Below are 59,018 nucleotides of genomic sequence, written 5' to 3'. Positions count from 1 at the left end.
GAAGTGAGTTAAGAGTGACTTTTTCTGGGCCCTGTGCTGAAGCAGTATTGTGCATGCTGAAAGATATGACATCATAGTTATCTACATGTCAACTGCATGAAAGTTGACCCATGGTCATATTTGCCAGCACATTATTCAGTACTAGCCAATCCGCGGCGTACCATACGCCACATAATCAGGCCGGTTTTTTAATGATTTTTAAGCACAGGGAGAAAATTAACATTTGAAAAATCGGTAATGTAATAAATCAGCAAGAAAAGCAACATTGTAACAATGCACGGAATTAACCAAAACACAATCGTCCATGCGGCACTCAGGCGCGGAGGGTGGAATGGGAGGAAAGGAGAAGGACATCCACTCCGCTCCCTCCGTCATGCTAGTCTGCTGATTTGTCACGCAGTATGCACTGCCTGCTCATGTGCCCACCTCCAACTCGTCACTTGTGTCGTTGTCGTCTTTGCACAGTCCAGATGCACCTGTGACTCACGTATACTTTTCATTGATCTGTGCGGTTTTGGCCTCTTTTCTATATATAATCCACCAAGACACCCGACCACGGTAGTAGCGAGGTGGGAGGGGGGTGTGCACAAAGGGTAGGGACGTAATGAGTGGGAGCGAATAAGTCGCACTTAGTGGGAATTCCACAGTTTGCAGCCCAATTGGGGTTCAACGGCTTACCCACGCCTCTCTGCGCTGGGTAGACACATGGTCAATCTCATGCATTATTATTTATTGAATGCTAAACACTTCTGGAAAGACACGGTTGTCTAAAACGGGTTGGTGTGAGAATACAACAGTAAGTGAATGAAAAGATGGAACTCTGGAGAGAGCAAAATAGAACACAATAGTGAACTCGCGGCATAACAAACACCGCGTGGCTCAGACGTGCATGTGGACTCTTAGCACAGACGAAAGGGACTAACTGGGTGGTCGGTGAGTTTTTGCGTCCGGGCAAATAGGCAGGCAGTGTGAATACCTTGAGTGCGAGGGTAGACGCCGGTCAGTGAAAAAGGACTGTTGGTGGGCAGGGAAATGTCTTCCGTCTTCCTGCAGGAGCATCTAAGAAGACGTATGTTTGTCGTGGATGCGAATAGCTGTATGTAGCGTTAAAACAGTTTGCTACAGTGCACGCGGTCATGCGTCGTAACCGAAAACTCGGTTTTTAAAGACTGCTTACTTCATTGTGCTTTAACCTTAGTTGTAAAGGGTTGTTTTAAGGATCCCATGGGATACCCCTCGCAAACCGTTTCACACGCTGCATATGGCCATTCACCTCCGCGAGAAACATGCCTCTATGAACAGTCAACGTAGCTCGGAGGTGCATGACATGCACATGACATTAACCTGACCTGCACTGCACGTGGCCTCTACGACAGATGAATATAAATAACGCCATTTTTTCTGTATCGTCGCGTCCGAGTTTGTGGGCGTCGCCCTGCGCATTGTCGTCGTATCCAATGGTCTTGGAGTTGGTGGGCGTGTCTCTTTCCTGCGTGCGCCATAGATGTCTCACTTGTCGGCGACTTAGTGAATCCACGCCCCTTCCAGCATGCTTTTCATGGTTGTCTTGCCTTAGTGAATTATATATATATATATATAGATAATCTCAGTTAAAAGAAAAATAATGTAATAAAACTATGTCTGACAGTGTAATAGTTTTTTCTATTTATCACTACTAATGGAAGCTATTAGTTTTATAGCAGCTGTGGCCAATTCACTTAAAATTTTCATTACACAAGATGACATTTTGCAAATCCTGGCCCATCTTTCTAATCTATGTTTAATACTTTCCATTGTATAAGTGAAAATCCAAAGTGCCACACAGTATTTCACAGTGTGGACAACTAACTTTTTACTTTCAGATAAGTCCCTTACTTCTCCTCTTACTAAATAACTGTACCAATGTATTGAACTGGCAAGATTTCTTTTGAAATATTTCTCATATTATATTGTCAAAAAGTAACAACTGTTTAGCACTGTCTATTGATAAAAGTATATTTTTAACCTGGGAAGAATTTTGCTTTGCTGATTTACTGTTTTTCATTCCTCCTGACTGCTGGCAATTTTCTAATTTTTATAAAAGGATTCTGAATTTTAGAGTCTTCCTCTTCACTTATTAAGTGGAAATATCTACATCATCGTCAAACACATAATTTACTTCTTCTGCATCTTCTGCACTGATTTATGAGGTGTTTTGTTGGGTTTGTTCTCTTTCCTTTTTCTAGGATTTTGAATCATTCTGAAGTTAACGACAGACAAACAGCCTTCAACCAGGCATTGCCTGTGGGTATGCATGATAATCTTTAAAGTTGTTTTTTTTGGTTTAGAAACAAATATATGGCTTTCGTAATTTAAACTGCTGTAAAGTAGACTGTGCCGTTTCTTTTCTCCAGTTAAGCACTAAGCATAGATGATGTGATAAATGAACCACATTAGCATCACAACTGGACATAGGACAATGTTTTTTAAATCTATGATACTTAGGTATTTCATTATTATAGTATGCTTTGTTATTATTTTTTTCACAGCTTGGAGTATCTAGATTGTTTGGTTTTGTACCAAATGGCAACTTATTTATAATGCTCTCACTTATTATGTTAATTATTTTTGTCTGACATGTTAGGAAAATAGTATCTTCAATTGTTGAGTCAGATTCATTTGTTTGAAAGATATCTTCACTGCCTTTGTTATTCAAACAGTTATCTTCCATTGTTTAATTTCTAGAAGCCAGGAGTACAAAAAAATATGCTATTATTTCAACTATTTGTTACAGTTGTGCCAAACGACCAGGGATCCTGCCCCACCGGGATGCCTGGAAGAAGGACAGATCAGGAGAGGGGTACTATCTTTCCCTGGGCACAAGAGGGCAGCCCCCTGGATTCCATCAGGGCCATGGAGATGGAGCTGGGACGCTCAACCCTGTGGGAATCCGTCACCACTACTAGGAGGCACCACAACAGGTTACCAAAAAAGAAATAAAACTGTCTATTTAAGCCCCATTGGGCTTCTTAGCTTTACATTATTCTGTTATTTTCCTTTGATACTTTGTGTTTTCCCTATAATTCTTGCATTTGGCATCTGAGATATCTATCCATCCATCCATTTTCCAACCTGCTGAATCCGAACACAGGGTCACAGGGGTCTGCCGGAGCCAATCCCAGGCAACACAGGGCACAAGGCAGGAACCAATCCCGGGCAGGGTGCCAACCCACCGCAGTGAGATATCTATATGTGTTTGAATTTAGTCCAGGAGTACTGTACTAAAGTGATTACTGTAGTGCGTTACAGTAATCTAGACGACTGAAAACAAAAGTGTGAACTAATTTCTCAGCATCAAGGGCTTTTCAACTTCTAACAAATGCTTAACGAAAATTCTAGAGTTTTTCCCCTTCACCATCTTTTCAGGTTGCTTCAGGAACAAACAACTTCTTCTAAACAAAACTCAAATCAAACAGCTGTCCAGTTCACCACATTTATCCCTACTCATTTCTGCTCAAGGGAATAAATAAGAGTAAGTGCACTTCCTCCTGTCTTTATTCAGGTTGCTCAGAAGTTTTGCGGTGCACCCTTCAATAAAAGACTCCACGGAAGATGAAGAAGATGACTTCTACTGTCCATTCTCACTTTCTTATATGTCTTTGGGATTCCTCCTATCAATCCCGAAGGACTCCTCAACCCGAGTCTCTCTAAATACCCAGCAAGCCTCTATGTAGTTTGTTCTAAGCTCCATAACCAGAAAGGAAACCTTCAAATCCATACTCATGCTAATGTGCACGCGAATTGCCACTGACGCACCAACTCTTGATTACCTTCTAGCAAGTAACCACCTTCTACTTCTCTCCTGGGCCCTCCTCTCTCTCCAAAACACAGCTTTACTCACAGCTTGGTACCTCATGCCTGGGTGCCTCCTCATTTCCTGACCTGGCTGACTCATTTTGTGTACTATGAGATGCGCCCCCCCCACTGCTGCACCACATTCACACAGTTTCACAGTACTGAGTTCTCTTATTGGCAAGGTAATCGCACCGTATAACTTTTACATCAACCTGTAATTCCACAAATAGTTACACATATATTTTATGCCCATAGGCAAACACCATCACCATAGCATGAACCCCCTTCACAGGAAGTGTGCCATAAAGTGGAGGCCATGATTATGGAAGATCATTGTGGTAAGGTTAATTTTATAGCCCATGAAACAGGAATTTCAACTGGTACAGCTTCCACAATCATCCATACTATTTTGGTGATCTCAAAGGTCAGTTCCCAATGGCTTCCCTGAATGCTGATGTTAAGTTAGAAAGCATGTCAGTAGGAATTTAGTCACAAGAACTTGGATTTTAGAAAAAATCGCACTGACATTTTCTCATAAATTGTTACTGAGGATGAAACATGGGTTCACCACCATGACCCTGAAACCAAACAAGAGTCCATGCAATAGAAGCATAAGGGGTCCCTGATCCCCAAGTAAAAGAAGCAGTCGTGGTATGTAGGCTAAATTGTTTCCAGCTGAGAAACAGAAATAGAAGTTATTATGGTGGTGCAGTGGTAGCACTGCTGCCTCGCAGTTAGGAGACCTGGGTTCGCATCCTGGGTCCTCCCTGCATGGAGTTTGCATGTTCTCCCCGTGTCTGCGGGGGTATCCTCCTGCAGTCCAAAGACCTACAGGTTAGGTGGATTGGTGATTCTAAATTAACACTCCTTCTCTCTCATTCTTTCCTAGGTCACGAATCGTTGCCGTTGTCGTCGAAGAACTCCAGGCACTAGACAAACAGATTCAGAAACTCCTGTCCAGACAAAGGTACCTTAGAGACGTGAAGGCTTGGCTGCTGGATAAACCATCCTCGACAACTGAAGTTGACGTAACATCAACCCCACCTTGTGCTGCTCAATTCCAAAGACAAGTAAGCTTGACCCCCACACCTCATAGGAGCAACAACAACACCAATGAAGACCTCGGAGTTTCAGCTATACATGCGGGGGTTCAAGGCTAGAACACCTCCATCGGCACAGGCGAGCATCTCAATCCAGAAATGGTTCGACCCTCTCCACGTCCCCAGTTTGCCTTCAACCCCGGGTGATGTAATCGTGGTAGGTGATTCGATTGTATGAAACCTCAACATCACATGCCCTAATCGAACATCTTTTGTTTCTTGTTTTCCCGGTGCTCGAGTCTGAGATGTGATGAGACATGCACCAACCATCTACGAGAAGCACAAGAGGGCAATTGGATCCTTTATTTTACATGCCGGCATAAACGACATAAGGCACCAATAGTCGGAGATTCTCAAGGCTGATTTCGCAGCACTAATTAAAGACATGAAGGAGAGGACCCCATCAGCAAAAATCTTCATCTCGGGTCCACTACCTCTTGTCAGACGAACAAATGAATACTACAGTCGTCTGCTGGGATTAAACAACTGGCTGAAAGGCTTTTGCCAGACTCAAGACATCGGGTTCATCGACAATTGGGACCTCCTCCTTCTTTGAGGAATTCACAGACTTAATGTCAATTTTAATAATGAACTATGACACACTCTTAATAGTCAGCAACTTTAACTTTCATATCGATAATCAGTGTGACCTAAGAGTAAAGGAATTCATGAACCTCTTGGACTCTTTTAATTTGAGACAGCTCGTTAATCAGCCTACACATTAGGCAGGTCATACGTTAGACTTAGTAATTACCAAAGAACTAAAAGTTGATGTGAAGCAGATCATTGATATTGGTCTATTAGACCACTTTCTTCTTCTATTTAATATAGAAATAATGTTAGAGAGCATTCATGAGAATAATATTGTTAAAAAACGCTTCTTTGACTCAGCAACTTTAAAACTTACAAACATTCTAAGCAATCAGTCCGTTTATAGTGCCAACTACTGTGTAATAGCGAGGATAATGTAAATAGTAAGGTGGAAAATTTTAATTCTAAAGTAAGAGCTGCTGTTGACATAGTTGCACCTGAAAAGACAGTTAAAAAATCTTCTAGCATTGTTATTCCATGGAAGACCCAAAGAGTGTCTGATTTAAAAAGAACATGTCGTAGAGCTGAGAGTAAATGGAGAAAAACTAAACTAACTATCCATTATGAGATATTGAAGGTTAAAATAACAGAATACAATAACACAGTCCGTCTTGAGAGGCACTGCTATTTCTCTAATATTACAGTATAAATAACAATGCTAGTAATCCCAGAGTCTAATTTGCTACAATTGATCGTCTGTTAAACCAGGTAACACAAAGGAATGCCCCCAAAATACTTCCAGTGAAACCTGTGAGAACATTGCTGTATTTTTCAATCAAAAAATTAATGATATTAGAAATAACATAGTACATCTCCCCAACACTGCGGAACCTCCTAAGCCCCAAATTAAATTCTTTCACCAGGATAGATTTACCTGATTTACATAGAATAATCTCTCAACTTAAACCCTCCACCTGCGTCCTTGACCCAATACCAAAAAGGTTTTTCAAGGAAGTATCAGGCGTGCTAATGGATAATATTCTTGACATAGTAAATTCGTCATTAAATACGGGGGTCTTCCCAAACTGTCTTAAGAATGCTGTAGTTAAACCCCTACTCAATAAAAATAATCTTGACCCCTCTGCTTTTGAAAATTTCAGACTCATCTCTAACCTGCCCTTCTTAACTAAAATTCTAGAGAAGGCAGCCATTATGCAGTTAAATGGCCACCTCAATAAACATGCTACTCTTGATAAATTTCAGTCAGGCTTCAGAACAAATCACAGCACAGAAACTGCACTCGTTAAAGTAGTAAATGACTTGCGGGTAAATGGAGACAGAGGCCATTTATCTGTTCTCATCCTCCTCGATCTGAGTGCCGCATTTGACACCATTGATCACAATATTCTTAAAAATCACCTTAGTCAATGGGTGGGCCTCTCTGGCAGTGTCTTAAATTGGTTTGAGTCCTACCTGGCAAGGAGAAAATTCTTTGTTAGTTGTGGTAATTACAACTCAAAGTCACATGATATCCAATATGGTGTTCCACAAGGCTCTATCCTGGATCTGCAGCTCTTCTCAATCTACATGCTTCCGTTAGGTCAGATTATCTCAGGTTACAACGTGAGCTACCACAGCTATGCTGATGACACACAGCTGTACTTATCAATAGCACCTGATGACTCCGACTCTCTCGATTCACTAACACAATGTCTTACTGGTATTTCTGAATGGATGAATAGTAATTTTCTCAAGTCAAATAAAGAGAAAACTTAAATTTTAGTGATTGGCAATAATGGATTCAATGAGGTTATCAGAAATAAACTTGATGCATTAGGATTAAAAGTTAAGGCAGAAGTAAAAATCTTAGGGGTAACTGTTGACCGTAACCTGAATTTTAAATTGCATATTCATCAGACCACTAGGACAGCATTTTTTCACTTAAGAAACATAGCAAAAGTAAGACCTCTTATATCACTGAAAGATGCTGAGAAATTAGTTCACACGTTTGTTTTCAGTCGACTAGATTACTGTAACGCACTCCTCTCAGGACTACCCAAAAAAGACATAAATCACTTGCAACGAGTGCAGAATGCAGCTGCTAGAATCATAACTAGGAAAAGAAAATCCAAACACATTTCTCCAGTTTTGATGTCACTACACTGGTTACCTGTGTCTTTCAGAATTGACTTTAAAATTCTGCTTATGGTTTATAAAGCCTTAAATAATCTCGCTCCATCTTTCATATCTGAATGTCTGACACATTATATTCCAAACCGTAACCTCAGATCCTCAAATGAGTGTCTCCTTACAATTCCAAAAGCTAAACTTAAAAGAAGTGGTGAGGTGGCCTTCAGCTGTTATGCAACTAAAATCTGGAATAGCCTGCCAATAGGAATTTGCCAGGCAAATACAGTAGAGCACTTTAAAACACTGCTGAAAACGCATTACTTTAACATGGCCTTTTCATAACTTCACTTTAACTTAATCCTGATACCCAGTATGTTCAATTCATCATAATAACTATTCATAGTGGCTTTAAAATCCATACTGACCCCTGCTCTTTCTTCTGTTTCTTTTTCCGTTTTTTTTTTTTGTGGTGGTGGCCTGTGCTGCCACCACTTACTCAAAGCATCATGATGCTCCAACTAAAAGCTAGAAGTCCACGTGACCATTATCATCAAGTGCTTCCGTGAGAACCCTAAATCAAAAGAGGACTGTTTCATTTATGTTAGGTAGAATGCCCAGAGGGGACTGGGCGGTCTCGGAATCCCTACAGATTTTATTTTTTTCTCCAGCTGTCTGGAGATTTTTTTTTTTGCTTTTTCTGTCCACCCTGGCCATCGGACCTTACTCTTATTCTATGGTAATTAATGTTGACTTATTTTATTTTATAACTGTGTCTTTTATTCTTCTATTCTTCATTATGTAAAGCACTTTGAGCTACATTTTTTTGTATGAAAATATGCTATATAAATAAATGTTGTTGTTGTTGTAAATTGTCCCTAGTGTGTGCTTGGTGTGTGGGTGTGGGTGTGTGTGTCCTGCGGTGGGTTGGCGCCCTGTCTGGGATTGGTTCCTGCCTTGCGCCCTCTGTTTGCTGGGATTGGCTCCAGCAGACCCCCGTGACCCTGTGTTCGGATTCAACGGGTTGGAAAATGGATGGATGGATATCATTACAGTGTCACTACAGACAGAATTAGTAGAGAATTTGAGATTATTGTAACCAGGAATGCTTTAATTTGATTAAACAGTTCAATTTAATTAATTTCAGTCTAATTTAATTCATTCTGATTAACTTAAATTGTTCTCAACATTAAAAGAAAACAGACTAAGTACAATAAATTACCTAACCTCTGAGGGATCTAGTTCTCTCTGTTGGAAACATTCTTCTACTTCTTCTTCAGTTCATTACTATGATGAGGTACAAGGATGGCAACAAGGTGAAAGTAAACATCAAGCAAAGACAAAACAGGAGTCAAGGACTGGTCAAGACACTGCAGGAAAACTCTCTCCAAATGCCAGGTAAGCAGTTGAATAGGGGGTGGGGCTTTGTAGGTCCTCTTGAAGTATAGTAAATAGTGGATTTCACAAACATATCAAACAGTTGTGACCCAGGTTGAAAACACACAATCAAGTAGTCTAGCAGACTGATTGAATGACTAGCTGTCAGGTTAATTGGTAGCTTTGGGGAGTAGGAAGAGCTATGTGTGAGTTCTTCCATACTGGGTAGTAGTACATGTCCTATGGCTTGTTTTGAATAAAAGAGGAGGTCAGGGAAAAGGACTTTGTGGGAGTGTACCTGATCTTAGAAGTAGTTCTTGTCACCAAAAGTAGCCCCAGCCTGGGGTATAATGCTAACTTATTACCATTACCAGTGTGGAGTTTGAGAGGTGTGTGGACACAAATGCTTTCTTGATTTGTGGGTGGAAGTGAGAAACCAAGGCCGAAAGTGAGAGAGAAGTGAGGAAAAAAGGTGACCATGTTGCACTTTTTTGAATAAGAAAGTAGGCAAGCCTTCCCAGTGGATAGACAGGGATACAAAGCTGTTGTTATGAACCACAGAAGGCAACAGAATTTTATTTTTTGTTTATTAATTTTGCACTTTGTGTTTAGCCTTTTGTTAACCCCACCTTACTATTTATATACAGTTTTTATATTCATTATTAATTCTATTATATAATTGTTTGAGCATTGTTTTTGCAACAATCACTTTTTTTTTCTCAGAAGAACTTCACAATAACCTGTACATGAATAAAAATAAATTCAAAACACTATCCCAAAAAATGTGATTATACCTTTGGTATGTCTCAGCAGCACCTCTTGATTGTCAAAATGTTCTCTGTTTCATTAAGAATCATAAAACACTGTGCTGTCCTTTGAGAGAAAAGTCAGTGTGGGTGCTGACACTGTGACCTGACCATGCTGTGTTAACTGAAGACTTACAACTATGAGAACATATGAGCTGCCAGATTGAGTTCAAACTTGGCTTTCCTGAAGTAATTATCCTCATTCACCTACTCCTGGGAGTAGTTATAAGGCTCTTAGCCAGAACTCCAATGATTGTGGAGATGGGAGAAGTGTGAGTTAAATGTCTTGAAAGGAGGACGGCTGTATATCAGGAACACTCTGTACTGCATTCATTAATTTGTGTAATGATTTATATTCTTGAGCCAAGCAGCTTTCGTACCAGGATGCAATGCAACCAATGATGATGGACTCCATTGTACACCTATAGAAGATGGTGACCACAGAAGGAGATGTCTGGGCTTTCCTCTAACTTTTGAATGTCGGAACCTGGGAGTCCCAAAAGCACACAAGTCTTATAAATACTTCAAATAAAATCCCAACTAGAAACAAAAGGGGCCTTGAAGAATCTTTATAAAAGATTTACCTTTAACAAAAAATGTTCTGCAACACAAGAAGGCCCTTAGAGCACAAAAGGAATTGCCTGAGAAGATGAGGCAATTTAAAATGGACCACCAGAAACTATGAAAGTCTCCCCAATTTATAGGGCGGTTCCTTTCAGTGACTGGCAGCTGGCACCCACTCTTGGGGAACCACCCCTTGAACACATGGTGCATAGCACAGGCTACATATAAAAAAAGGGAAAAAAATTAAGAATAAACATTAAGAACAAAAACTTACAAATGAAAATTGAAAAAAGACACATTAAACATGAACTTGAATCCCAGTCAGGGGAGAAATCCATTTTTCATAAAAATGAAAGGTGTTGTTTAACTGGCTGTTCTGGATATTGTGCTGTATTGACCCCCTTCTTTTTGATATCCACTGCACGCCCGACCTACCTGGAAAGGGGTCTCGTTTTGAACTGCCTTTCCCAAGGTTTCTTCCATTTTTTCCATACAAAGGTTTTTTTGGGGAGTTTTTTCTTGTCTTCTTAGAGAGTCAAGGCTGGGGGGCTGTCAAGAGGCAGGGCCTGTTAAAGCCCATTGCGGCACTTCTTGTGTGATTTTGGGTGATACAAAAATAAATTGTATTGTATTGTATTTAATCGCAGTATGATCCAGTCTGTTATCAATTTCAGCTTTATTGCCTGGTTTAGTGGTTCCGACAAACCAAAATTTAAAAAAAAAAAATCTCCATCAGATTCCAAAACTTGCAGCTAAAATTATTGGGGCTGACATTGATGATCTGGTAATTGCGTGACAGAAGGCAATGTTAAATAAAAGGAACTTGTCTCTTCTGATGATAGACCTCCATTACATGCTAAAATTAACTTCATTAAATCAGGGGTGTTAGTCTCTATGAAAACCCACACAAACTGTTCCAGAAATTCCTTACTCCCCAGTGCCATAAGTTTTTTATGTAAGTTATACCATAGATAATAATAAACAAATTCCAGATGTATCATGTACCTATTTTAGATTAAATGTATTATCAAACTGCTAGCAGTAGTCTTACAAAAAATCTGTTTTTCAACCAGATGTAAACATTTTAGATTTGTCTCTGTTTGTTTGTTTGTTTTCTTTCATTTCTGACTGTGATTGGGCGCAATTGAGGAGGCAAGTTTCATGTTTCCTTGTGTAGAGATGACCTTTGAACCTTGATTACAAGAAAACATTGGAGCATAATACAGATAATCTTTAATACTAACAAAAATATATAATTACAATAAACATAAGAAAAATAATAATTTAAAATAAACAAGGAAGGCACACAAAAAGGAAAATAATTAAAAATTATGGAACAAACCCTAGCTGTAACTATTGTAGAAGGAAAATTTTTTATTAGCATAAGAGAATAGCAAATTAACATATACGAGCCATAGAAAGTAATTAAAAGCTTCTAAAACATTAGATTAAGCATAAATTAGAATATAAAAGCAAATATGATAGGTCTAGCAAATAATTAACTAAAAATCAGTTATATTGCATTATTTTATAGGCTTACATTAAAATTTCCAAAGTAAAGAAAAGAATAGCTAATTGATACACAGAGACCAATTTTGGACAGGATAAGAGTTTGAGAACACCTGTGATTCAAGGCTAGGAAGAGATAACATAGAGAAGAGGCCTCTGAGAGCAGCTGGACTGATGAATCAGCAGAAAGGCAACGAAAGGCTTTTACTATAGGCAGGGTCACGCTGACCTAATGCATGAAGAGAAAATCTTAGTAAATGCAGGCATTAGCAAAAATATTATAAGAATATATTAGCAATTCACTTTAGTGTAGAAATTAAGACAAATCAAGCATGCCAAGCAATGATTAAATGAAAGCACATACTATACTTCTTTTTAAAGCTTAAGCTTCAGGTCACTATTGTAAAATGTTTGGAAGGCTTAAGAGAGGAAAACCCATATATGGAAGTGGAGCCTTGGCCAGTTAGAGAAAATGGGAACAGCATAGAAAGATTACAAATTCCATAAGGGGGCCAGTAATAGGAAAAGTAAGGAGATAATAAGGGTTCCCATGGAAACTCAAGGTCTGGTCAAGACAGGAGTAAAATAAGGAGTCAGAGAAGAGGTTGAGAGGAAACCATCTACCCAGTCTTGGACCAATCAAAATAAGCCGAGCTGACGCTAAGAGGAATAATGAAAAGTAAATCCAGGTGCAGAATGAGCTAATTGAATGAGCCAAAATGATAAGAAATTGTATAAAAACTTCAATGGCTGTAATGATTTTTGCTCAGTCTGATTCGGCCGAATTGGGTTGAGTCAGTGTGGTTGATTTATTCTAATAAAGCCTTAAAACTCTGTCTGTCTATCTCGAGTCCTAATAGCCTTTATTTTTAGGTAAAAAGCCTTCTGATGATGAATTTTTCGCCATGACACTATACATGAGAGAGTGGGTGTAAGTCCCATGTCCTGGGTCCTAGTAATCAGTTTTGATGGTGCATCAGGTTGAATGCTGAGCTGACCATCACAAGAGTGTCATCTGTTGTTTCTAATCATGTAATATGTTCCAGGTAATTTATATCTCATTCCATTATGTTTAAGTTCATTTTAGTCCTGCTATTATCTAAAAAACAAAATTGAAGTTTTTGAAACAATGATAGTAGGAAGGTAAAACTGTAATTATTCTAGGCCCACATGTGACTTCAGGTTAGACACAAGACACATTTAATGACTGCAGTTGCTGAATCTCATTGCTTTGAGGATGTCATATTACATGGAAGAAAATTGCAATGGATGACAGAATACAAAAACCCATCACACATTCTCAAAACAGTATCAAATTTCCTAGAAATCCCCCACCCCTTGAAAGTATTGTAAGATTAACACATTTTGACAGTCAACAAACTTAGAGAATGCTGAAATAAAAACAAGATGTCAAATGGATGTTTGTGCTTGTACCAAGGTCCCATGAGTATCTTCCCATTTGCGGGTCCAGAACAACTGAACCCAAATTACTCTTCTTCTGGTAGATTTAATTGGGCATCAACCTCTGTTTTCATATTCACAGAACTGTTGGACATACAAAATCCCACCCCAAGAGTTCTACCAAAACCTTTCTGATTATGTCATAGCTAGTCACAAGTCATTATGATTGAGTCACACTAGACCACTAACATTCATGAGTACATACCATGACTGTCCATGAAAATGAAAAGCTACAATGGAAAATCATTGGAAAAGTGGCAGGAACTTTAAATGATCTTTACTTAACCATTTTGATTTGCTACCCCACAAACCCCCTAATGTCCCCCTCACTCCACCAGTCTTCATGACACCACTATAACATTTCTTTTTTTAACTTTAACTGAGAATGAATGATAATGTACTATGAGTTTTCATCACTCACTATTATAATCTCCATAAAAGGTGCAATTTGAAATGAATGCGTATTCTTTGCAATATTTTTAAAATTTCCTTCTGTATTGTTCAGTACAGCAGATATTTAAACACTTTCATTGAAAGATCCAAGTAAATGGAAAAGCAAATACTTGGCATCTGGATGGACAAAGAGAGGATGCAGCTTATTTCAATGGAGAGGTACATGTGAACATCTAAAATGTACAATTAAAATCTGATAAAAAAAAAATCCCAGTCTTTATGTAAACTGGTTCTTTTACAGTCATTTAAGAAGTTTCCACCAACCTAAGAAGGAGTTTTCTTCTGTTTTTTCTAATCTGTGTTTACATGTTGAGTGTTATTTTCTGTGTAGCTGCTTCACAGATCCTTTTTTCTTGCCTTTCACAAAAGCCATCATGCCAGCCACTAGAATAAGGAAGTATCTGTAGATGCACACAGTCTTCTCCTTTTGGTGAAAGTCCATTATTTTTCCAGTTATCTGGTTGAAATCCTCCATTATTGTCTGTGTCCCAGAAGCTGAAAGAGAAGAGGTAGTCTTAAACGTTGCTAAGTATTCACAATGAATTAAAATGAATCCTAGAAATGTAAAGTGCTATTAATGGAGATTGGATCACGAAAACACCCTCAGAAGAATCAAAGGGAAGGAGAAATCATAGAGGATGAGATTGCATTTAAGAAGATCCTAAAAATGAAGGTGAACAGATTAGACAAAGAAGACTAAAAGAATAAAATAAAGATGATTTAAAGCTGGGGCAAATGAGAAAATTAGAGCCAAAAGCAAAGTGGGTCAGAAGAAGGGCAGCCATCACTGGAGGTAAAGTGTCTGGAAACTTTAAGAAACTCATGAGTAATTCTTGGATACCACCTTCGCCTTCTCTCTTTTATCTATATATATAATTCACTAAGGGCATGCAAGACAGTGAGCGCAAGCAAGACAGAGAGTGCACGCAAGACAGAGAGCCACGCCCGTCAACTCACAGAGCCCTGCCCGCCAACTCTAAGACCATGAGATACGCTCGACAGAGCCCCGCCTGCCAACTTTAACTAAGGGCAAGCAAGACAGAGAGTGCATGCAAGACAGAGAGCCACGTCCACCAACTCTAAGACCATGGGATACGCTTGACAGAGCCCCGCCCGCCATCTCTAATCCTACTTCCACGTCCACCATCGCTCTCGATCAAACAGCAATAATTAGCAAAAAAACAAAGATAACTGGCAGTAACAGTGCAAAATTCACAATTGATATGCCAGTTTGAAAAGATAAGTTTTGAGGGTAGTTTTAAAATGTGTTATTGAGTCGAGCTGATGTATATGAGAAAGAAGAGAATTCCCGAGCTGAGGAGCACTCTGGGGAGACGCTCGAGCTCCCATAGCACAGAGTTTGATGTGTGGTACAGAAAGTGGAGCCAGTGAAGTTGAAAAAGAATAGGTGTAGTATGTTCAGTGGATTTAGAACAGCAGGTTATTATCCTGGCAGCAGAATTTTGAATAAATTGTAAGCGATGAATACATTTTTGTGGGATGACAGATAGAATACCCTTACAGTAATCTACACGTGAGGTGACTTAGACATTAATCAATACTTTAGTACTGTGTTGCATAAGAACAGTCTAGAAATGTTTCTGATATGGAAGAAAGCAGTCCGAGAAATGTTACTTATACGGGAGGAATTATTTAATAATAATAATAATAATAATTATTATTATTATTATTAATTGCCATTATTAGTGTATAAATGGATATAAATAATTGCATGTAAGCGATTCCCCAAAATCTGTTGTATGTAAACGATACTGTTTACAACGTTATTGTTTTTTCATCAGAAAACCAATTTTCCACGTCTACCTGTATTAGTTTAAATGGCACTTTTACCACTAGGGCGGATGCGCTGACTTATCGTGTCGACTGGGCAACACAGTGAATGCGGCGTCTATCTATATATGTCTATGTTTTCCATAGCCTGCTACAGGAAGGTACTCTCTCGACCATTGGCATTGGTTTCACTCCTTGCTATTTTTGTTATACTGCTACGGTGGTTTCCTATGCCTTTGTTATACTGAATTCCTTTCTCACTGTTTTCCGTTCATATTCTCACACCGCCGTATGCTACGGCGGGCTTTGGCTAATTTACTATGAATTTTCATACAGGTGTCTGTGTCAACAGCATTAAGTAAGAAGTTTGAAAGTTATACAGTATGTTTCAAAGCATTATTACATGTTTTATTCTCTTCATTAAATTAATAATTTACATCTTCTTTACAAAGTCTTCTGAGTAATTAGTTGATTTTCTAAAGTTTGGATACCTTTTATGTGAATCCAATGGACTTCCATCTACCCAGTAAAAGCGACCTTCAGTTTGACAATCAGTCAGCCCAATCCAGTAGGATTTCCCATGGCCTCGTTTGGTAATCTCATTTTTTAAAAATTGCTGTGGAAAAATAAAATTCATATGAATAGGCAGTAGCAAAATTATATTTTTGATACATTGATATATAACTGGATAATGGACAAAACAGTAATATTTCTGTGCTTCAAATGTAAAACTTAAAATATTCTCACACCTGCTTAATTCAACCAAAACTAATTGGGGACTGTAGCTTTACCAGGCATCATCTGGCTTAGTGCATGGTCCATATCTTCTCAGGGATACAGTACATCACAGAGTCCATTCATGCATATAACAACACTGGGGTCGATGTAGAGTTATCAATTAACCTAACACATTTGGGGATATGAGAGGAAAACCTGAATATGCCCATGGAGATACGGGAGAATGTTGTGGAAGGTTAGGGGTAGTTACAGAAGTTATTAACCTATCAAATGAAATCAGGATTGTAAAGTTGGTGAAGGAAAAAAAGGAGAATTCTACTAATACAATAAGGCATTGTCAGTGACTAAGGCCACGAGAGAGTGTCTATATAATATAGCTTGAGAGTTTTTGCAAGGCATTTAGAACCAGGAAAATAATTTACAGGCATAGGATGAAGAGAACTTTAGGATGCAAAGGCATCTTAAGAAATTATTTAGTACTTGTATAGATGAGACCTGTGTACTTTGGCTATTTTATTATTTTTTGCTTTGTGTCTACCCTATTGGGTTTACCTTGACTGATAATAAAATCTTTGGTTTGAGGTCTTGGGTGGCTCAAGTGCACTAAAAGTCACATCATGAAAAATCTACCTGGTCAACAAGGGATGGAATATTACATCTTTAATGCAGCAGCGCTAAATGCTGCACTGCCCTTGTAATATAAATATAGATGCAAGAAACTATACAGCATCTCTGTACTTGTTAAGTGCCTTGGGATAGAGTTGACTCGGGAAAGGTCCTATAGACAATTGAAAAACTGAAACTGTATATACTTGCATATAAGTCGGATCTTGAAACCCGAAAAATTATTCATAAAATCAGACCCCGACTTATACGCCCGTTCAAACAACACTTCATTTTTTTTTTTTTTACATCTTCTTGCTTCCTCCAATCTTGCACCAGTTTTTCAGACACATCAAATTTCGCCGAGCAACACTGTTACTAATTTCTTTCGCCACTTCTGCGACTTTTAATTTAAAACCAGCTTCATATTTTCTTCTGATCGAACACTCCATCGTAGGTAAAGGATGCTCTTACAATAAAGCTGTATGAGCGCGTGAAATATAAAAAACACAAAACAGTGCAAACGTCACTTCGGAATAATTTGGGTATTACCATGTGGTCATGTAGGCACAATACATAGAAAAAAAGTCAGTGTGCTCTATGGTTACTCCCTCAGCTGGGCATTAGCGTATCATAATCTCTTGGATAGCGTGAGTTTTCCGCACTTATACAACCAACATTTTAAAATACTGGAAATTATATGGTAAAATCAAGCTCTAACTTATCTGCGAGAGAACTTGAACGTGAGTATCTAGGGTAATTTTCATCAGATAGATGATTTTGGAGTGCTGTAGAATTTGTTCTGATCTAAAACTGAACAATTCATAGGAACCTTAATAATAATTGCAAAATGAATACAAATTAGAAAAAATGCCAATGGCAAAACATTCAGATGTAATGTTCTAAAAGTTGGAGCATTTTTGCCTTTTGTGTATTTTATCAAAAAACTGACATCATTTTTTGCTTATTAAATATTTTTGTAACACCTGTCTCAATGCAAGAAATAACAGTGACAACAGAATGTAATTATAAATATTAATAGTGCTGTTAATATCATTCAGTTCAAATTTGAGTTCAAGTGGAGAACCCCTTTGCGGTGAGCTGGTGCCCTGCCCGGGGTTGGTTTCTTGCCTTGCGCCCTGTGTTGGCTGGGATTGGCTCCAGCAGACCCCCCTGACCCTGTAGTTAGGATATAGCGGGTTGGATGATGGATGGATGGATGGATGGATGGACAACCCCTTCTTCTTCTTCTTCTGCCCCTTCATCTTTTCTCATTTCTATGTGGGGTCAATGTGCTTTATCAACCTTCTCCAAACAGCATATTCTAATCTGTTCAGTTAATGAAGGTGTAATTTTGCTTCACTTTTCATTGCATCCATAATGGCTAACATGGTATAACACCCTACTATGTAAGCCAGTTAGGAAATAGTATCTCATCTACAAGCATGAACTGTTAGATTACTTTACAAATAGAACACTGGCATAAAGTTTTCTGACCGTACTACATGAAATATGACTATATCACCAAACTTAGGGAGAAATGAAACAAGTTAAGTAAGCCTTTAACAGAACCTTCTTTAAACAAGAACATGTCTTTTCTTTGTAATATAATTTTTTACTGTATTTTTGTTTGAACTGTTTTGCTTTGAATTTTACTATAACTAAAGATACTAAAACAAAGATACTTTGATTGTGGAATTATCTGAACATGTGTCACAGTATTGCCTGAGCTGTTCTACGAAATCAGCTAAAATGAGTGTTGTCGGAGGTATGTATTGTCTATGGGTGTTTCAAAAACCTCTACTGGAACTGGGGATCTGTTTTGCTGTATGTGAGTGGCTATGAAGTGAATAAAAATCAATAAGCAAATATACAAATAAAAAAGTGAATTTTAAACTGTAAATTATTCAGTTATTGAGTTTACACAGAATGTTTCTTTGCTTTAAGATTAACAATTTAGACAATATGCCAATGTGTTTTGCTTTTTTTTGTATGGAAGTTTTTCAGATTTCAAAAATGTGTGCGTTACTTTGAGATATCACAATGAAAATGAAACTATTCTGGTGATGTTCCTTAAAAAACAAGTATACCCATTATCAATGATATCAGTACATTGGGAAATGGGAAACAAGATAGATATTGTTAACTGCCAAGGGTGTGTACCAGCCACCCTACCCGACACAGACAGGCAGACACAAACGCTGTCCAGCACACGTGTTTTATTTAAGTGGAGCAGCGCTTTTTCTTTGCTCCCCACTACAGGGCAGAGTACAGAAGTATAAGCACACAATGCTCAGTCCCTTCTTTCTTCTTCCTTTTGTCTGTCTCTTTCTCTGCTACCTTCATTCCTCCCCCAGCAAGCTTTGTCTTTCACCTCCCGACTCTGGCTCCTCGAATGGAGTGAGTCAGCTTCTTTTATACAGTTCGTGGGAGTGCTCCAGATGCCTCATTAGTATTATCTGGAATCACTCCCAAGTGTGGTGGAAGTTCACTGTAGGGCTCTGCAGCTCCCCCTGGTGGTCCCACAGAACCCAACAGGGCTGTACTAGACTCCAAGTCCCAGAATGCCCTGTGGGAATCCATGGTGCCACAGCTGCCCAGGAGGGCTGCCTTCTAGTGTCCCCCGGTCCTACCATTCTGCTGGCTGCCTGTCACAATATACAGATAGAGGGTCATGACAGGTGCAATAGGTACTTTAAAAATTAACTTGTGAATGAACTTAAATAAATAATATGCTTGTGTTTTAATTATAAAGAAGATATCCTGTTGCTAATAGAAAGAGTATGTGGCTTTAGGGAGGCATGGGAAAGTCATTGCTATGTCAGCCAAATATAAGCACCATGACACCTACTATTCCATAGACAGTGACAGTAATTGAATACTCACTTCAGAAAGTCAGATATTGTCTCACCCTCTCCTCTATTTTTCCTTAAAGCTCCTATTGTGAAACTCATAAAGGCAAATAATTTACCTGCTCCTTATAGCTTTCGATAATTACCAGGTGCCCTCCCAATGTGTTGCAGTCCACATCACTCAAATTCCAGTCCATTTTATCAGTAGAGAAGAAGTAACACTTAGAATTGAACATCACCCACTCTGGTGGACACCAAGAGCAAATCCTGCCTGTGAACAAGAAAAAGTCAGTCAAAAAGAATTTGGAGAAATTATCTCATGGTCAAGGGTTTGCCCAAAAAGCTCTCAGATTTGTTAATCAAATAAACAATTGGTATCAAACTCTCATTGTATAAGCATCACAAACAACCACTGCATTACACAAAGTGACTGGTAGGTGTGCAAGCAAAATATAACCCAAAACACTTTTCAACATCGGTGTATTTCATTTGTGAAAAATATCCAATCTCAAAATAGGAAGTCTCTATAGAGATGTCACTGAATTTGCAAATGGAAGATACTAGTAGGTCCAATACTTTTTATGCTAAATATATATTTTAATTAATATTATTCAATAATAATAAGCATTAATTGACAATTTATACCCTTTGCAGAGTGACATTAAATATTAATTTACAAAATATTAGTATTAATTAACAAAATAATGAGAGAAGAATAGAACATAAGGGAGTGGTTTCCTGAGTGGAGTCCACAACTAAAAAGACCATTTAAACCTGAATAACTGAAATCTGCTTCCTCAGTGATGGTTAGAAATAGTTCTAGACATACCCTAGACCTGAACTAACTAATTCTTTCCATTTAAATATTTGAAAATATTAATTTGGATTATTAATTGGATTTTAGTAAGGTATTATATAAGAAAAAAATGTATTATTGTTATTCAATAATTATATATATTTATAGTGTAAAAGTATATAATATTTATGATTATATATGTAACTGAAATGAGTCAAAAACAGAAAGAAAATATTGAGAATAAGCAAAGAAACAATAGAATGTAACTTGTTAATGTAAAAGGGATCTTCTTCGTAATATTTGTGATCACTCTATTGCTGCCATTGGCGCCTCTGTTTCCCTATACTTTTGTGCTTACTCATTTGTCTTTATGTCCTTAAGAGCTAACTGAAATTGGCATGTCATTTTTAAAGGTAACTTTCACACCACTTGAAAAGTAGAAGATAGTGCTACAATCTCTCCATGATGATTTTAAAACTCTATCGGGTTCTAATAATTTCTACCCTAAAATAACAACATACCCTTACAAACTATATGGTTTATTTTCAGATTATCTTATGCTAATAGTTACTCTGAAACTTTCAACCATTACGCGTGAAGGAGTTTACTTTAAACATGAACTACTGCAGTCAGTTAAGGTCATTTTGAGCTGCTTTTATGATTTTTACAATTTGCTTTGTTTGTGTCTTAATTTTGAATTGTTTGCTTTCCCATTCACCATTATTTCCTGCCCAGCCACTCATGACATTACAGGGTGTATGTAGTCTGATTGTTTTTCTCAGCTAATTTTGTCAGTTTTTTCATCCTTTTGGGAACATCAGACATCATCCCTGATACATTCAAGTACTAATTCATTTGAAACACTTTTTCTTATCAATGAATGTGAATTTTTCACAGTTTTTGTAATTTTGTTTGTTTTGTTTAATATTGTTAGTTTTTAACTTATTGTTCAACACTGTGTGGTTTACTGCTGTCTTCACAGTTTGTTAAAATAGGTAGCCACTCATGTTGACTGTACAGAATCAGAAGTGAAGTAAACTAAAGCAAAGTGCATGCAGTTCTGCCATTTAGCTTTCTGTTTTCAAGCTTATAATAGGGCCTGTCTGGGTTACCTGCACCACAAGTGGTTTTCTGCATTTTGTCTCCCTGGTCCTGCAAAATAATGGCAATTCAGTGGTGTGTTCTGTGTAAATTGAATTTCTTTTCTTTCTTGTCTTATTACTAAAACTCTTCAGAATCCAGCTGTATTGTACGTGTTTACTAGCTATTGAAAAGAATGGAGCCCTCATGCCCATACTCCTTTGACTATTGGTAAATGTCCTAAACAAATCGCAAAAATATATTTTATGTATTTATTAATTGCAAAAGCAAAACAGTACTGAGAGGAACTGTTATCTTCCAAAAACATCCCTCCAACGTTTCTTCACAACAAGTTTACAGGTAGCCAAAAAAATTTAAGAAATATGACACAACCAGTTAACATGCAGAGTAAAATACTTTAAAAAAACGTATTTAAATAATGTAATAACCTGACTTTTAAAACCTACTACAGCTCTCAAACACAAACAAGAAGATCAAAAGTATAGTGTAGCGTGTGGCCAGGGCTCTTGCCCGGCTGGGACGCTTCTACGCTGGGAGGACTTGGGGGAGCAAAAATGGCCAGAGCGTTACCTCTCCCGGGACGCTAGATGGCAACCCCTCTCGGTTGCAGCGGTGCTTCTGTCTCCAGAAGTGATTCACCTTGTGAAGTGGAAGTGTTCTGGAAGAACTGGGAGCAAGAAAAATATCCAGGTAGCTGGCAACAACTCTTTGGATAGGCTGGTGTCAGAATTACATAAAAGAAACCAACAGCCAAAATACGTACTGTGGAACCTCGGGTCACAAACGTCTCGGACCACATACAAATCGGGTTACGACCAAAAAAGTTCACCAATTTTTTGCATCTGTTCACGACCACACACCATTCCTTATGTTTTGCTGGTGGAACGCAAGGAAATGAGACCACCATGATGTTACTGCTACGGAATCCTCCCTCTGCCTTTATATTGAGGTCAGACAGAGAGCCCCAGCAGTGGATCATTGAGTTTATACAGCTTCTTATGATTGTTGCTTTCATTTGAATTTTGATTTTGCTTTTGGGTTACTGATTTTAGATTGTGTATTGGGACCTGTTCACCTCAGATTACCTTTTAGACAAAACCTTTTTGGCCTTTTTGTGACCTTTTTGTTTGATGTTGTCCAATTTTTGTCAGTAAATTCTCAGATTGTTTCTACTAGCCAGTTGTTTGTGGTTAACCACTCCATTTTTGAGCATTTTTATATATTTTGGTACATTCATTACATTTTCATAGCCAGCTTCCCATTTTGGGTCTACTAAGTCTGAAGCCTGCTATTAGTATTTGAGGACTGGCTGCCTGAGGTGTAGCCTTACCTGGGCAGTTTGGTGAAGGTCTTGGCTTACATTGGGTCTCTTACTCAGTTTGTCTGTGATCCCATATCATAATATTTATAATTTGGTCATAGTAATGTAAAGAAAGACATGATAATGTTGAGTACACCAAGGCCAAAAAAAAAAAATAATAATAATAAGATGTTGTCTCCAGACGTATAATACAAATTATAAACAACTATAAAAATAAAAAAGTTATAAAATGATCAAAGTGGTATATAAAGGCATTAAAGCACAAATTCTTCACTATTCCCCTCCCAGGATCATACTTGTACTCCAGCTCATATGTTTGCCACTTCATCATGAATGTGACAGACAAGTGACCTAATTGAATGAATAAAAGAATATGTAGAAATGACAGTTTAGATCTCATTATTATCTCAGTCCAGTATTATAGGCTTGTAAATCTACCAATAATATACAGTTTTCTATACATAAGGACAATAATTAGAATCAGTCTGCTTTCAGAGCCCACTTACTTTGAGTATAATTATTTATTATAGGACATTTTTCATCAAGGGCTTCTAGTTTTGACAAAAGCTCATTATTTCTCTGTTGCAGTTCTTCCAACTGGGATTGTAGCTGCTTTAGTTCATTTTTAGTGAAGGACACATTTTTCTGAAGTTTAAGATTGTTGTACTTCTGATTGAAGGCAGTGAAATCTAAAGGAAAAGAGTATATTGTATTATAATCAGCTACAGATATCAGTGAAGAGAACTGTGCGATGGACAGCTGGGTCCCATGCCCAGCTGTTTATGTTCCAGGGAAGCCACCATGGACAGTCCAATACCACCCCAGGACGCTTGGTGGCAGCCTCCCTGGCCGACAGTGATTCTCCAACCACCCGCAGGGCTCCATGGGAGATGGAGTCCTCCACAGCTTGGTTGGGGCCTGGGGTGGCCACTACGGGGGGCTGTCTACTTCCAACAGCCCGGCTGAACAAGTCTTCAGCCCCACCCAGAAGTGCAATCAGGACCAGGTGGTCAATCACCTGGAATGCTTCTGGGCAGGTTATAAAAAGTGCCAGCCACCACCACTCAAGGAGCCAGAGTTGGGAGGGAGGAGACAAAGCTTGTGGAGGAGTGGTGGTAGAGGAAGAAAAGTGTGTTGTTATTCAGTGTGTGGTATTTGGGACTGTGTATTGCCTGTGGGTCACAGAGAAGACGTGCGCCCATGGGTGAAGAAAAATAAAATTTTTGTGTTTTTTATACGTGCCTCTGTGTCCATCTGTGTCGGGTCAGGTGCCTTTATAGCACCTTTGTTACAACTGTAATAGTCAAGGAAAGAGGATGTCATGTCCTCACATGGCACATTATGCATTTTACAGGGAGCCCACTGCCTAGTGAAGTAAAAAGGACCAAGCAGGGTACATAGCTACCACCTTGAAATGGACAGGAAGTGTGTCTGATTAGTTAAGGAGTTATTTTAGATCACCTTTTTGATCACCATTATCCAATTTACCAGAATTCCAGTTGCATGCAATGCTGTTTTCACTTACACATACTATATAATTTGTAAATACTACAAATATGTCTGAATTCTAAATAAATTGTGTTAAATCACTAACATAGCATACATCAATTACTGGATATTCCTTATTTTAATATTTTCTCACCAGTCCAAAGACAGATAACTGTCTTTTAAAGCAAGACATGGAATAGGAGATTCCCTTCAGCTAAATTCACTTTCTCTCTGGATTAGCTGTGTTTGCTTTCTGCGTTTTCTTATCTTGTCTATGATTTGGGAGTATTTAAAATATTACTTTTAGTTACACTTTCACCATATATAGGCTTATTAAAGATAAATACTAATGTTATTTGTTATTACTCTTGAGTAATTTCTTCATCAGCTTTAACACCACCATATGTCAAAATAATTTAAATCTCAGTCAGTATGACAAATCAGCACAAGCAAAAGACTTGATGAGTAAGCTGAAGGTACTTACAGTACATCACTAGGAAGATGATGGTAGCCACAAGTGCACCACACAGAAAAAAAAGAAGTTTCAGCAGAATGCTTTTCCAAATTGTTTTAGAGGGAGACTCTGGTGGAGAAGTTTGGAATGGAAAAAGAGAGTTGGCATTGATGTTGAACCTTCCTTAACAGAGTGACATTCAGTTATTTATATCAAAATGATCTTACCTCTTATAACTGGCTCAGTGTCTCTACATTCCTCCAAGTTTGAAGGGCTACTGGGGTCCCTCTTAACTCTATTAATTTGTGCTTTGAAGAAATCAAAACCTGATTAACATTTTTTTAAACACATGAAACTGGGATGTCAATTAATACTACAATTCAATAGATGAAATTTTCTTTGGACAGTTTCTTTCAGTTCAGTGAAGGCGTAATGATTAGTTATGCAACACTTTATACTAAGTGAGGATCAAATTTTTGACAAAATGAAGAGATTTAAATCCACAATTCATGATACAAAATACATAAACCCCAACAAATACAGACAAAAACAGTCAAACATACTACACAGCTAAAAACAGAATAGTTAGTATCAAGGAGCAAAAGAAATTGCCTGACCACTACACTGATGCAGTGCTCAATTTTGCAAATAATGAATAACATTACAAGGACAACGCCTAACAAAAACATATATAAAAATTATTTATTTGGGTTAGGAGGCACCTGAAAAAATGCATAATTTCAATGATCCCAATGAAAACTAACACAATACAGTATATGCAAAACCAAAGTTTTCCGCTCTGCACCTAACAGAGACAATGAAGTGCCTCTCTCATTACAACAATCTAAACAAGAACAGAAAATTTCAGCACAACAAAGCTCACCAGTCCTATCCACTTAATTCTTCTAAAAAAACATCAAGTCAAGTTTTGAAAGTCCCTAAAGTTCTACTGTCTACCACGCACCTGGTAGCTTATTCCAAGTGTCTGTGATTCTCTGTGCAAAGAAAACTTCCTAATGTATGTGTGACATTTACTCTGAAAAAGATTCCAACCATGTCCCTGTGTTCTTGATGCACTTATTTTAAAATAACAGTCTTGATCAACTGGACAAATTCCCTTTATAATTTTAAACACTTCAATCATGTCACCTCTTAATCTTCTTTTGCTTAAACAGAAAAGGCTCAGCTCTTTTAATCTTTCACCACTACTCATCCCTTGTAGTCCGGGAATTGGCCTAGTCTCCCTTCTCTGGAACTTTCCAAGTGCTGCTATGTCATTTTTGTAGCCGGGAGACCAAATCTTCATAAAGTACTCCAGATGATGCCTCACAATTGTGTTATAAAGCTTGAGCAGAACAGAACTGGACTTGCACTCCACACATCAGGGTGCTATATATCCTGATATTCTGTTAGCCCTTTCATTGTGCTTCTGAACACTGTCAGAAAGTTGATAGCATAGAGTCCACTACAACTCCAAAATTCTCCTCATAAGGTGCAATCTCGATTTTCAGTCCTTCTATTGTGTATTCAAACCTAGCAATTTTACTATGTGTAATACTTTACATTTGCTGACATTAAATTTCATCTGCCCAAGCCTGTATGCTGTCCATGTCCCTCTTAAATTATGTAACAGATTCCAAATTATCTGCCAATCCACCTATCTTGGTATCATCTGCAAACTTAACCAACTTGTTGCTTGTATTCCTATCCAAAATTATGTATATACAGCGGTGTGAAAAACTATTTGCCCCCTTCCTGATTTCTTATTCTTTTGCATGTTTGTCACACAAAATGTTTCTGATCATCAAACAATTTAACCATTAGTCAAATATAACACAAATAAACACAAAATGCAGTTTTTAAATGATGGATTTTATTATTTAGGGAGAAAAAAAATCCAAACCTACATGGCCCTGTGTGAAAAAATAATTGCCCCCTTGTTCAAAAATAACCTAACTGTGGTGTATCACACCTGAGTTCAATTTCCGTAGCCACCACCAGGCCTGATTACTGCCACACCTGTTTCAATCAAGAAATCACTTAAATAGGAGCTGCCTGACACAGAGAAGTAGACCAAAAGCACCTCAAAAGCTAGACATCATGCCAAGATCCAAAGAAATTCAGGAACAAATGAGAACAGAAGTAATTGAGATCTATCAGTCTGGTAAAGGTTATAAAGCCATTTCTAAAGCTTTGGGACTCCAGCGAACCACAGTGAGAGCCATTATCCACAAATGGCAAAAACCTGGACCAGTGGTGAACCTTCCCAGGAGTGGCCGGCCAACCAAAATTACCCCAAGAGCGCAGAGACGACTCATCCGAGAGGTCACAAAAGACCCCAGGACAACGTCTAAAGAACTGCAGGCCTCACTTGCCTCAATTAAGGTCAGTGTTCACGACTCCACCATAAGAAAGAGACTGGGCAAAACGGCCAGCATGGCAGATTTCCAAGACCAAACCACTGTTAAGCAAAAAGAACATTAGGGCTTGTCTCAATTTTGCTAAGAAACATCTCAATGATTGTCAAGACTTTTGGGAAAATACCTTGTGGACTGATGAGACAAAAGTTGAACCTTTTGGAAGGCAAATGTCCCGTTACATCTGGCGTAAAAGGAACACAGCATTTCAGAAAAAGAACATCATACCAACAGTAAAATATGGTGGTGGTAGTGTGATGGTCTGGGGTTGTTTTGCTGCTTCAGGACCTGGAAGGCTTGCTGTGATAGATGGAACCATGAATTCTACTGTCTACCAAAAATCCTGAAGGAGAATGTCCGGCCATCTGTTCGTCAACTCAAGCTGAAGCGATCTTGGGTGCTGCAACAGGACAATGACCCAAAACACATCAGCAAATCCACCTCTGAATGGCTGAAGAAAAACAAAATGAAGACTTTGGAGTGGCCTAGTCAAAGTCCTGACCTGAATCCAATTGAGATGCTATGGCATGACCTTAAAAAGGCGGTTCATGCTAGAAAACCCTCAAATAAAGCGGAATTACAACAATTCTGCAAAGATGAGTGGGCCAAAATTCCACCAGAGAGCTGTAAAAGACTCATTGCAAGTTATCGCAAACGCTTGATTGCAGTTATTGCTGCTAAGGGTGGCCCAACCAGTTATTAGGTTCAGGGGGCAATTACTTTTTCACACAGGGCCATGTAGGTTTGGATTTTTTCTCCCTAAATAATAAAAACCATCATTTAAAAACTGCATTTTGTGTTTACTTGTGTTATATTTGACTAATGGTTAAATGTGTTTGATGATCAGAAACATTTTGTGTGACAAACATGCAAAAAAATAAGAAATCAGGAAGGGGGCAAATAGTTTTTCACACCACTGTATGTATTAAAAATAGCAGAGGCCCTAGCAGTGACCCCTGTGGAGCACCACTCTTAACATTAGCCAATTCTGATGAGGTTCTTCACACCATCACCCTCTGCTTCATGTGTCTGAGCCAATTTTGCACTCATCTAAAAACATCACCCTGAACTCCCACTTCTTTAAATTTGATGCCCAGCCTTTCATGTGGCATCTTATCAAATGCTTTCTGAAAGTCCAGATAAATAATATCATATCATATCTCATCCACTGGTACAAATTCCAGCTATATGACAGCTAGCCAGAGGTCTGTGACTAGGCTCATCTGCTGTGTAGAGTAAAAGCAAATGTTGTGTGTAGAAATGAGTCATAATTTACAGTATTTATCTTTCTACTTACCTATCACCAGTATTTTCAAGCTTTGACTCCTTTCCCTCCAGTGAATTTACACACCATGATCCAAAAGCCAGTTATATATGCAAATGGTTATTTGGATCTACCCAATGTTTAAGCTGTTATATTTTTATAATCCTTCAAGATGATTTATTGACAGCTTATTTTATTAACTGATTCAAATGGTATATTTGGTTTTTTTTTTCAGTTAGATAATGGAGTGGGCCACAATGCCATTATAATGTTCTTCTTATTAAGTACATAAGCTAAATATAATCTGATCATTCTGAGAGTATGCTAGGTTACTAAAGCCCATATTGTTAACTAAGTATCTGAAGACCTACCTTTTACCCCCTTATTTCTCTTTCTGTCCAAGATTTGCGCTACTGTTGTGTAAATATCTTCACTTGGCTTCTCCAATGACTTGTAAAGGTTTTCATTATCCATTGCTTGATGCTGCCAAAAAACTGAGTGTGCTGAATGAATGATCTTTCTTTTGAAGAGCACCGGAAATTTTTACCAAAGCCATATGATCACAGGGGAAGTTATTTCTCAATCCCAGTCTTTGTAGAGGAAATTATGTAACTTGCTATAAATGCCAATTCATAGTATAAATATATCCCAATGAAATACATATCACTCACAAAACAAAATAAAATTCAGTCTCATAGATGGTTGACCAAAAGTAGATGGTTCGGAAATTTTTTTAATTTGGACAAAATTAAGTGATGAGACACAGTGCTGCGATTGTAAATGATTTGCCTGCATTTGTGAAAAGCGTTACAGGACCTGCTTTCAAAGATACAGCAGGTAATCATTATTAAAAAAAATCCTACAAGTGGATGATGTCCTTACGGATTCTGTAATTTGTTGTAAACGCCGATATAAACACTGCAAGCTTTTTGGTGATTTAGTTGAATTGCTAGATAAATATATCTTTGCGACAAAATAGGAATTAATGAATTTTTATTTCATACAAAAAATAAAAAATAAATAAATAAACGAGAAGAGATCAAAACACATGAAATATTTTCACCTGGGTAAAATGATTAAAAAGTAACAAAGACTCAACAACTTTGTAAGGACAGTATGTAATACATTTTTGTCATTTTTTTAAATTAAATCTACAGTTCATTTTTGCCATTATTGCTGAACGACCTGTTTTAAGCTGGCAAAATTGGTAATTCAAAAAGGCTCAGGATCTAAGCATGCAGGAAAATCGATGGTCAACCTGTACTGATTTGTGTACTTTATATTCCACAGATGAAATGTGAAGCACATATGAGATGCTTCATGTTGTTGCAATTATAAATCAGACAAAGATCTGGACAGTTTTCAGAAATGGAAAAACACTTGCAAAATGTAATTTAATGTAGAAAAGTGCAAAGTGTTAAACCAATGTTATTATAAATCTAAGACACTGTAATAAAGGAAGATGGCTCTGAAAGGGATGTAGGGGTTGGGGTTAATGCAATCTTCTCATCGTCTAGGCCAGTGATTTCCTACATTTTTCCTCCCAAGGACCATTTTTCCAACCACATATAAGAGACCAGTTTATATGTAATTTTGCAATGCCAAACCCCTTAATAATTTTAATCTGATAGATCAGTGGTTATTAAACTTTTTAACCCAAAGACCCATATAAGAAAATGAGTACCAAACTGCGGGGACTCATGAATTTACTCATCACCATAACGACAGCACAGCCATAAATGGAGAAACAGAAATGGTCATATAAAAAAATATATATATTTTTTTTCTTTCATTCAAGCTTATTTCTCACATGACTTTTACCAAAAGAGAAAAGTGGAAAGTAAACATATTGTAAATAAGACAATAATTATCATTCAAAAGAGGAGATAGATTCCTGAGCCATATCACTGCCAGTGTAAATGCTTAGTGTTAAGCTTTAGTAAACCTGAGAGAAATCAGGTCTTCACAATGATATTACATTCAATTTGTCTTGATGTCTCATTATGTAAGATGTTCAGCCTTTTCTGGTTCCACCCTATTTTTGGTTCTCCAGACCCAGAAATCATGCATTTCTAGACCTGAGGGTATTTTTCTGAAAAAAATTACAGCCTCACATTAAAAAACAAATCAATGGGTATTCCTAACAAAAATGATCAAAATAACTTGAATTTGTGCATAACACATCAGCTGACTCCACAGTTTCACCCCCTAATGGGATATGAGGGGTCAAAGTGACTCCCTTTAAGAAAATATCGAAAAAAGGGAATTGGTAATATAGGCATGTTTAGTGCTGTTTTATCCTATTTCAAGGTTGCTCATCAAAAGTATGATATTTTTAATAATCTGCTTTTATGTGCCCACCCAGAAGTTTAAAAATGGCAAATTTCAAAGAAAAGCATGTGGGGTATTGTTTTAGATTACTTCAGGGTCAGTGATTATGAATATATCATTTTTTATTACAATCACGAATATTTAGACTTTAAATGTTTAAATTGAAACATACATTTTAATATTTCAAATATCTGATGCAGCTATCCTTACGTATTATGTACTTCAACCTCATGAAGTAAATAAGAATAACTTACATTAACTTCGTCTTAAGAAACATTTTTGAACAAAGCTTTACTGTTAACAAATCATCCATCCATTATCCAACCTGCTATATCCTAACTACAGGGTCACGAGGGTCTGCCGGAGCCAATGCCAGCTAACACATAGGGCGCAAGGCAGGAAACAAACCCAGGGCAGTGCGCCAGCCCACCACAGGGCACACACACACTAAGCACACACTAACCCAGGTCTCTTTACTGCAAGGCAGCAGCACTACCACTGCACCACTGTGCCACCACAGTTCTCAATGGTCCAACAAATTCACCATTCACCCTACCAATAGACTGAGGTTTATCGAACCACTTTAAAATAGCATCAAGAGAAGCATGGTAAACTAAATTCAAAACCTCTTTGCACCTCTGTTAGAGATTTTAACTGATTAAAGTACTGACTAATTTTCCAGCACCGTTAAAACTGCATTTAGCATACAACCCTGCCACTAAGACTGGACTTCTGCACAGAATCAAATCTCTTTCAGGTTATAATTTAAACTGGTCTAAATCTGTTGTTCTTAGCTTAAAACCCCATGCTAATAAAGTGGGGTTTCCTCTTCACGTTTCCCCGCTCACTTGGTTTAAATATGTTGATACTGATATCTATCTCCTGTTACAGAGCACCATATCATCAAAGCATTATCAGACCTTAAAAATTGTTAAGGAGACCCTTGTATACAGACTATCAATTATTAACATGAATATAGTTTCTAACTTTAATTGCATTAATGCAATTTTACCCTTTTTCGCCTCCTACTAGGTACTGGACTGAAGTTAGATCCTTTGTATCCTAATTCTTGTGGAATACAAAAAGACCTTCTATTAAACACTAGTCTTTAATTTGTAATAAATCCAAAGGAGGACTTGGAATTATGTCACTGAATATTTGCAGTAGGCTAGACCCTCCCCATTAATCCTCACTCCTTGTTTTCCATTGAATCTTTTTTAGCATCTCCTAGCTTCCTCACTGTTTTCCCATCTCTACTATTCTACATTGGCCGCAATTTTTCCTACACTTTGAGGATATGGCACAGGGATGGACTGTTTCATGGCCAATATTTTGTTTGTAATTCACATGCCCCTTTTTTAGCTGTATGTATTGGTGGCAATCCTATTTTCTTTTCACCTTTTTTGCATCAGTGTATTTTGACTCTTAGGGATATTTATGATGACATTGGACTCAGGACCTACCAGTCGCTGAGGTTCATTTATAATATTCCCAATTCTTCTTCCTTCTGTTTATAACTCAGATGTTTTCTTAAGGTGACTGGTGTACCACAGTCCTCTCCAATTTCTTCCCACCCTCTCTATATTGTCTTTGCTGTCTTTCCCCACAATGAGGTTGGTGGCTGCCCTGGATGTAGCTCTTTGTGGGGCATCCTACAGGTCCTTACCTATAAATTCAATCTGGCAGCACAACCTTTCCTGTGTCCCTTATATTTCATGAAAATTGTTTTTTTAAAAATGTGTAATTTTCAGCATACTCAGTTCTAATATGAACACCAATTATATTTATATTTATATCAGTCTGACTTTGGATCTTAACTATCACATGAAAATCCATGGTATTTTTCCACACGTGTTCAGGGACTTCCCACTGGTTCATGCTTTCTGGTCTGCTGTTCTGCATTCTTTCTACTAATAACCCTCTGGTACTTCATATATTCCTTTTGTGAGACCTTTCTTCTCTTACCTTTACTGTTATCCACAGAGGTTATTTTTTTTAGAAACAATCGCTACAAAAATATTGTTAGCCTTTCGCTGGAAATTCCCTAACTCTCTACACATTTCCTTCTGTAAATCTTTTTTCTATAATTTACTCTTACTCAAACTATGGATTAATATGTCATCTGGTCCCAGTAATGAAAGGTGGGAGTTAGTGGTGAACCTGGTTCAAAATTAGATGGTGGGCAGTCAGTTGCACTGACCTTTCTCTTAATATTTAATTTTTCCATTTTTCATGTATTCCTTTTCGTTCTCCCCTGTGCTCATTACTAATGTTCCTATTTTTTGGATACTTCAGGCAATGACAATCTACTTGATTTATATTCTGCAGCACTGGAACATAAATAGATGTGAAACACAAACTCACTTAATAGTATTGGGAAAAGATATAAATATTTTATCAAGTATGTTTACCTTTAATAATAAAACATGGTTTTTGATACCTCCTTATTTTCACCTTTGGACATTGATGATGCTTACGTGATATGCATTGAAACTAGTACTGTATCAGGTTTAAACAGAATAATACGTCATAAGGACACTAAAAGATTTCTCATTGTATTTCCTTACTAAGCCCACCCTTTCCTTGCTGAATCACTGTATGTGTCTATAACATTACAATGTATTCCCACAATATACGAGCTACACTTATGTTCCATTTTTCTATATAATTGACAATTAGCTGGTGACATATTAAATGAAGTCAGACTTGAGTCATGCTTGGTATTTCTCAACTTTTGTGCAGCTTCCCACTAGTTATTACTCACTGAAATAAAAACACTCTTGGGCATCTGGATAAGTTCATTTTGAATCCAAGAAGTCAACTGAAAAACATCTTACATAAAAAAATATATTTGTTTTAATGGTAGTGGCAAAAACCATTACCTTGAAATGTTTTCATTCAGAAATTAGAATTAATTACAATTAAATAGAAATCTGGTGATCTAATACTCTCATGGGATATATTAGAACAGGGAGGCATGGTGGTGCAGTGGTAGCACTGCTGCCTCACAGTAAGGAGACCCGGGTTCCTGTCCCGGGTCCTCCCTGTGTGGAGTTTGCATGTTCTCCCCGTGTCTGCGTGGGTTTCCTTCCAAAGACATGCAGGTTAGGTGGATTGGCGATTCTAAATTGGCCCTAGTGTGTGGATGTGTTTGAGTGTGTCCTGTGGTGGGTTGGCACCCTGCCCAGGATTGGTTCCTGCCCTGTGTTGGCTGGGATTGGCTCCAGCAGCCCCCCGTGACCCTGTGTTTGGATTCAGCGGGTTAGAAAATGGATGGATGGAATATTAGAACAATTCTGATGAGAGATCCTGCCCCTGAAAAGAATGTGTTCTGCTGTGCAGGTTAGGTATCAATGCAACTGAAGGCAAAGATCACTGTGTGACTATTGAATTAGTGCAGTGAGGACAGTTTGGAACACTAAGAGCTTCAGGTGATTTTTCTTTTAACTGGTTATTCCTAATCACAATCCTCATCAATGCTCACAAGTTCTGGACAGAAACAATTACATTATGAGTTTATGTGCATAAAATGAAGTTCTTACACAGGCATTCCATACTGAATTGATGGGATTAGAAACTTGACAATGCAGGAAGACCTCAACATGGAACTACTGCTTCTCCAGATATATGCAATAATATGTTTAGACACTGTACTTCAAATACAAAAAAATAAATAAATAAATGTGTGGTGTTTGGAGAAATATATGATTTAGACATATCAGCATGACTATTCGCCTTTTATACCTTGATCACTCAAGGTACATCTATGAAGAACATTCATAAATTGGCAAATTTACAGTATACACAAATCATCCTTTATTTGTTTCTGTTTGTGGTTCTTTATGTGATTATGAGATTGTGCAATGCCCAATAAGGAGTGGCATAGTTAGCACACTTTGTCTGTGCTTTTTTGGAACCCCCAGAAATGACTTTTATCATCAAATTTTTGTGCCATGCAACAATAATTTGAAATAAACTGAAATTTTTGCAAAAGATAGTCATCATTTTTTTCAAAAATAGTAATATCCTAGCACCTCTTCTTTCCAATCAGTCAACATGCGATGGTACGTGCAAGGTTTTGACAAAGACTGATTTTTAGATGTATAATGTGAAAAGGCGCCGTTGGAATAGCCTTGTCTGTCTGTCTGCACAAATGAAACATGCTTTGTTGAAATTTGGCACACTTATTCTGCAAGGAAATTAGTTGAGGTAGTTCATTTTTGTTAAAATACCTATAACAGGGCACACTGTGCACATACTGTATTTGATTCTATTAAAAAGCTTTGACAAATTTGCAGACTCACCTGTCTTGAAACCAGAAACATTCTGTGCGACTTCAATTAAGGATTACTGTTTTAAATCTACCTTTTGAGTGCTGACTTTAACTTGTACTGTATGTTTGTATATTTTCCTCTTTTACTTGCCTGTCAGATAGAAAAACAAAATGCTAATAGATATTTGTGAAACAGCAGGAATGATGCCCACCCGTGAGCTACATCTCTGCTACACCTGCTTGCTTCTCCTGCTGACTGAGATAAGTTAACCGTAAAAGTAACTTATCAATATATGAACATAAGAGGAATGAAAGTGTGTACTGTAAGCACAAAATGGGGGAAATACATACTCGGTGTTTATGTTCCACTGAAAACTTCCCAGCAGCATTATTTGAACATTGTAATGATTCAATATTTTTCTGACGCTACCATTTATCAGCAAAGCCCCAGACCTGCTCTTCATAATGGGCCAAAGCAGCCAAAAATTTAAACTTGAGATTTTCAAAAATGTTATATTTAAAGAAATTTACAATACAGTTAGTGAAACACTCTCCACAATCAATCAGTGCCATTTTTACATTTCTTGAATTGTACGCTGCTGTGAAAACTATTGAGCCACCATACAAATGCATTTAACTGCCTTCTGTTATCGCTGTTACTTTTGAATACAACTTATCATTACCAAAAATATTTAAAATGTAATAATAATAGTAATAACACATTTTATTTATATAATACCATTTTCATGCTAAAAGTGCATCAGAGAAATTCAGAAAGAGCAACAGGATATGTAAAATATTCGATACAAATTATATCTGCATAAAACACTTAATAAAGATAATTACAGGATATACAAAGCATCAACATCAAAATACAAAATACTAAAAGAAAACCCTAAGCAAATAATATTATTTGTGGTGCAAACACAAATCTTCCTTGATATCTGGACAGAGACAGTAAGCAAAGAGAAGAGTGAGAATGTCAGGGTAAGTTCAAAGCCTGCCTTAAATTTGTTTTAAATTGTTTTTGAAAGAATGAATCGATGAATTGTATTAGTTTCATTATTTAGGTTTTTAATTTTATTACAGGAAAAGTGAAGGAATCTTTCATAGTCTTCAGTGGAACAGGTGATTGGGCTAAATGCAGGTTGAAGTAGTTCATTAATCCCAGAGAACAAAGCTCTTAGGTCATCATAGCCATCCTCTATAATTGTGCCATAGTGTGTATTCTTGACTGCAGTTAGTGCATCTCTGTGAGCTGTTTGATGGTCATTAAAAAGCCTGGGCATGCACACTCTATCAAGGTGTTGGCATTATATCATGAATTATAGCATGGAGCTGCATGCTTAAAAGAAATCTCCTTTTGTTTTAAAGGAGCTGTTTTATCTAATGCTGAATGGGGGATGAGATATAGTGATCAACAAGACTTTCTAATATGAATGTAAAAGAGAGAGTCAGAAAAAAATCTAAAATCAATCTAGCAAGGGTTATAGAAACAGATATTTTTAAGGTTTCCAAAAGAAATTTCACACTTAACAGCAGGAAGAGGTGTTGAAACAGTGAGAAAATATTGCTTTGTGGTCAGGAAGGCCCAAATCAGTGCTATGAGTTTTGCTTACAGGTAATCCACATGTACAGACCAGAGGCCTCATGTATAAAGGTGCGTGCACATAAAAATATTGCATACGCCCATTTCCACACTCACATTGAGATGTATAAAAACTAAACTTGGTGTAAAGCCACGCATATTTTCACACTAGCTAAATCCTTGGCGTACGCAAGTTCTCCACTTGGTTTAGTAAACTGGCACCATCCAACGTCAAAGCAGTGGTTTTGTTCCAGTGTGGTTTACCTTTCTTTTTTAGATCCACATCCCTGACGGTTTTATGAAATACATTGAAATTAACCACATATTGTTTATTAGTTTAAGGCATCTGATTGTAATTAACCTGTAACAATATAATTGTCCATGGAATGGACAAACTATTCCAAATACCATAGCTGCTTTAGCGTTGTTACTGTCAAGTATTTATCCCACTGTATCTGAGTGTGGAATCACAGCTCTACAGCAGCTGATCAGAAAGAGAATTATTGGTATACAGCATCAAGCACACGCTGCCTCATCCATGCGCACTTGCCATTGAACTGCTCCCATACGCTTCAAAGCCTTTCCTGTACAGACCTTGCGATTTAGAAACAGTTTCATTCCAAGAGCTCTAAATGCACTCAATCAGTCCATCAAGTGCTCCTTGTAGAACTGTTGGTACCTATAAGTACAATTACCTCACTGTAAACTTGCGATACAGTTATAATATTGCACAACCTGAGCCACTTTACAAAACATGAATGTACATATGATGACGATATCATTTTTAAGATGAAATGCAGCAAAATATGTTTTTTACATTATACAGATAAAATGTTAACATCATTTAAATAATCTACATTGTTAACAATTAAAGAGGACATGGTGTCACAGCGCTAGTGATGATCTGGTGTCCCGTTCAGGGATTGTTCCTGTCTTGTGCTTTATGCTTGCTGGGACTGGCGCAACCCTGGAAGAATAGAGTAATTAAACATGTACTACGAAGACATTTCAATGTTCTTTAAAATTTTTGAAGAATCTGAGTTCTAAGCTTACAAATGGCTTGACGTCTATTACAGAGCTGATTATGTGGCGATTGGGTACTTGGAGAAAGAATAGGAAGAACAGGAATTGGGGGGTAGAACGTTTGAAAGAGACAGTACTGCTGCAATAAATTATTTCTTTGAAGGTTGCTCACGGTGCAGCAAGCATCTTGTGTGAGGCAGGAACAATCTCTGGACAGGGTGCCAGCTCGTCACTATCACTGCACCACTGTGTTCCCATATTTAATAACATGCTTTAATTCTTATCTTCATGAAAATTACTGTATATCAAGTATACATCTCAGTATCTAAATTGTTTAGCGAGCTATAATATCACGAATGTAATGGATTCTGTGTGCTGTCCGAGGAAGAGAAAGCCCGTTTCAGAAGCACTTCGTGATTCACACATATAGAGTATATAGAAGAACACATACAATACAAAGCATTTAATGTGCTACTTTAGTTAAGATGGTATTTGAGAAACTAGTAAATTAAACGATTTTAAGATGAAGTTTATGATATTCTACTTTAATGACAAAATAAACTACATGATTAAAGTGGAAATTTCAAGATTAAAGTTGACATTTCAAGTTTTTTTTTGCAGCTGTGTGCCTATTTCTTGTCTTTTCTCTGTACCCTAATAAGATTCCATATGACTCTCAGGTGGTGGGCTACGACTCGCCTTTTCACTGCAACTTTGATATCTGACAACCTTTTTTTTTATTCTGGGCACTGAACTTGTGAACTTGAACTTTCGAGTTTCTCCAGCACTCTATGTCACTCGATCAACTTCCTTTTGTTGTTTATACTACTATTTAAACCAACAAATAGTACGTTTTTCCTTGCCTCCACTTGATATTCACTTAAATTCTTCTATTTTCCCCTGTGCTTTTGCGATTGCCTTTGCACAGAACGCTGTGCTTAAAGGCCAATTTATATTTATTTGCATATTCAATGAGGTGTAATTCTTGGAGGAGTTTTGGAGTGGTGGCAGGCGGCTGCACGTGTGTTACTTTTCACACTCACCAGGATTTATGTAGTGGAAGAACATGGCATACATACAGATTTATGCATCTGGATTTTTTGGTGCATACGCACATTTCCGCTTTTGTCCGTACACCATGTTTTAGTGTGAATTCTACGCACAGCGTTATGCATGAGGCCCCAGGTCTAATATGTGACCACCAGAGTGGCTGAAAAAATGAAAAGCTTCAAATTTCAAATCAGTTAACTAAATCCACAAAAGCACCCGAATGTTATACCATGTGTAGATCTTCTAACTTGTTAAACTCACATTGGTTGTAATCAATGCATGTCACATGCATGTCTTCTATACAGCAAAATAGTTAGCAGGTAAGTATTTCCTACACTTCACCCTTCATGCGCTGGTCCGGCTAAGGGTTCCACCCTAGTTTTATAAAAAGTCCCTACTTATTTTTACAACTCTTGGAGGATTGCAAGTAAAACCTGAGGCATAATCTGGCTGGTATCCCCACTGTTTTTTCCCTATGGGTGGGTGTCTGCTTCAGCTTCTGCATGAGGCAACCAGGCAACATTTTTATTACATGTTCAGACTACCTGAACTGGCTTCTTACTGTCCGAACACAGAGCAGCTCTCTTGCAAGGTCTTCCTCTACTGTTGAGCTCCTTAACCTACAATGGAGAAGTAGCGCAACAACCCTGAATAGCAAGGATGGCAATGACGGCTAAACTGGTGAGCCAACTTTTGAAATATGCTGTATTTTGTTTAAAAATAGGTGTTGTGACAAGTGTGCATGCCAATCTAATATAAACAAACCTGCAACTGACTGTTCAGTTAGCAAAGTGCATTTGTTTAACATGAGATATTTCCTTTCCTGATGGTTATGTGAAATATTTGACCATCCAATCTTAGGTCTTGTCTCCATTTCCATATTGCTACTGTTTTTTTTTTTCTCTAAATGCGTCAGCATCCTGGAATGTGTAGTGTCCTTTACAGTCAATCCAGAGTTTCTCATTGAGCCTGTAGGGTGTGCAGTTCTGTGTCTCACTTTTTTTAAGGTCTCATGTTGAAAGTTATTGCCTTGGCTGCCATTTCACAGATTCTTTTCCTTAATCTGCTGCAGAAAACATCATGCCAGCCAGTATAATTTTGCTTCATGTGTAGCTGGACACAGTCCTCTCCATTGGGATGTTGTCCATTTTGATTCCAATTATCTGGTTGAAGTTTTCCATCCCGGCTCTTACCCCAAAAGCTAAAAGGGGAAAATAACTCATTAGACTTACTCTTGAATACCAAATTTCAAGTGTGCAGCAGCATGAACTAAGAATAAAAAGGAAAACAGATGAAGTTATAGCTTTTTGTTTACACCTACTAAAGATATATGGAGACTCTAAAGGAAAGAAAAACAAAAAAAAAACCAGTATTTTTTTAGGAGATGATGAAACTGTGTGAGATATAGACTCAGAATATCAGCACCTGAGGTGCTGTGATCAGTTTTGGTCTCCACATTACAATTACAAGACAAAACAGCACTACAGAAGAGCAATGAGGCTGATTCTGTGAGTAAGAGGTATGAGATATTAAAAGAAATTAGAGCAAACAGATTAGGAAGGGTAGTGATTGAAGTGTTTTTAAATTCTAGAAAGAAATAGTGTAGTGCAACAAGGCTGTTACTTTAAAATAAATTTTGAGACAAGAACCCAGGAATATAGTTGAAAACCTGTTAAGGGCAGATTTTGCACAGATTTTTGAAAGTTTTTCTTTACACAAAAAACCATGCACACCTGGAATAAAATAACAAGTTTATGGGAACTCCGAATTTCCACTTGATGTTATTTTGGACAATCTAGGTGTGTGGTATAGAAGAACATCAACGACCTGTTCTCATCATAATCTTTGTAATATTTGCTAATGTAAGAATAGAATTGAAAGGATGTGCCAAAGAGAAAAATAGGAGCTGGAATCAAAGGTGAAAATATAAAGGACAAATCTGGCAAAACATGACAAAATTCGAGAATTTTATAATTGTATATTTCTCGACACAAAAACAATGGATTTGAATAGAAAGAGGACAGCACATAGTTGTAATGAGCATTTACAAACCTTAACTTTCTCTTTGTCCATCATCATTTGTGTTAAATTAAAACTGAATGTCTATTTAAATTGATTGATGTGAAAAATAGGTAACCTTCATGCTGTTCCTTGCTCCGAGTTTTTTTCAAATGACAGATTTTGTGCTGTTTCCATCGAAGTCTCAGTGTGAATAAAACCCACTTGAGACACCCAACCATGTGAAGTGCAGCTTAAGAAGTCGAGCATATGCATGATAGGCTTTATACTTTTCATACCTTAGACGTGAATCCAGAGGTCGGCCATCCACCCATACAAAATGACCTTCGACTGCTGAATCAGTCAGTCCAATCCAGTAAGATTCCAAACCATTGCGATTCAACTCATTTTGTAAAAAATTCTGAAAAGAAAGAACATTTCCATAAGTAAAAAACTAGCACTACATTGAAATGCCAGTTAGAGATGGTCTGGATTTATTTAGGTGCTTAAGTGTTTTTCACAGAAAGAACTCTACCAGCTTTTTTGTAAACAATGATGTTGATCAATTGCTAGTGTTGCATTTCTTCATTTCCCTTCCATTTCTCCATCCTTTTTGTCTCTTGTCTTTGACAATCCCAATTTGTGACTTCTCCAATCGGCCTCCTTCTCTGCTGATTTGTGTGAAGTAGGTTTCATTCAGCTTGCCAATTGATATGAGTTTTAACTGACTGATTTGTCCACTTGTTACGTTCACCAGCACCATGAATACTGCTTGATGTTTGTGCAGCTTTTTCACGAAATAACAATGTGAATGTAAAATTGTGCTTTGCACCCTATGTTGGCTGGGATTGGCTCCAGCAGACCCCCGTGATCCTGTAGTTTGGCTATAGCAGGTTGGATAATGGATGAATGGATGGAGGTAAGATTGTTTCGTGACATTTGTATACAGTTTATTTTCTAAGAAATGAGAAAGAATATGAATGTAATTAGTCACTTTTTCAGTATACTACTGTGATAATAATCATTAGAATGACATTCCATTCTACAAAAAGAATCTTTTGTCAATGAAGTACCATTACTCACAAACTTTATGAGTATAGAAAGGTGCCTGAAAATTCATAGATGTTGTGGAAAAATACAAAACAGCTTGATCAATCTGGTGTACGTGACAAGAGCCATGTAAAACTCTGCTTGCCCATGGCGAATGTGACAAGGGTCAGGCAAACTCTGCGTGCCCAAAGTATGCGTGCTAAGTGCTACTTCTTGTTTTAAGGTTACTACACAAAAAACCACAAGTGTGGACTCATCGAGCCTCAAACTAAGGAAACTAACAGATGTATTCCACCTTTAGATTTCTGGTAATGCTGATTTAGGGTAATATTTTTAAATACTTGTGTAACTAAAATCATAAGACAAAAGCCCTATAAAAATATGGGACACCGACCCCTCGGGGCAGACGGAGGGCAGGTGTCCTAGGACTGTGCTTCTCGGTTGTTTAACCTTTGCCTGGTGTGTATCAATAAAAATTTTTTACTAACTTTAATTATATCTCTCTGTCTTCAGTCTCAAGAAACGACACTATAGAAAAAGTGTCCACAATGTACAAAACTCTGTCAGACTGTCCATGGACCTGGGAATTGTAGTTTGTTACCTCTAAGGTGTAGGCTACTTGTTCTTTCACCTCCACTCCTTCAACACCTGACAAAGGTTTATATTGCCCATAATAAATCTTCACCTTATCTCTCAGTAGCCAGCTAGTTTGAATCTCATTGAGACAAAAAATTTACCTGCTCCTCCTCACTTTCTATAATCACCAGATGTCCCCTCATTGAGGTGCAGTTATCACGACTTGAGTCCCAGTCCAGTTTATTAGAGGAGAAAAAGTAACACTTGGAATTGAGCAGCAGCCACCCCTGTGGACACATTGAACAAGTCTGACCTGTGGAAGAGGGACATTAAAAGAGAAAGAGAAGCTGTGAAGAAGATTTAATGGAAATACTGTATATCATTGAGTCCAAACCTCAGCTCTGCAACATGTAATTCAAATTGCTTCATAGTTACAAATAAACACACAAGCTGCAGGTTACAACCATCCTGAAGAACAGCAGCAGCACACCAGTTCAAGGGTAGGCATAGGCATCAAAGATAATCTGTGAGAAGGCAGACACTTCTAAAAATACTAACTGTATGGCAGTTTGCCCATTTGCTTCCTTATAAAATACTCGCCTTCTCACCTCTCTTTCATTTTAAGCCTTTCTTGCTTCCATCACTTGAGCATCTCGTTAGTTTACTCTGTGGTCACGGGAACTATGAACAGGGATGGCTTTAAACCTACCACCTTAGGTTACTTTTGCCCAGGCCTAAAATTCATTCTGGCAGACCCTGAGACCACTTCAACACCCAAGCCATTGCCAACATATAAAATGTTAAGCGTCAAAGGCAGTGTCTGAGGTGTCTCATTTGAAAAAGACACATGGTCTCACTCCTTTCATTCAAGGGCTGCATGCTGTCATCTGGTAGGCTGTACAAAAAAAATTGCAGATGTCAAATTAAAAAAGTAACACACCTTTGCCTTATTGTCAACCTTCAGTATTCTTCACATATTCATATCTAGCAACCTTCATGTATGTTACCCATTTCCTGCAACATTCTACTTCTGTCTTTCTCCTTTATCAGTGCTTCTGCAGTTTCTTGAATAATGATATGCACAACAGCCAACTTTAATTTTACAATTTCAAAAAATTGACAGTAGAATTCTTTTGTATGCAATATTGCAAAAGCAAAATGTTAAACCCCCTAAAAATATAAACATAGACAAAAACAAACAAACAAAAAAAAATCCCACTCAGCAAAAATCAGGAAAGAATATTGAAGGGGGACAAAAAATGCAATGAAGATGACAGAAGGGCTGTTTAGTTCAACAGAGCACCTTGGGCACAACAGACACCATTTCCAATATTGGAAATCACAGCACAAACAGACCATTGTCCTAGTCCGCAACACAAATCTCTCTCTCTGCAGCTACTCACAAGAGTACACTAGCAAGTGTGGCATCACTTTGGGGGCCATATCCACCTCACCATCACTAGGTGGGGTCTTCCTGCTTTGCAAGGGAGTTTGCAATGGTTCTCAGACAGGAACCTTTCTTCATGGGTTAATTTTGTAAATTTAACCTGCCACAAAACACTTCAGTTTAGCAATTTTTTGGTGAAACAGTTTTACTACAAATTGAGTTTGGAACAAATCACTAAATTCTCACTATTAGAAATACAGGCCTACATAAAAGGCAACTTCTTTTGCATCAGAAAATCCTTTATTGAATATTATTTTGAAAGTGTGCTGGCTAACAAAATGTTGTTATGGACAGAAGGAAGGACCCACAGGAAGGCCACCATTAGTGAATATGAGGCCCTTACTAGAAGGAAGAAAGGAAAAAGGTATGGCAGAGTAACAGTGGCTTATGAGGATAGCAGATTCTGTACAGTGTGATGTGTGGAGTAATAAGAGAGACCAGTGTAGGAGAGAGTGGCAAAATGGTGGTGTCTGATAATTTTACCAAAGATCACTACAGAAGACCTAACCCAATAAGATGGCTAGAGTGCCTGGCCCAGAACTTTAAGAAAGGAAACCACAAAGCACTGATGGAAGACTCAAAATCTGCTAGAGATATTGTGTGGTGGCAAAATGGGAATCAACTACACTATGATGCCAAGCCAATTTAGAGAGACTAATCACCCTGGTGTTCATTCTATCTATCTATCTGTAATATAGTGCATTTTCTATCTATCTATCTATCTATCTATCTATCTATCTATCTATCTATCTATCTATCTATCTATCTATCTATTCTGGTAGGGATAGGGGTGATTGGAGAAGACTAAAATATACATGTAAAGTACACATAGAATTTGTCCAGACTAACAATCAAATCAAGGTCTTTGGACCTGTGAGTCAACACGGCTAAACAATACTCCACTGTGTTCTGTATTATCATTAAATACTATAAATGGAAAAACATGCATAAATAACAAAATGTCAATTTCTTTTTCATAATTACTCTTTAAGTTAGGATAAGTAACATTATAATATGATATCATGTTTAATTCACTTATACACTTTAGAATTGTGGGTGGCAGGTGGAAGGAACACCAGAGAATTCTCAGGAAAAATATACACAGACACAGCAATAATGTGGAATACAGATAAGATCTGGATACAGGATTAAGACACATGGCACTTGATGAAGTACCATTATGTCTGTGCCAATAGGTGTGTTATCAAAAATACAATTCTATATTGAGTTATAGCTCAGAGCAAATGCATTTCAATAAAAATGTAAACATTTTTTACATTGCAAAGAATTCAGTTGCAGCTGCATTTTCCATCTCTTCATTGATTAATTTGTCCATTTTGTAATCCTTTCTATCCATTTCAGAGTTACATCCATGGGTTAAGAGAGACAAAAAATGTTCTATTTGCTGCATTCACTTACTTTGTGAGGATTTCTCCAGTGCAGAGCATTGCTTTTCAAGAGCAGAGAGTTTTGTTGAAAGCTCAGTGTTCCTCTGGCTCAGAGTGGCAATCTCAGACTGCAGTATCCTAAGTTCTTGCTCCATGAAGGAATCATTTTGCTGCCGTGTAACAGCAATGTCCTCATTCTTGATTGTGATGAAATCTAATGGAAAACAGCCATTACACTCTAGTCATCCACAGAAGCACAAGTCAAACAAAAAGTCTAGATGCAGTGTAGGCTTCCATGTTACCTTAACCTAAAACCAGATTAGTTAGCAGATTAAATAACTGGCATAGCAATACAGCAAACCAAGTGCAATAGGATAACTTAAAATGACAGGCAGCATATCTCCAGTTATAGTAGTCCTAATCATTTGCATTTGCAAAATTGTAATTTGCTTTGAATAGAAAATAAACATAAGCAATAATTTCTCTTTGCTCCAAAATAATCAGTTCTCTTTTAGCTGATCTCTGAATTCTTTTTCTGAACTCTGAACAGATCAGACTGATCTGTTTTAAACACCCCATTACAAGTGAAGTATCAATTATTTTTTTTTGCTCCTTTCATTGATCACAAACTCATTTTTATATGAGATTTAATACCGAGTATGTTAAGATGATTGTATTGCGAAGATGTAGAAAGTGGCAGGCTACAAAAGCAAAGAAAGACGGGTCAAGAAATGACCAATGTGTTTACTTTGAAATGTAAATCAAAACAAAACTCAACAAGCGAAGTCGGAAAAAGAGTTATTTGTTCTCTTATAAAATAAAAATAAGCACATAAAGATAATTCAATCTAAATCAAAATGATACTGTAATTCATTAATGGAATAACCTTTGAAGCCTATTGCTATACATGATGAGGTGAGTTCACAACCTCCCGTCATAAGGTAAAGGTTTATGTAACTTACAGTAAATCACAAGGAGGACAATGGCAGCCACAAGTGCTCCACAGATGAACAGCAGCAGTTTCACCAGAAGGGTTTTCAATTTGGTATGTAAAACTGATCCTAGATATAATGAAAAAAGATCAAATCAAAATCAAAAGCAGTATATATGTCTAAAAATGAATTATGTAGCTAGTGATGGGCATTCTGCTAGCTAGCGGTACAATTCCGTGTGTTACATGTAATTTTATTTGGAGAATTTCTTTCAATTCAGTTTAGGCATGATGAACACATGGAGACATAGCACATAAACAAAACCATTTTCTTTAGTGTACATTTCAAGAAAATTAGGGCAACAACTATGATTTCATGTTGAGAGAAAGTTAGCTTTGCAAATGTTGGCTGCAAACGCTACCATCTTTTCAAACTGACTTGCTCCTTTGTATCTTAAATTAATGTTTTTCAGAGTATTAAGTGGATTTGGGAGAATTAAGTGAAAAGGACTGGCAGACTTTTTTTGTCAGAATTTCCCGTTCTTTCCTAGATTGCTGTAATGTTCTAACATGCATTAAATGTAAAGTTGGTCACAAAAACAAAAAAGTCAATGTGGAGCATTGGTTGTATGTATTTGAACCAACTGAGTCATGAAAATATGATAAAAGATAAAGTTGAGATAAGCTTGTATAATACATGTAATCCATAAATAGAGTTTGAACTCAACTATGATTCAACTGGGCTGTACACATCCTGAAGACATGCAGGTTTGTGTGATTAGTGAAAAATGTGCATGATGTAACATTTATACTTCTCAGGTCTGAGAGCATCAACTGATATTTGATTATCATTAAGATAATGGATATGGAACATCAGGAACTATCTTTATTTTTCCCCTATTGTCTTCAAAATTTTTTGAGATTGAGACAGTGTCTGAAGAGTTATGCCAATAAATCCTTTTTGAATAAGGTTGAACTTTAAAAGGGCAAATAAGATCACTGCTTCTACTAGCCACTAGATTAAGCTAAAATGATCAAACATTCCATCTTTCTCACTCTGTATCTGAGTAAGGTTATTGAAAAGTTGCTGCATTTAATCTCTGCACTTTTGTAATAAAAAATGCTGCTTTCTTTCTTTATTTACTGTATGTTTTGTTGCTGGGTGTTAGGAGTTGTCAAAACAGTCCTCCCTTCCTTGTAACTACCATTGCTATGACACTACATTATTTCTGTTTGCATGCATGGGCCATTGCTTGCTTTCCATCTATAAGTTTAGACATTATATATTGTATGGGCCACAATGATTAAATACATTATCCCCAAAAGAGTGTCAAAATGTATGTTAATTTTCCTGTAATGCACCCATTCCTCATACATCTTGTTCATTCTTTTCTTTAACAACTGCTGTCATAATTTAACTATGATAGACTTTACAGGAATACACCACCCACATTTTTTATATGTTACTTAACCCATGTAGTTTGCAATGATGGCCAAAAAAAAAAGAATAGAGGTAACATATTTTCTGAGAGAATAGGCCCCAATGGTAACTAACAGCAAACAATACCAAAACACCAGTGAAAAAATTCTCATATTACTCCTGTCTCATAATCCACATGTCAAGTCATCCAAGTCATACTCTTAGAAGATCCCAAACACATCTGTTTTTATTAAAATATTGTTAAAGAAAGTACATCTGGAAAAAAAAAACTGTTCTGAATGAAAATGAAATTCACTTAAATGTGACCAAGCATTTGAAAGAGAACATGCCTTTCCTTTCATTCATTGGTCATGAGTGTAGATCAGTATTATTCATTGGCTGACACTACACTTCACCTGATATCAACACTGCAAAGTGAGCTGAGAGATGAGTGCAATTAAAGATTAAAATGGAATTTAACAGATTTAATGGAAAGCAAATAAAAACTTAATTGGGAAGAGAATATACTTGAAACTTGTGCATATCTAAGATGCTTCACCATGTCTGGTTAAAAATGCAGTCAGACCAGAGAAACTGTTAAGTGAGGAACAGGAGAAAGAACAGAATCAAAAGCAAGCAAAGGTCAAAACTGGAAGTTGAAAATAGAGTTGTCAAAACTCAATTGTAAATCAAAAATCAGAGTCAAGTTTCAATAAACAGAAATTACAATATTAAATTAATCATTCAATCTTGGTAACAAGTGACTGTTTCAGGAATGTTTATACCGGTGCGGCCTTGGGTATCATAAAAGAATCCTCATTTAAATGGGCAATGCAACAGCCACAAAATAGTGGTGCCCAATGTCAAACCAGAATGGCATTCAAAAGATGGTAAAAAATAACCAACTTCAAAACAGAAGCTCTATTTAATATTATAATGGGAAAACCTGAGATAACTTTAAAATAATCTGAAATGATAACACACCAACAAGAAGGTCAATTCGCCTGTGCTGTTTCGCAGACTGCTCCTAAATAAACCCAAGGGACTCTAATTGTGGATTAAATATGTACATAACTGAGGGAGGCGGGTCTACAATTCAAGTGTTTGTTCTTATTTGAGCGTTTTCAATTTTGTTTCACCTAATGGTTTTCCAGATGGGGGTTATTTAACAATATTTTAGTACAAGTACATATACAGTATAGGAGACATTGTGAGCATACAGATAGATGACTTTTGTATTATCTGACACGCGGTTGCTGGAAAGGGCTGTGTGGTGCTCCTGATAGCTTTGTAAAAGGACAAAGGTGTAAGTCTTTAGAGTTCTGGTGCTTCCTGTTTTGCTATATGGTTGTGAGACATGGACGTTATTCGGTGACCTGAGATGAAGACTGGACTCCTTCAGTATTGTGTCTCTTCAGAGAATAATTGGGTACCACTGGTTTGACTTTGTGTTAAATGAGCGGTTGCTCACAGAGTCCCAAATGAGGCACATTACCTGTATTGTGAGTGAGCGCCAATTACATTATTACGGCCATGTGGCACGATTCTATAAGGGTGATCCAGCTCACAGGATCCTCATTGTTGAAGACCCGAGTGGATGGACCAGGCCAAGGGGACACCCATGTAACACCTGGCTGCAGCAGATAGATGGTAATTTTTGAAGGGTGGGACTGGACCACATATCTGCCTGCAGGGTTGCCAACTGGAATTTCAGGCTGTTTCATCATGTGGTTGGTGTGGCAACACGCTGTACCAGTACATGCTCCCCAAACTGATCTGACCTGTTTTTGATACTGTTTGGTATTGTCCAGCTTTGGTCACTGTAGATGCCTACTCTATCAGAAAGTTTGTTATCTCCATTGTTTTTATCCGTCAATACAAACTACATGGGTAAATAACATATAGAAAAGCTTTTTTGGGTGGAGTATTACTTTACATTCACTGTAGAGTTAGAAAGGTAGACCCGATAACTGTTTTGTAGTTCATAATGTTCAGGAGTCTTCCTGGTTTGGAAATATTTTTGAACAAACAGAATTAGAAGAATAAAAATATAATCCCTGGCTTTTTAAATGTTACCCATGGACATACTGGTCATTTTATCTGTAATTTCCAAAAAGCTTAACATTTCATTAATATTGCCTTTACCCATCGGCAGGGTTTTGTACCTCTTCACAGGTTAAAATCTTCACAAAAATGTGACTTTAGAGCATTTTCTATTTCTTTTACTTTATATTTCACTTCCTTCTTATTGCCTGTAAGACACTTGATCTCCTCTTTGACCATTGTTGTATTGCTAAAATAATGGAAGAACATTTTTGAGTTGATCTTTTCAATTTCATTAACATTATTCTGAGACTATCTGTTGGCATTTTGGTAACGCTTTAGCTTAGGTACAGTGAAAATGCATCACTTACTCATTTACTGTTTTGCAATAAGACATTAACAAACACTTCTTTGGGTCTTCATCACATTTACAAAGCATTATTAAAATGTTTATTCATCTTTGAAATGTGACCTACTAATAAAACATAATTTTTAAGTGGTCTGAGGTGACTTCATTGAGACACATTTCTCTAGATATTGTATATTTAGTACAACAGCTGTGAATCCTTCATATTAACAAGAAATTTTACTGGCATGTCAATACTCCTAACCTTATCTACTAATGTTTTATAACTGTTATGAAGAGCAAGACAAGTTTTTGATACAATCTTGTTACATAAGATTAAATGAGTAATAGATACATTTTTGCAGTAGCTAAATTAAAGTATTACTGATGTTTCACATATTTTACTTAAGTTTTGCTCTCACAGATTGGTTTACATGCTCAGAGGATCAGAACTGCCACCTGTCTGTCCAGAAAAACAGCAGCTCACACCAAAATCCTCATGTTTTGCTTGTTTCATGATGGTGAAGACAACAAGTTTATGAGCTCCTTTTTCAATTTTTTTTACATTTAAAGCCTGAAACTTCAGCAAAATAAAAAAACAATCTTTTTTTAAAATTAACTTAACCCCCACCTCACTCGTTATTAAAAGCATGCTTATTCATAAATTAACAATCCCAGCAAAATGAAACATATGTTTTTGCTTTGTATTACTTTAGAAACAAATTAAGTGAAGAACTAAAATGGACCTGCATCTTCCATGCCACACACTGATAAAAAATGTCCTCTTTAGAAAATGTTAAGAAGAATAAATGACTGACCAACTACCTCTTGGCTCTCCATTTAGCATCTGGACCCGGAGCCTCACTGCAGCTGTGTAGATGTCTTCTGTTGGGTTTTCTAGTGATCTATAATTATTTTCACTCTCCATTGCTTCAAGCTGTCTACAAATGAGTGAGCTAAAAAGGAAGTCTTACTTAATTGCATTTAACAGGAAAGCATTATCTAACTGATGAACGCAAGGGTCATAGTATTTTTAATGTAGTTTATTCTAGGTCCTTTCTTGGAAATTATGCTGCAGTACTACGTCAGTGAAATTACAACAGATCAAAGTAAAAGATGAGATACATTGAAATGAATTTAGAGAAATGAAAACCAATTGAAAGAGAAGAGAGTAGATAATGAAGACCATCAGTTAGTTCTGGCAGCTGGTAGCTTCCGTCAACATTTAGTGGAGCTATGACTCCACTATTATTATATATTTTACTCCATTATTAGGATTGAATAATGATTTTCCCTCAGTTAAGTCTTTGTAGAGGAAATGTTGAAGTTATTACCTGCCATTATCAGTCATAATGGCTGATTCAAGATATAAATACACCTTCTTCAGTACCATAAAGATGTAACTGTCTTTTCTGCCTCACTCCGCACTGTCCGTGCAATGCGGCCACAGAGAGCTTAAACAACTCGGTACATCCACATAAAAGACGACAAGGGGTGAGCAAGCTATCTTGAAGGCTTTTACTGGAAGTACTTCGTTGTAAACTGAAATATATACAAAAGAAACATACAGGCATTTACAGGTGTACAATCAAAGACAATAAAGAATGATTTACAAAGCAATACAAAGCAGAAAGTGTACATTAAACAATAAAGCTTTAAAAGACACTTACAAGGCGAGTGATTTCCACGGTTGTATCAAGACGAAGAGAGGCACATAGACAGAGGTTCAAATTGCTGCATACCACAACTAAGCAGACACAGGGGTTTATATATCCTAAGGATACGTTTTGGACGTGACCGAAACAATAGATAAAGGGGTGCCTACGTGAGACACGTGGGGTGTATTGTATTCAAATGTTTATTATGGGACCTATGAGCTTTACGTGAGTTTCATAGACTTTTATAGTACCACTGTGAGTGTGGGACGTGACTGACAGGTGTGTTAATAAATGACAAGATGAAGGGGGAACACAGTTCAACAAATAACATGATGTGGGGCAGAACACTGTTTCTTTATTGTTATAATTTTGCATGGCAGAAATTTCAAAATAACGTAAAGTGTACATTAAGTCTGCAACTTTAAGAGGGATACCCAGTTGAAGAGGACCTGACTGCTAGACAAATGCAAGTAGTGGACTTTTGGAAAGAAGAGAGTGGTGCATTTATTTGATTTGTGAGTTGAAAACACAGAGAACACATAGAGAAAAGAATTGTTCATTTCTGACTTAATTAGAGAAGGTGTGAAAACCTGCCTTTACATCTCAGAAATAATCTGTATAGGAGTTTCCATTGTGACCTGAGTGAGCCGTGCTACTTAAACTTACTGCAGAGTCACAGAGAACTACCACCAGAACTAAACTTCTTACTTGCACTTCTTTGGACCCTTATTTTCTACACGAATATAACCTCAACATTTTTAGATTTTATTATTATTACAATGGAACTTCTACAACAAAGACTGTCATTTTTTAATTCTTCAGTTTTTCCCTTCTTTATGTAACATTATTATTTTGTTTGTATGAGTCCAAAAGAAGCAACTGTGTTTGTCATTTATGTAATGTATAGTGGCCACCATTTTTAATAGTATATGTTTAATATACTGTAACTTTAAATGCATGGTAGTTTACTATTTGGATAGGTGGCAGTTGAGTGGTCTGCTTGGGTCTTGATGTTGACTTTACTACCCTGCATTAAAAAAATATACATCATAATGGCTCAATCTAGGTGGTTACGTGAATCTGGACCTCTGGGACTTTTATAATGCCTTGTTACACAAGGACAAAAAACACAGCTTTAAGTCCAAGTGATCCTGTAACAATATTGTAATTGCTCCTTTGGATCTGTTAAGTTAGGGTGGAGTGGTGGCTCTGAGGGTAAAGATCTGCGTTGGTATCTGAAAGGTGGTCGGTTCAAAACCCATTACTGCTAGAAGGGATCCTATTCCTTTCAGCACTTGAGCAATGACCTTATAGTGAAAACTGCTCCAGGGATGCTGTACAATGGCTGACCCCATGTTCTCTCTGGTATTAATATATAATATCAGATCAAAAAGTCTAAATCAAATCAAAATAAGTGACCAATATCAAGTCTAGTATCTACTATATCTGGTATTAATATCCTCTACTGTTACTAGTATCAAGTTACTAAAGTCAAGAGGCACCAAGCACATGAATAGTTTCTCTCTGCTGCATTTACTCTGCTTAGTCACACTCTCTTATTCATCTTTATATTAAACATAAATCATTCTTACGTCATAAAGTCTGCTCTATATAATAGTAGGCATGATTGCAATTCTGTATTATTGAATTGCTGTATAGACTGTTTTGTGTAATATATTGTTATTTTACAGTATAAAATGTTGTCATAATGTCATATTATGTACACTCTGCTGTTAATTATATTTCCTTTGTCACATATAAATGTGACAAAGTTAGTAAAGTTCCCAGCAAATATGTTTTTCTGGCTATAAAATTCATGTTTAGGTTTAGCACATAATTTAGATGTTTAGATTAATCCCAGTCTATCCTGTACTATGGACATACATTGCACATCTAAAATCACATTTTTCATCTTAACAATAGAGAAACATTATGATATTTTCAAGATAACAAATATATAGGAGAATTATTTTGTAATTGTTTTTAATAATGTTATGCAACACTTCAATAATTTCATTTCTTCAAATAATTGTATTAATCACTTTTTAGTTTTACACCTAGGAAGTACAACCACATCACTCCTTTTGTTAAATCATTACACTGGTTTCCAGTTAAGCTTAGGGCTGATTTCAAAATTCTTATTTCTAAAGATTCTGAACTTACCTAGAACTTACTTGCCTATTTTAACTTATCAATACATAAATATTGGAGCATATATAAAAACACTGCCATTCCATTGGAGATTTTGAGTATTAATAAAACAACAGTTGGAAATTGAGGTTTTAGCTACAGAATCCAAAAATTGTGGAATTGTCAGCCTGCTGGTTTAAGAGTGGCTCTGTTAGGGTTAGCCTTTTAATTTAATGTGCCTGTTTACAGCTGCAGATTAGCTATTCACATCATAACTCAAATACAAGCATGAAAACAAATCACCGTACAGTGCCTTGAAAAGTCCCTGAAACAAGCAGGAGCTGAAGATGGCTGCATTAGAGGCTTGGCAGGGCATCATCAGAGAAGATCCTCAGCATCTGCTGATGTCTATGAATCGCAGACTTCAGGCAGTCATTGCATGCAAGGGATATGCGACAAAGAGTTAAATATGGCGGCTTTAATAGACCTGCCACTGCAATGTCCCAAACATAATGGTGCCCTGAAATGGGGGGACCATGTAGTCTCCCATGTGGTCATTAGCACTAAAATATAAGTAACATGATAGTTATAATTTGTTACTAACCCTCACCTATTCTGTTTCTCTTCTCGGTACTCAAATGTGGCACTTGGTGCCATGACCCACCTGCCAAGTTGTTTAAGTCATCCCTGATGGAGGATTGCAGGAATCGTCGGGTAGATGGGTCCTTTCATCGGATTGGCTGGCCCAGCTGTGGAATGGCCAGTTGGGGGAGGCAGCTTGATGGCCGAGGTCTCCAGGACTCTAAACAAATCCAAATTATATTATGTGATATCATCTACTGGTAAATTCTCCTCTGTACTTGTAATGTTTTTATTTTACTATTATATTGTATTGAGGATTACTTGTGTTTTGTTTTGTTCTGTTCTGTGTATTGTATTGTATTGACCCCCTTCTTTTTGACACCCACTGCACACCCAACCTACCTGGAAAGGGGTCTCTCTTTGAATTGCCTTTCCCAAGATTTCCCCTACAAGGAATTTTTTGGGAGTTTTTTCTTGTTGTCTTAGAGAATCAACGTGGTGGTGGTCTGGGGGTTTAGTTTAAGGGGTGTCAAAAGGCAGGGCATATTAAAGCCCATTGTGGCACTTCTTGTGTGATTCTGGGCTATACACAAATAAATTCTATTGCATTGTATCATATTGTACAAATGTTTGCAAACCCCTTAAATGAAAGTTTGCAATGTGTAATCACGTGTGGATGGTTTGATTTGTAATTTTAAACTTTGGAGCAGAGGGGTCAATTAAGAAAAAAAAATGTCTTTTTCCCAGGCATTACAGAGGTCATGGTATGTTACTGACTCTACTCTGTACATTTTCATTTCTTGGTAGCCAGTTGCTTGTTATTTTACTGAGCTACTACATTTGCCTTAGGAAAGTGACACCAGAAATATTGAGAGACTTGGAGTCCAAGGATGAAGGAATTTAAATTTCTTATTCAAATACAAAGCATGAACATAGTATTGTTTGTAGGCCACCAATTGATTTTGTCATGTTGGTATACCTCAGCATATTTATTTTCTCCATTGATGCTGCTGACTCAAGAATTTCTTTATCTATTCCTGTGCTGTTAACTGGCCATACCTCAATTATAAAATTAACGGACACAGATTATTATTTATTAGCTCTGTTTTACTCTTAAGGAATACATTGGATGATTTTTTTGGGATGCAATTTATAGGGTTCGTAAACTTGCATGTATTGCAATTTTTGACCAGTCATGATCATTATCATGAATTATGTTGATTACTTAAAGAAATAAAATCTGAAATATTATAAATATTTATTTGTATTTCTGTTTTCAGTGTTAAGTATTTGATGTCCATGTTGAGATAACTTTTAATACTGTCCTTTGGTGGTTGTACTGTATAGTAAAATAATATTGGTATTTATTCTGTGTAATTTCTTTGGAATTATCCAATTTATCAACACTGATGCTGGTAGACTAACCAAAATTCAGTTTCTCTCTCACACTTTCTTACAAGGTTTATTGGAGGCTGTTGTGCTTCTTTGGCTACCTTGCAACACCATTACAATTTTCCACAGTTTTTTCCAACAGCTCCAATGATATTTCTTCTACTGCATCCACTGCCTGCACATTCCCATTACAAGCTACATCTCACATCTCTCACTTAGCATCAGAGGCAATGCCATCTGCACTCATGCTCCCCAGTTAAATTAATTGTTAAGTTGTGAAGTGAGACCCCTGTTCTAGGTAATTGCCCTGAGATGCTGTTAATACGTTTTTTAACCATACCAGGGGTATATGTTAAGCACCTGATGCCACTGCCTTCTTATATTGGCATTCGCTTTGTTTTGTATTCCAATACTTCACTTCTTTGCATGCTTGGTGTCTCATGCTTGAGATTGTTTACCAATTTTCATTTTTTTGCTTACAATGTCTAAGTTTGACTTTTTGCTTTGTTTTTCATTAAAGATTTTGGTTTGTCTGTTTACTTCATTTCTTTTTCTCTTTATATATTTTGAATTTTAATAGCATAGCTTTATTTTATTTTAATGATTAATTACTTTTTGAATTCAGTATTTTCTTAAGTTTGATTTTATTCTTGTTTTTCTCAGGTCTTTTTTCTTTTTTTTTTTTTTTGCTTCTTAAAATAATTATATGAGGCCATGTAACTAAAAAAACATAAAATATTTGACAAATAAGGGGAGACACTTCATTCAAATTGTTCCTCTGTTGTTTAGCTAATAGCCTAGCTGTCCCATTTTTTTAATTATTTGCCTTTATAATTGCTTCTGCACATTGCTTAAATAAAAAAAAATGTTGTGTCAATGTAAGCCCCTAAATCCTTTTCAAAACCTTTTCAGGGTCTTCTTTCTTGTATTTTTGAATTTGTAATTGACATTCCCTTTCTCTACATACAGCACTTTGCATTAAACTACATCAGGGGTCCTCAAGCACAGTCCTGGAGGGCTGCAGTGGCTGCAGGTTTTTGTTCTAACCCAGTTACTTAATAAAAAGCAATTCTTGCCAATAATTTAACTTCATGGCTTGCTAGTGCTTTAACTCTGCCATGTCACATAATTCTCATATCCTCGATGTTCTTCCCATTTCTAAGGATACATTTTTTAAGTCTAAAATGGATGAGTAATTCTCAGTCTTTTACTTTTTTCTCTTCACATTCCTTCCAAGTATTTAATTAAATCAAACAGTGCATGATAAAAACACACAAGTGTAAATGGAAACAAGCTCAATGGAGAAATGCTGGTCTCTTTTGTCATTTGCATGTTATTGCTAATTAGGAGCAATTAAAAACCAAGAATACAGCTGTTTAAGGCTAAAATAAGCAATAAGGGTTCAAAATCCTAACAAGCGAAACAACTAAAGTGAAGCAGAAGTGTTACTTGAGCAATAAGTGCTTCTTATTAAGCAATTGGGTTGGAGCAAAAACCTGCAACCACTGTAGCCCTCCTGGACTGAGGACCCCTGAACTACATTTTTCAAGTGTTTGCCCAGTTCTGGAGATTGCCCAAATTTAAATTTAAATTATTTTTGCTGTCTCCTAAGTAGTGATAGGCAGAGTGAAGCCTCATGAAGCATCAAAACAATTAAAGCAATTGTGTTGGAAATCATATCGAAGCTTCAAAGAATTTGACACTCACCTCTCTAGTGACACCTCCTGGCCATTTTCATTAATGTTACACAAACTCATGACCCACTTGTTGATGTCTGTTAAAACTCTTATTGCTTTTACTTTTTTGCTGCTACAGTCTGACAATGAAAAGAAGGGTTCGTCAGCATCTTCTAGTGTCTGATGTCTACAAAATATATATATATATATATATATATATATATATATATATATATATATATATATATATATATATATATATATATATATATATATATATATATATAAATAATGCCGACAGGCAGAATGCACTATACGATCGCAAGAGTTGAATAAAATAAGGCGCCTCACTTATGGATCCCTGGCTCTTTCAATGAATATTTACTTTTGCACTGTATCATTGTAATCGCTCCTGTTATTAGTATTATAATTAACCCTCATCTTTTCTTGAGATCACATTTAATAGCCTTAAATGTTTTCTTTGTTCTGACTTAATTAAAATGAAGTAGACAAAAAATAAAGGTTTATCCCTGTACTTTGCCATGATATAGGTAAGCACATTTGAGAAAGAAAAGGTGAAATCCTTAAATCACAGATGTTATTATTTGATCAAATATTGAAATATTTCATTTATTAATACTTTACAATATTTTGTAGAGCACAAAAATAACGAGTTTGCTACAAAGAAAAGACGCCGTCAGTGGCTCAACTGACTAAGGTGGTTGCTTTTCAAATTCTGAGCATAGTGCTAGCCCGAGTTTGATCCAAATTAAAGACTCATCAAAATTAATAATAATAAAAAAAATGATCAGGAGTGAAATCTTTATAACCAATTTGAACTAAATAATTTTGAGAGATACTGTGGAAGGATCACATAAGAGATCTGTTAGGGAATCATCCCCACTTAGATTCGCCATCAAAATGCGATGACTAATTGTGTAAGGCAGCTCACGTATTTACATTAATCAATGATCTATTCATTGCCATTTGACGTCCATGAACCCCTCCATTGAATAAGGTGATAACAAACCCACTGTGGTAGAGCAGGTTGAATTTGTTCTGCTGCACCAAACACTCAAATGTGTCAATGACTATAGCAGACTTGTCATCTTCTCAAAATGATTTTATTGATTTGATATTGACAGTTAATCATAAGGTCAAAAATCAAGGAGGATATGAGTTTGCATGGACTAGGCTGTTTCTTTGTTTTCGTGACACCGTGTCAGTAGAGAGTGCGTCACATTACCAATGCATCCTGTCCTAAATGACAGTGCACACGCTTTTATATATTTCCTAATGGCCGATGTGTCTCAATTTGCTCATTAATATATTTTGACAGTGTATTTTAGTGAGAATGATTATAAACATGTTACCCATGTTCATTTCCCATGTAGATATGTAACGTTTGGTGAGAATAAATAAAAAAGTAACAACACATATAATAGTCATGTTGCATTGCTTATGATTAATAAAAGTAATTGTTTATCTGAAATGTTCTATTTATACAGTCGATTTACTTCTGAAGGTGT

At 37.0% G+C, this 59,018-nt stretch overlaps 2 protein-coding genes across 2 annotated transcripts; both read right to left on the bottom strand.

Annotated features, from left to right (window-relative positions):
- Positions 1-13,639: 13,639 nt before the first annotated feature.
- Positions 13,640-29,065, bottom strand: LOC120528676 (CD209 antigen-like protein C). The gene is made up of 7 exons (XM_039752838.1): positions 28,959-29,065; positions 25,134-25,214; positions 24,937-25,035; positions 23,471-23,653; positions 19,866-20,017; positions 16,045-16,169; positions 13,640-14,257 (listed from the first exon to the last, which is right to left on the bottom strand). The coding sequence occupies exons 1-7, from the start codon at positions 29,059-29,061 to the stop codon at positions 14,065-14,067; spliced, it is 936 nt and encodes a 311-aa protein (XP_039608772.1). The 5' UTR covers positions 29,062-29,065; the 3' UTR covers positions 13,640-14,064.
- Positions 29,066-39,854: 10,789 nt separating this feature from the next.
- Positions 39,855-50,979, bottom strand: LOC120528868 (CD209 antigen-like protein E). Its single transcript, XM_039752946.1, has 6 exons — positions 50,877-50,979; positions 46,274-46,372; positions 45,343-45,525; positions 42,638-42,789; positions 41,150-41,271; positions 39,855-40,053 (listed from the first exon to the last, which is right to left on the bottom strand). The coding sequence occupies exons 1-6, from the start codon at positions 50,977-50,979 to the stop codon at positions 39,855-39,857; spliced, it is 858 nt and encodes a 285-aa protein (XP_039608880.1).
- Between the last annotated feature and the right edge of the window lie 8,039 nt (positions 50,980-59,018).

This window comes from Polypterus senegalus, chromosome 4, assembly GCF_016835505.1.
Source record: "Polypterus senegalus isolate Bchr_013 chromosome 4, ASM1683550v1, whole genome shotgun sequence".
NCBI classification, from domain to species: domain Eukaryota; kingdom Metazoa; phylum Chordata; class Cladistia; order Polypteriformes; family Polypteridae; genus Polypterus; species Polypterus senegalus.
Note: the sequence above shows the minus strand (reverse complement) of the source record. Positions and strands in the feature narration are given on the sequence as shown.

Excerpts from the sequence above, each read along its gene's own strand:
- LOC120528676 (XM_039752838.1), bottom strand. The coding sequence starts at position 29,061 with ATGGATAATGAAAACCTTTACAAGTCATTGGAGAAGCCAAGTGAAGAT. Across the intron at positions 25,215-28,958 it reads GAGAAATAAGGGGGTAAAAG|CACAAATTAATAGAGTTAAG; the intron begins GTAGGTCTTCAG and ends ATTTCTTCAAAG. Across the intron at positions 14,258-16,044 it reads CCATTGGATTCACATAAAAG|CTTCTGGGACACAGACAATA; the intron begins GTATCCAAACTT and ends CTTCTCTTTCAG.
- LOC120528868 (XM_039752946.1), bottom strand. The coding sequence starts at position 50,979 with ATGGAGAGTGAAAATAATTATAGATCACTAGAAAACCCAACAGAAGAC. Across the intron at positions 45,526-46,273 it reads TGTCCTCCTTGTGATTTACT|ATTTCATCACAATCAAGAAT; the intron begins GTAAGTTACATA and ends GTTTTCCATTAG. Across the intron at positions 40,054-41,149 it reads CCTCTGGATTCACGTCTAAG|CTTTTGGGGTAAGAGCCGGG; the intron begins GTATGAAAAGTA and ends TTCCCCTTTTAG.